This window comes from Aplidium turbinatum, chromosome 5 (assembly GCF_918807975.1).
Source record: "Aplidium turbinatum chromosome 5, kaAplTurb1.1, whole genome shotgun sequence".
Classification (NCBI taxonomy): Eukaryota; Metazoa; Chordata; class Ascidiacea; order Aplousobranchia; family Polyclinidae; genus Aplidium; species Aplidium turbinatum.
In genome coordinates, this window is record NC_137476.1 from 27,952,688 (window position 1) to 28,004,105 (window position 51,418).

At 39.2% G+C, this 51,418-nt stretch overlaps 3 protein-coding genes across 3 annotated transcripts; all 3 read right to left on the bottom strand.

Moving 5' to 3' along the window:
* Positions 1-15,444: 15,444 nt before the first annotated feature.
* LOC145771089 (uncharacterized) lies at positions 15,445-21,042 on the bottom strand. The gene is made up of 2 exons (XM_082582830.1): positions 17,577-21,042; positions 15,445-17,315 (listed from the first exon to the last, which is right to left on the bottom strand). Exons 1-2 carry the CDS (start codon positions 21,040-21,042, stop codon positions 15,445-15,447), a joined length of 5,337 nt encoding a protein of 1,778 aa, XP_082438956.1.
* A 1,859-nt stretch (positions 21,043-22,901) lies between these two features.
* LOC145771090 (phosphatidylcholine translocator ABCB4-like) lies at positions 22,902-45,213 on the bottom strand. Its single transcript, XM_082582831.1, has 26 exons — positions 45,146-45,213; positions 43,784-43,883; positions 43,314-43,513; positions 42,161-42,304; positions 40,339-40,443; positions 39,400-39,571; positions 37,893-38,017; positions 36,145-36,358; positions 35,466-35,648; positions 35,173-35,289; positions 34,542-34,754; positions 31,767-31,947; positions 31,512-31,682; positions 30,198-30,359; positions 29,890-30,068; positions 29,162-29,372; positions 28,858-29,004; positions 28,355-28,460; positions 27,611-27,751; positions 27,112-27,268; positions 26,504-26,701; positions 26,213-26,325; positions 25,711-25,804; positions 25,291-25,437; positions 23,936-24,105; positions 22,902-23,073 (listed from the first exon to the last, which is right to left on the bottom strand). The coding sequence occupies exons 1-26, from the start codon at positions 45,211-45,213 to the stop codon at positions 23,025-23,027; spliced, it is 3,867 nt and encodes a 1,288-aa protein (XP_082438957.1). The 3' UTR covers positions 22,902-23,024.
* A 3,818-nt stretch (positions 45,214-49,031) lies between these two features.
* LOC145771091 (3-oxoacyl-[acyl-carrier-protein] reductase FabG-like) lies at positions 49,032-49,793 on the bottom strand. Its single transcript, XM_082582832.1, has one exon. It carries the CDS (start codon positions 49,791-49,793, stop codon positions 49,032-49,034), a length of 762 nt encoding a protein of 253 aa, XP_082438958.1.
* Between the last annotated feature and the right edge of the window lie 1,625 nt (positions 49,794-51,418).

Consider the following 51,418-nt stretch of genomic DNA (forward strand, 5'->3'; position numbering starts at 1 on the left):
CAGTGGCGTAGCTAGGGAATGGGCCGCCCGAGGCGGATTCAGTTTTGCCGCCCCTTCAAGAAAAAGCATGTGAAAATTAAATGCGTTTTTTTATCAGCACTACAATACGCAACGTGCTTTTTTCAATTTGCGGTGTAAAGTCAGACGAACGTACCATTATAATTTAGTAATATACTGAATGCAAAAGCACAAAAACTGCTGCAGAATTAAAATAATCAATTTGTAACCTTTTACAAGGCTACCCAAATTTGAAGAGCATGTTTCGCCTCTGCTTAATAAAGGTTAGTAGGAATTTTGTAACGTATTAAAAACATAATGGCAGAAAACTTCATTTCATTCATTTCTACTAGACTGTATAATATAGTGTAATACAATAGTTGCTTACCAATGTAATGATATAGACGTTTTCTTCTTTTGCTCATTGCACTTTCTTTAATTATTCGCAACGTAAGTTTTATAACTTTTCCATTAATTTTAGTTGTAAATGCAGCAAAATCATCTTAAAGTAGACCTTAGCCATGCTACTGCTCAACGTTTTCACTTTTCGCAATCTAACTGCCACATTCTAGTGACGGTAGCAAAGTTATTTATTACAACAGTTACTAAACATAGTGTTGTGCTCCCCCTCTCCCTGTATTTAAAATATATAATTCAGGATACAAGGCCGGTTTATATGGCCAAAAGTGAAATCCAGCGCGGCATGGCATCAGTAACAATAGTACAGTAGGTAGTATATTGTTACAGCAATTAATAAAAAATTTAAATTTGAAAAAATGCACTGCGGAGCTCTGCAAAACCAGTCTAACTTACACAGCGATAGGATTAATAGTTTCGCGTAAGTAGAATTCAAAGATTTTCTGGCTTGTTTTTGTGGGGGGTTAAGCGTGGATCCTGTGAAATCGATTTCAAACATGAAGCGTCTGTAGACTTCATTCCATAGACACTGCCTTATAGCGCTATACGGTAAAATCATTTACTGAAATGTTTGTAGGTACGCTACTGTAGGCCTATAGTGCAGCAGCAGCAGATTATTATGGTTAATCAGTATTCAGCAACGATGTGTAAAAACAAGGTAACTCCCTATTTCACTGAAAATCAAGAAATATTATCAGCTAATATTATCATCATCATCATCATAATCCATCGTCGGTTTGTTCCCCACTAGTGGGGGTGGCCGATTGTTTCCGCGCAGCAATTGTTTTAATCCCTTTTCTCCATTTCACCCTGTCCCTTGCATCTTCCTCCTTCAGTCCGACTTTTTTAAATTCATCCTTCACTTGTTGTTTCCACGTTCTTCTTGGACGACCGCGTTTCCTCTTCCCATCCACCTTTAGATCTAGTGCCTTTCTAAGAAAACTTCCTTCCTCCCTCCTTATCACATGTCCATACCATCTTACTCCATTTGCCCTTGCCAGTTGGTCTATGGTCTCTCTCATCTCTAGCATATCCAACAATTCTTCAGTCCTTTTTTCCCTTCTCGTTTTCACCCCACACATTGCTCTCACCATTGACCTTTCCGTTCTTCTCAGGATTGCCAGTTCACTCTCTCTCAATATCCATGTCTCGCTACCATATAGCATTGCAGGCCGCACACAGCTCCGATATACTTTCCCTTTCATCCTTAGTGAGAATTTTCTGCCATACAACATTTCCCCACATTCCCTGAACTTTGCCCAGCCCAATCTTGCCCTTGTTGTCACCGCTGCTTCACATCCACCACTTCCATTTATCCGATCACCCAGATAACAGAAGTCTGTCACTGTTTCGATGCCATGGCAGAACTCATCATCATGGCCTTCCACTTCATTCCTTCCTTTACTGCATTTCCCACAAACAAAACACTTCGCTAATCTTGTTGCGGCTCTCTTGACATTAGCACATCTTGCATGTACCCACTTTCCACATTCCTTGCATTGCATTGAATTTCTCATCACTCTCTTGCCACATATTCCACAGGGATCTACTTTGCTCTCAACAACTGTTCCTTCTGCTCCACTCACCATCACTTTTGTTTTTTCAAGATTCACCTTCATACCCTTAGTTTCAAATGCTTCTTTCCAATTCTCAAACTTTCTCTCCAGTCCCTCCATACTATTACTTGTCAAGACCAGGTCGTCTGCATACAAAATTTCACTCAATAAGCCCTCCCTCACTCCTTCAGTTACAACGTCAACCACAATAGCAAATATCAGAGGTGACAAAACTGATCCTTGGTGTACACCAACCTTCACAAAAAACTCGTTTGAATAATTTGATCCAACTCTCACTTTTGTTCTTGCATCCTCATACATAGACATCACAGCTCTCACTATTACCTCCGGTATACCTCTTTTCCTCATTGCCCACTCCATCACTTTCCTTGGTACTCTGTCAAATGCCTTTTCTAAGTCGACGATATTATTAGTGATGCCCAATTACCAAAGGCAACATCAAGATTATAATCAAAATCAGCTTTATATTTTATTGAATTACCAGAGTAAATCGATTTCACTTAAATTGTTGGCAACATTCCATTATCAATTACCAATGGACAACTTTATAAACATAATGTGCGATTACAGTAAACTTTATTTACTTATTCATTCAACAACAGCTACATAATACATATCCCTTCGGCTCTAATATTTTGTTGCAAGTGTTTTCCCTTTTAACTTTTCCCTCTACAGCTGTAATGAAAATGCACGGCCGCCTTATTTATTTTCTTATATTAAAATTAAATCATTCTATACGGTATCCTTTGGTCAACGTTTCTGGTGCGCGTGCGAAAATATTTCTGGTGCGAACTCCATGAATGGAGTTCTGAATAGAAGTCAAGTGCCACCAGACTCCATTTGTTCATCCCCGACGCCGACACACGCTCCATCGGCTTAACACTACCTAGACAGCACCAATGGGGAATGGCCTCTTCCTCCTCCTGTGAATGTGGTGCCGTGGAACAGACCGCAGACCACATCATCAATGACTGTTCCATCTTCAAGTCACCTAACGGAGTGGAAGGTCTGCGTGTCATGGATGATGAAACCAAAGACTGGCTGCTCTCTAGTAGCCTTCCAGTGTAGTCCGGGAACATCGTGAATCTGGGGTGGTAAAAGGATACACCCGCGGCCCCAGATGCTCACACGACGACGAATGTTTCTGGTAAAATATTTTGTAAACGCAAACGTTGGTTAATAGTTATTACTGTGGAGTAGCTTATTTAAAGAGTCAAATAGTATGTTGCGAATATAATTGTTTTACATTTTAAAACAGCTTCTGTAACATAAGTGAGATTGTGCATGAGTCACTTCAAAAGTTAATTTTTCTGCTCTTGCGCTGTGCAAAGTCGTCAATTATCAAATCATAATTAATCGAATCTGCAAGATCACGCTCAATGGAGAGTATTGATAAATCAGTCAGTCTAAACTGGCCCATGCTTTCTCTGAGATAGTTCTTGATGAACTTCAGCTTAGAAAATGATCGTTCACAGCTTGCTACACTTATGGCGCAAGTGAGAAAGACACGCAACGAGACAACAACAGTAGGAAGAGAATTAGCAAGCTTATAACTGACGTTTCAATAAATTGCAGAATTTGGAGAGGATCTTCCAACGTTGCCTTGGTCAATCCACCAGCAGCAGTACGGTAACAAATTGTTGTAGCCTCTTTCTCTCAATTAAAAAATCGTGCATCTGCACATCTTCATCCACATGATCCAATTCACAATGATAATTTTCATTCAGCAAATTTGAAGGAATCAGAAAGTCAAACTTGCTTGCCAGCTTAAACACTTGGTCAAATCATTATCATCATCATCATAATCCATCGTCGGTTTGTTCCCCACTAGTGGGGGTGGCCGATTGTTTTCGCGCAGCAATTGTTCTAATCCCTTCTCTCCATTTCACCCTGTCCCTTGCATCTTCCTCCTTCAGTCCGACTTTTTTAAATTCATCCTTCACTTGTTGTTTCCACGTTCTTCTTGGACGACCGCGTTTCCTCTTCCCATCCACCTTTAGATCTAGTGCCTTTCTAAGAAAACTTCCTTCCTCCCTCCTTATCACATGTCCATACCATCTTACTCCATTTGCCCTTGCCAGTTGGTCTATGGTCTCTCTCATCTCTAGCATATCCAACAATTCTTCAGTCCTTTTTTCCCTTCTCGTTTTCACCCCACACATTGCTCTCACCATTGACCTTTCCGTTCTTCTCAGGATTGCCAGTTCACTCTCTCTCAATACCCATGTCTCGCTACCATATAGCATTGCAGGCCGCACACAGCTCCGATATACTTTTCCTTTCATCCTTAGTGAAAATTTTCTGCCATACAACATTTCCCCACATTCCCTGAACTTTGCCCAGCCCAATCTTGCCCTTGTTGTCACCACTGCTTCACATCCACCACTTCCATTTATCCGATCACCCAGATAACAGAAGTCTGTCACTGTTTCGATGCCATGGCAGAACTCATCATCATGGCCTTCCACTTCATTTCTTCCTTTACTGCATTTCCCACAAACAAAACACTTCGCCAATCTTGTTGCGGCTCTCTTGACATTAGCACATCTTGCATGTACCCACTTTCCACATTCCTTGCATTGCATTGAATTTCTCATCACTCTCTTGCCACATATTCCACAGGGATCTACTTTGCTCTCAACAACTGTTCCTTCTGCTCCACTCACCATCACTTTTGTTTTTTCAAGATTCACCTTCATACCCTTGGTTTCAAATGCTTCTTTCCAATTCTCAAACTTTCTCTCCAGTCCCTCCATACTATCACTTGTCAAGACCAGGTCGTCTGCATACAAAATTTCACTCAATAAGCCCTCCCTCACTCCTTCAGTAACAACGTCAACAACAATAGCAAATATCAGAGGTGACAAAACTGATCCTTGGTGTACACCAACCTTCACAAAAAACTCGTTTGAATAATTTGATCCAACTCTCACTTTTGTTCTTGCATCCTCATACATAGACATCACAGCTCTCACTAATACCTCCGGTATACCTCTTTTCCTCATTGCCCATTCCATCACTTTCCTTGGTACTCTGTCAAATGCCTTTTCTAAGTCGACGAAACACATATATAGTTTTCTCTGCTTCTCTCGGTATTCCTCCTGCATTCTTCTCAATATAAACAGAGCATCCACTGTACCTTTTCCTGGCATAAATCCAAACTGCATATCATTTAATTTCACCAATGTTCTCAACCTCTTTTCTACTATTCGCTCCACAATTTTCATTCCATGCTCTAGTAGTTTTACACCTCTATATGCACTGCAACTTCTCACATCCCCTTTTCTCTTGAACAGTGGAACAACAATACTATGCTTCCACTCCTCCGGCATTCCCTCTCCATCTAATACCCTTTGGCTAAGTTGTAGCATTACTTCAATTCCCAACTCTCCACTTGCTTTTATTATCTCTACGCTCACTTCTGATGGACCGGCTGCTTTATGCAGTTTCATTTGCCCCATTGCCTCCACCACTTCATCACGAGTAACCTTTCCCACTGGACCCTCCACCAGATCAACCTCTGTCATATGATCCCATACATTCTCCTTATTCATAACATTTTCCATATGTTCCTTCCACACTTCTCCTCTGCTTTCCGGGCTGAAGTGCAACTTCCCATCTCCACTCCTTATACATCTTCCCCCTACAATATCTTTCCCATCCTTTTTCATTTGCTTTATGAGTCTGAATACTTTGTTTTGGTTTTCCCCCATTTTATTAAGTTCCTCCTCAGCACCATTCTTCATAGCTCTTGCAACAACCCTCTTTGCCTTCTTTTTCATACTCTTATACTTCATTTTATTCTCTTCTGACCCATTTTTGCGCCACTGCTTGTATGCATCTCTTTTCTGTGAAATCGCATGCTTCACCTCTTCATCCCACCACCATGTGTCTCCACGATCCCTCCTCACTTTCCTTTTCCCACATACTTCATCACATGCTGCTAGGACACCTTTCTGAAATGAAGCCCATAAGTCCAGCGCACTCATATTTACCAGCTCTTTTGCTCTTTTCACAAACTTAATTCTCGTTTCTTTTTCCTCCAGTTTCCACACATTTCTCACAAAAACTCGTTCTTTCTTCACGATTTTCTTCACTTTTTTCATATTTAAGTCTCCTACTACTCCTAAATCTTTCTGTTAATTCAACAATTATTTGATCAAGGATGCAGAGCATTTTTTGTTTGAGCTCACTTTCAATACTCTGCTGTATGCCACTTAATACTTCTCCAGGCATTTTCGTTTTCTTCCGAATTCTACGCTCCGCGTCGATTCCCAGATCCTTACACAAACTCTTTGAAGTTGCCAAAGCATCGTCTACTAAAATACTCCGACTTTTAACAACGCCATTCTTTAAAGTGCCCCTGACAGGTTGGATCCAAGTATAGTAACTTTTTAAAGCATTTCCTTGCGCAGAATCATACTTAGCGAACTTTTTAACCTTAACCTCGTAGCTCGACTGGTTAGGGCGTAATTTGCATCAAACGACGGCTCCGCAGCGCCACCACAGGCGAAACTCCATATTTCACTGCTCTGGGACGACTTTGGTGGTATTACGTCATTGTAAGTCGGCGTTCTTAGCGACGGATGAAACATACGTTTCCTAGATGTGATTGCTGGATCACAGTTTAGTCGGAGTTGGTACAAGCGGTTGCTTTTTTCAAAGATCTGTTGTTTTTTACAGTTTAATAAAACTGTACTGGATACGTTCCTACAAAACCTAAAATATACTTGAAGTGAAAAATGAAGAAATTGTACGAATCATCATTCATATTTAATTCATCATCACTATTCATAATAAATAAAAGTTCTCTCTCTCTCTCATAATGTGCCCTCAGTACGTACATAGCAGAGTCTATCCATGTAAAAGCCTAGTTTACCTGTACAAGGGTACGTTTTTGTAAACGTTGTTGTTTAGAAGTGCTGAAATCATCATCAGCAACTGGTTGCATCTTTGCTGTTATACTGTAGATGGTAGCCTATGGCAGATTCCTTCAAAATGTAAAGTTTGCTCAAGCCCATTTTTACTTGAGTGGTATTAACAAAATCATCTTCAGTGAAGTGAAGAGAACAGATATGACTAGTTTTGTATGGCCAATCCTACTTTCGAACACTTGAAGAAAACTTCTACCATTTTCTTCTCAGCACCTTGTTTTGTGGGAAAGCGTAAAAAGAAACCACACGGTCTTTGTCACTGACACTGTCACATATTTATTTATTATTTATTTGCGTCAGACAAAGCTGTCCACATCGAAAACAAAACAACGAAATACTGTAATACACAAACTGAAAATGCACAAAGATCACAGAGAGCCACCTTGGATGCCGTTGGTTTAAAAGCTCACTAAATAGGCTATCTACTGTCACAAATTTACATATAATGAGCGTTGGAAGAATTGAAAGCATTCAGAACGATAAAAATAATCAGATAACATCATGTCTGATATAAAGCGATTTGAGGAGTGTATGCAATCGGTTAATAAACGAAAACATGTTTTTTCCTCAATAAAGCATCAAACGTAGTTACATTATTCATTACTTGATATTCACGGGCACTGACCTAACGAGGCAAATTGTGCAATATTCTGAAAGAGTCATTGTAAGCAACACGTAATCGTTTTATACTAGAAGATCTAAACTTGTTCCACACCTGGGATAAGTAAAACGACATACAATAAGAACGAAATAAACTGTTTTTTACAGCGGGTGAGCATTTAGAAAAATTGAGACTTTGCATTATTTGCAGCACAGTACTGAGAGCGTACTTGCCTTGAAATATAATTTTCATCTGAGAACTATCAATAAATACACCCAAATATTTTACAGAGTCTGTGAACACAATTTCAGATTTACCTAGATGTAGCAGAGGAGCACGTAAAAGATAAAAGTTTTTTGGGGAGAATAACATACCAAATGACTTTTTAGAATTGAAAGTAATTTCATGTTCAACAGCATACTTGTGGCAAACATCTAACAAATTTTGTAAGCCACACAAACTAGGCGAGATGCAGCAAATGTCATCAGGAAACATAATATGATTTAGACAAGAGTTGCCAACATAGCAACCAACTTTTGTTTTATTGAGATAAGAAAGCTGATCAATATATACGGCAAAAAGATAGGGGCTTAACACCCCACCTTGTCAGACTCCGCTGGACACAGTAAATGATTGGCACAGGTGACCTTCCCACCTCACTTGCATGGTTTTTTTACTATACAGGCACAAAGGTCACCAGTATTCCAATAAGCGAACAAAATAGATAGGCAGTAGGCACGTTACGTGTGATAAGCGTTTTAAACAATAAATGATGATTGACTTTGTCGAAGGCTTTTGAAGCATCCAAAAAGACAGAATATACAGGAGTGTCATGACTGATATAAGAGGACACTGGTTGTTTTAATAAAAAACACTCATTTCAGTACTATGACCAGACTTAAACCCAAATTGATTGTCACTGGTATTCCAGAAAGGCAATAGATGATTCACATAAAACGTTCAAACAGTTTTGAGACTACTGTGGCTAGAGCAATAAGTCTATAGTTACCTGAATCTTGAATGTCGCCATTCAAATTCTTTACAATCGGGACTAAGACAGTGTTCAAGCAAGAATTTCGTACAGTGCCATGACTAAGACATATATTAAAAAGTACACTAATATAAAAACAAATAATCAGCATAAACAATATGTTCAGCTGAAATTTTGTCAGCACCAGCAGCGCGGTTTATGGCAGTTTGACAAGCAAGGAACCAATTCTGTCCATGTTGCAACAAAAGTTGTAATATTTATCCCTAGAAGAAATACATGAGTTAACAAATTCTTTTTCAGTGTTGGTTTTGCTAGAATTTAGCAAGGAGCTGTAATGATGTTTTCACATCTCAGCAATTGCTTCAGGACCTTGTGCTCCACCAACATTTACAGGAAGAGAACTCTTTTTGCAAGTAGACTTTTTTACTTTCTGCCAAAATGACTTATGTGAGCTGTCCAAGTTGAGTGCTGAGGCAAGCACATTTGCTCTATGTTGTTCAGAGGCATGATTAGAACGGCGAAAGGCTTTTTTAAACTCCTTTCGTTTGCTCTGCATCAACTCATATAGGTAACCATTTCACTGTTTCCCATTTTTCACCTACATGATGTAACTTTCTCTGGCAGTAGCATGAGCTTGCTTAACATGATTATTCCAACCAGGAACAGAAAATATGTTACATTTCTTCTTTACACCAACAAAGATTTTATCAGAAGCTGCTTTGAGAGCATCAGTTATAATATTATAGAAAGAGTCTATTGAGGCAACATGAGAAGCATCTGAACAATGAGAATTATTGCATTTAATACTTTCAGTTGGCAAGGAAATTTGGGATAGATATTTTTAAATACAACAATACACATGAACAGCAATTTTTAAGCATTGCCTCAACCATAAATTAAAGGTAGCCTACTGTTTGTGAGATACTGTTGTTACACTGCAAATGGCTATAGCCAGATTAGGACAAATAAAAAAGTATCAAAATTGTAGCCCTATGAAACTGCAATTTCAATTGAATTGAGATGCTGTTTGATAAAAATAAACTCAACCTATTTGATCAAAACCTGGTAGTAATAGTAAGTTCACTTTTCTATTTCGGTAATTCTTAATTTGCACATGCTTTAGACCAACAGAGCCCCGCACATTCACGTTTTGCAGTAGCCGTACTATACCTAACCACCAGTCACCACAGAACAGATTGTATCCTTCCAGCTTACGGTGACGTCACAGCGATGTTGCCGTTTTTATTTTCGCAATAGAATGAGTGTCAGATTCGCCGATGTCAACGAAAGTTTGCAAGCGTGTAACGTAGTAGCCTGTTGATATTTTTTACAATTTTCTGGTCAGGGAAGTTTGTTAGTGTCACCTTTTTGGTATCTTAGGTAAATTTCGCAAATTTATTTTCCTGTCAGGGGCACTTTAAAGCCGACAGTTTCAGTGCATGCTGACTTAGGCTTATCCCTTTGGTTTGCAGGTATCCTTGTGCGTCGTTGATTTCAGGAAGAACAGCGCTCCATAAACAGAGAAAAGCACAGAATTGCTTTTATTTTTCGTGTATTATTGCATTATCAGCAACAACAACAATACAACGTCCTGTCTGAAAGTGCTGCCCCCAGACGTAACGCCCGGGGCGGTCCGCCCCCTCCCCCTAGCTACGCCACTGCATGATTCCTGACTCTGAGTCACTTTTGTTACCGGTAGCCTATTACTTAGTCTGACTTAGCCTAGCGGTAGGCTATTCAGTTTTACTTAGAAGAATTCTTAATTTCTTAAATTAGGGAAACATGTAGGGCAGGGGTTCTTAAACTGCGGTCGATGGACCCCCAAGGGGTATGCGAACTAGTTTTAGGGGGTCCTTGAAGGCCCAATGGAAATCTTGGTGTAGGCTACGGTATTTCAAAAATGGAATAGGATAGCCTATAGGCTACATTTTTCAAAATAAAAGTTCAAACAACGCTGATGATTTCTAGCTTGGCGTTTTCAGATAGGATAATAATTGTTATCGCATTGTCAATCAGTCAGATCCATAGCCGTACGAGCCAGGGGGGGCAGCTGCCCCCCTGTTGTTTCAAAACGTCGCAAATTCGGGCAAAATTTTGAAATTATTAGGGCAAACATTGCTATATAAAGCGCTTCAAAATTGCATAAATTAAGAAAAACTATAAATTAATATCTTTTACCTATCAAACTAAGTACAGCCTCTTATTTGCACAAGAAATGTGCCGCAAAATTTTCATTTGGCACACCCATATTGATATATTGTATTGCATGGTGATCAAACTGCAGTACGAAATGCATTTAACCAACTGCATCATGCCAATTTGGGCAACCACCAAAATATGTCTCTAATACTTTTGTGAAACTGCCCAAATCAAAACGCAAAATTTGCTATATAACATATAGCTAATTTTATTAATTTTCACAAATGCATCCTGTTGATTTGGGCAGCTGAAAACATGAAATTATTTAATGAAACTGATTAGTCTGTTTATGCAACTGCCCAAATTAGCGTGAGGCAGTTTCCCCAAAATGAACAAATTCATTAATTTTCCCATTTACATAACTAAATCGTTTAGATTTGGGCAACAAAAAAATATGAAATTGCAGTATCTGATCATAGTCTATTTATAAAACTGCCCAAATTGGCATGATGCAGTTGCCTCGGCATCAACATTTACAAAGTCTTTAATTTTTTTCATAATATCCATAAATGCATCATCTTGATTTGGGCAACTACAAAATATGAATTTGTATAAATCTGGTAAATACTTTTATAAAACAATTCGGGTGAGGAGGTCACAGTACTTTTTCAACCATAAACGAACATAGCTAAGCAACACCACAACATTTAACAAAAACATGTTATACCCGTTAAAAGTAATGTTAAGGTGTTGCTTAGCTTTGTTTGGTTACTTTTATAAAAGGTTCTGCTACTATTCGGCGAGTTCCCTATTCGGCAAGAGCCTTTTTCGGCGAGTTCCCTATTCGGCGATTTTTTGAAAATCCAACAACGCCTTCTGCAAATCCGATGATTGAATATTATTCAATATTCAGACATTGAATTAATGTAAATACGTACTGCTAGGCTAATTGGGTTCTTTGAATCCTACGTCAACGTCTGTATGTAAACTTAGAATATATCAAGCTTAGTTATTTTTGTAATTAAACTACCTAGCCTAACTATATTTTTAGAAGTAGTGCTGCCAGACCTTTTTATTTTTGTACTAAAATTCGTATCATCAAAACTACTTTAATTGATTGAACAAAGTTTATTTGAACAGAAGTAGTATGTCTGTGTTTTATTACATTTAATTATAACTTATCTATTGTTATGTACTTTTTTCTGAATCTGCATGGTCCCCCTGAGCCGGTTTCCTGCAATGTTTATTTTTGAGTCTTTTATGACATCACAACTGAATATTTAAGTGGCGTTGTTTATTATTTGTGGTTTATTATTTGTTATTGTTTATTATTTGTGGTGTGTAAAACAATATTTGTTACTCCTACTTACCATGCCAAAGTGCAGAAGCATCGAGCAATGCACAAGCAAGGTATCTTCAAAAATGAATTCAGTTGTTCTATCTTGATTACTTTGGTAAGAAATTCTAGCTAGCTGGTGATCAGTGGCGTACTGGCGTAGCCAGGGGGGTGGGTGGGTATTGCAAAGAGCGAGTTTTGCCATTACCAAGCATTCAAATATCTCAGCCAGGAATTAACAACAAGAAAACATAGAAAATTGTAGCTTTATTTTCGAAAAATGCCGAAGAAAACATGATCTTATCCTTTTGCTATGCCACCGCACAGTACCATTATACAGGAATATTCATAACCACATTTTTGTTGAAAATACTCTCAGAATGCACCAAATTCAAAGTAATTTTTCAAAAATTTCAGGGGGAGGCCCCCCAGACCCCCCGCTGCTGGATGTCGCCATAACCGAAACACGCCGTCAAAACCCCCCTTTCAAAATTACTGGTTACGCCACTGCTAGTGATCTTGTTATGTTAGTTTTTCACTGTTATCATGCACCGCATAGCCTACATTATATTTGGGCAATTTCTATAAAAGCGTGCACATTTGGGCAAATTTACGTTCTGCCCTCCCAAAATGGTTTGGTCTCGTACGGCTATGGTCAGATCGGCAAGTAAACGACCTCAAATTCAAGTGTGGTGCAAACAGTCTGCCTGGTCCAACCAGATTAGCTGCGATTCAACACCAACCTGCCCCGGCCAATCAACTTCTCGTTCGGCTACTCTGCTCAATGCCTACAGCCACCGGCCTTCTATTCTATTGCTATAAAAAATGAAAAAATTGACACGGATTATTATACGATATTTACGGTAGCCTACAGCCCTACATTGTAGGCTAAATATCGGCATCGCAATTGAATATTTGACAGTCACACATGCAGGATTAGGCTTACAGCCTAACTTTCGACAAAATGGTGTAGTCAGTGGTGGATTTCCAGAAGATTAGCTTCCGGAGCGGTAGTTTTTTACTTTCCAAATGCACTAGGTGCCGTAGAAGAAATTCAGAAATATGTCTTTATAAAACTTTGAAACAACACACTTGATGTACCTAAAACATTGCTAAATTAAGTAGGCTATCATGTACGTCTATGGATGGTATAGCGTTGTTCAATGCAAATATTCATATTTTAGTGAAACAATAATACAAAAAAATACAAGTTATAGCCTACAAAAATAAAAGAAAAAAACTTGCTTTTAGTTTTTTACACTTTTGATTTTTCAAGTTATAGCCTACAATTTTTAAGACATTTATCGTATTCAAAATCATAAAACCTCTGGCGACTTCGGATATCAATTGCCGGGCTATGTCCATGGCGTAATCAGGATCCAACATACTTCGCTGGTTAAAAATTTCTCAGGGGAAGACGGATCATTCGTATAAAGAGTGAACTTGAAACAGTTACAGTGTGTAGAGAAGCACGGTCAGATGTCAGTATGAGGTTCATTTGTGAAAATCCTCGCTCACACTTGCTCGATGAAATTGGAAGAGATTATAGTGACGTTTTCAAATTTTGAAGACTCTGGGATCTTCTTTTCGTAGTTATTTAGCGTATTCACGAAGTCCTCTCACAGCAGCTTCGCGTTCATCTAAGCGCAATCTCTTTGCCACTTCAATGATTGCGTTTTCTCCGTGTGCCATTACTGTGTCCTCTGGCCAAATAGTTGTGTCAAGTATTTTTCAGCTGTTAATAAATGACAAGTCTGTTGAATTCAACAAGCGATCTTGGATGGAATTTCCTAAGTGTTATAACTTACACCCTTCTCTGTTGGTGGAAAATATCACCCTTTGGTAGGGTGGAAATGACCATCTTTCCAATAGGCTATGGGGTGGGAATGAAAAAGTAGAAGTGGAATTTTTAGACCACCCCTAGAAGTGGTTATAACTACACTTTTTGATTTACAGTGTAGAACATGCGGAGATTGATTAGCGGGCTATTTCTGCAATTGTTTACATGTAATTCTACACCTTTGAACTCTAAGTTTACTTCAGCATCCTTAGCAATGCGATAATATCGTCCGGGTTCGTTCCTTCGTGTTTCAAATAATTTTGCAAGATTATTAATTTTGTTATCTGCATTCCAAATAGTAGCTTACATGCTCTGTTTTACAGTACAAGGCTTTGGCTATTTCGAATAATTCTTGCAAGTATTCGTACATCAAAGCCAAGTCCAACAAGAAATCCGTGGATGTTATCTTCGACAAGAGTCCTTGATATTTCACACATTCCCGAGAATCTCTTGTGTCGCTAATAGCTCCCTTTTTGAAAAATTCGACAAGTGCTGGGAAATCATTCCAGACGGCACTAACTGCGCGGAAACTCGAGGCTACCCAACGTGTGTCCAGTAGGCTTACCCTTCCGATTTTCAACAACTGCACTTCAACAGCCGCTGCACATTCACCCAATTCCCTGCTATTGTTAGGAGAAGCGTGGTAAAGGCTATTGTCTAAAACGTTTTCTGCCTAGACTGGATAAAGTGCAGGCCTTACTTATTAGAAGAAATGGTGTATTGAAAACGACAATAATAAAACAAAACAAACAGTTGCTTACCGAATTCTTACATATTCCCTAGTCACTCCAAATCTCCAGTTCTCCAGATTTATAAAACAATGACCACTCCAGTCCATGCCAAAACGTAAAAAGCAAGATCAACTAGCAAAAATTGTTAATGCATGGCCGGGTCACTCAAGCATGAAAATAGAATGGAGCAGAGATACAACAATAATATTAAATGGGCGGGGAATCGTTTCTAACATACCCACCCCCAAAACCAGAGTTTAACAAATGAGGGTTTTACCAATGTAAAACGATTAAAACGAAGCAAAACACAAACCAATTAATTGCCACAAGGTGGCCACATAAACGACAATTAACATGAATTATGCAAATGTCGACCAGAATCAAAAATATTCGCGGTTAGCAAGGATCACAATTGCAACAGAAAGGCTGGCTTGCATTACACACAAACTTAATAGAACATGCATAACAGTAGCCTACAGAAGGGCATCGAAGACACGCCCAAGAGGAGTTAAAAAACCCTTTAGTTAAAAAACCCTAAAAAACAAAAAATAATATCGCACATAGCAAAAGCATTAGTAGTGAGACAGGTGTGTGAAATAGTCAGACCAAAAACAGAGCTAGACTGCTACAGTGTAAATAACTGCAGGATGCAAATAGAAACAACACTATTAATGGGAGTCAATAACACAGTTATGGCAGAACTGCTGGATGCAAATGCATCGACGACACCGCGTTAGCTGCGGTAGTGAGGAGCACAAGAATAATAATAGTAAAATAAACACAAACACGCAATACAATTCAAATATGAAACCTAAGCAGCATGAGCAATGTCAGTTGTGCAATCGTGCCAACCAGCCAGCCTAGAAAACAAAATTGTCATTTTAAAAGTCCATACTGCCCTCTAGCAGGCAGATCTTTCTGATGTCGCGAACAAACTCTGTACCGTCAGCAACCTTTACTCGCACGCGTCTGACAAGTTTGTTAGTGTCCGGCATAACTTCCTTTACAATAGCCTTGGGCCAGTGCCCACGTTTAGTTGCCTCGTCCGCTACCAGTACCAAATCGCCTGGTTTCAAGCTTGGAGATGTGCCAAACCACTTTTGTCGGGGCTGCAGCAGAGGGAGATATTGCAACAGCCATTGTTCCCAAAACTTGTCTGTGAGGTATTGGGTCTTTCTCCAAGAGCGTCGATAACCGTCAGCCTTCATAAAAACATCTGGCGGTAGGGTGTCACAAGCTGACCCGGTGAGTATCATACTTGGAGTCAGGGCTTGCAGATCATCTGGTGACGATGGGAGCGAAGTGATGGGACGATCGTTTAAAATTCTTTCAATCTCTGCTACCAGCGTTAGAAGGTCGAACTCATCCAACGTAGCGTTTCCTACCAGCGACCGCATCAATTTTCTTAATAAACGAAAAAATGTTTCGTAGAAGCCGCCTTGGTGTGAGGCACGCGGAGGGTTGAAGTGCCAGTTCGTTTCATGCCGAAGTAAGACATCTGCGACTTTCTTTTGATGGAGGTTCTTGAGTCCTTGCCGAAGTTCGCGGTCTGCAGCAACAAAGTTTCCTCCGTTGTCACTGTACAGATCAGTAGGACAAACGTTTCTACGGCTGCAGAATCTTCGGTAGGCTTGAATGAATGCACTTGCCTCCAGGGATTGCACGACCTCAAAGTGCACAGCACGGGTCGCCAAACAATTAAAAATACAAACATATCGCTTAACACTGCTGCGGCCGCTCTTTACCATCAATGGACCAAGAAGGTCAGTGCCAGCAGCTTGAAAAGGAATGGATTTGTTTACGCGTGGAGCAGGTAAGTTGCCCATCTGCTGTTTTCCGGCGGTAGCTTTCCAAAAACGACAGTTCATACAGGAATGCAAGACCCTTTTAACAGCTGACCGCCCTTTGACAATCCAATAACGGGAAGCAATGGCGGTAAGGACTTGTGAGCATCCCATGTGTCCTTCTCGTTCGTGATACCTCATGATCACTAGATCGGTGATTGGGTGCTGATGTGGGAGAATGATCGGATGCCTTCTTCCGCTTGACAGAGAAGATTGTTGCAATCGCCCACCAACTCTTAACGTTCCGTTAACAACATAGGGGTTTAGGGACTGTAGCTCCTTCAAAGCCACATGCTTCTTCAGCTGCAGGTCGGACACGAGTTCCACCGGGGCGTCGAATCCTGGGTGGTTATGGAGAACTGCGAACACCGTCGGGTACACTTGATGCTGGGCGGCTGTGACAATGGCAAGTTCAGCTTCGTCCATCTCCTCGACACTGAGCGAATCTGTCTTAACAGTCAAGGAGTCATCTCGGCATTTCCTTTTCAGGTACAATTTGAAGCGAAGCAACCATGCAACCGTTCTTTGTAGATCGTGGAAGTTCGAGTAGCGGGTAAACAACCGACAGAGAGAGTCCGAGTCCGTAATCGCGTGTTGTTGGGCTGAGCAATGTTCAATGTTTTTAACCTCTGGATCGTCTGACGAAATTCCGCCAACAAAGTCGGGCTGGTTTGGCCAATTGCTCGTGACATCATGCAAAAACTTAGGACCATTGAACCAAAGCTTAGCGGTATTAACTTTATCAGGCCAAACTCCCCGAGACGCGAGATCAGCGGGGTTTAAGGTAGTCGGTACATAATGCCATTGATTGACACTGGTAAGCATGTGAATAGTGCTCAGCCTATTAGCCACAAAGGTGTGAAAACGAGTCGAAGTATTATTAATGTAACGCAGCACAACAGTTGAGTCTGTCCATAAGACAACACAATTGAATTTAAAATCACACTCCGTCAGGATAAAATTGCAGACTTTGGCAGCGAGCACAGCAGCAGTGAGCTCCAGGCGAGGTACGCTAACAGGCTTTAATGGAGCCACTCGAGACTTGCCAAATAGAAAATTACAAATTACTACAGAATCATCATAAAACACTTTAACATAAAACACGACCCCATAGCCACTGGTACTGGCATCACAAAAACCATGCAATTCAAAGCGGATAGCACATTTACCAAAAAGAGTCAGGCTTCTAGCGATGGAAACACATTCAAGCTCTGGAAGGGCCTTTAACCAAGCTTCCCAATTAATGTTTACTGGCCCAAGGCCATTAAGGGGTTCATCCCAATCAAGTTGAGCGTCACATGCCTGCTGCAGGAGTTGCCTAGCAGGTAAAATGAAGGGTTGTATTAGACCTAGTGGGTCGTATGTTTGCGAAATCATGGAGAGAACGCCTCTCCGGGTGTTAGGCTTTTGTTGGATACTCACCCTCACCTCCATGCAATCGCTCGCAGCATTCCACACAACACCAAAGGTTTTCTGCGTTGGAAGCTGGCACTGAGGCAAATCGACCTTCGACGCCAAGTCTTCCTGCAACACAGAACTCAAGACCTCTGCACTGTTAGACAGGAATTTAGTTAAATGGAAGCCGCCACTTTGTAATAGTTCACGCAGTTGTTGTATTAGTTCGATAGCCTGATCCGGCGATTCACATGAATGACAAATATCGTCAACATAAACATTTTTTAAAACTGTGTTAACAGTGTTTTGATCAGCACCTGCTTCATTGTCTTTGGCAGTCATCCGAAGCGCGAAGGCAGCACAGCATGGCGACGACTTTGCTCCAAACACATGTGTTTGCATGCGGTAGTCGACAGGTTCCCGCTTGAGATCATCGTCCGGATACCATAAGAATCGAAAGGCATCCCTGTCCCCTTCGTCTACGCGTACTTGGGAAAACATGGCCTTAATATCGCCCACAACAGCGATCGGATGTTGCCTGAAGCGAAACAATGTTCCTACAAGGTTATTGGTGAGATCTGGGCCATGAAGCAGCTTGTCATTTAATGACACGCCTTTAAACTTCGCGCTGCAGTCGAAAACGACTCTAAACTTGGCCGCATTGGTCGTGCAGTGATGGGGCACATAGCACGTCTTCCCTGGTGTGTCTACCACACCAGTTTCAAGTGGCACAGCATAGCCACATTTAATATATTCCTGCATTTTACCACGATACTCATTGAATAACTCCGGGTCAGCAATAAATCGCCGCTTCATTCCCTCTAAGCGCTTGAGTGCCATAGAGCGATTATTGCACAGGTCCGGGTGTTCATCTTTCCACAGCAACCCTACAGAATAGTGTCCATCCACCTTCTTCACTGTGTCCTGCATGATCTGCAGCGCACGTTTATCCTCAATTGAAGGACAGGGTACCTGTGGCTCACCGATGTCATTAAAATCCTGCAACAACACATTTAACATTCTATCGCAAGACTCTTTTACGCTAAGAAAGTTTACCATTACTGGTGAGTTGAGCTGCCTATCGCCACCATCCTTCCCATAAATGGTCCAACCCAGAAGGGTGTGCAGTCCGCATGGTTCCCCTGGTGCGCCAGTACGAACTTCCTGCAAAAGATAAGCCTGGTGAAGATCGCTACCCAATAACAACTCAACCTTCCTATCTTTTAGTTCAAGGAACTTTAAGTCCTCCAAATGACTATATGCACTACTAAGTGCTTCGGTGGGGATACTGTGGCTGACATCCACAATCTGGTCCATCACCAGAGCATCTGCAACGGAAAACACAGCTTGCTCTTCCATTCCCTGCACAGCCAAAAAATCAATTTTCTTGTCATGAAAGGAGACAGCATTGGTGGTCAGCAACTCTACATTGCTTTTCGTCGCAGCAACTCCTAAGCGAGATACGAGGCTTGAGGAGCATAGACTGACGCTAGAACCTTCATCGATAAAAGCATAAGTATAGGTATAGTTGGAGGGGTCCCCAGCCCATACCTTAACTGGCAAAACCTTAAAAATTGTTGTCCCAGATGTTGCTGGCACAGTTGCAGACGTTGTTGCTGAGATGCCCTTCTTCAGAGAAGAGGGGCTTTCCTCTTCCACACGGTTTACATGCAGAAGTGAATTATGCCTCGATCCACACGTTGCACAAGATTTCTTAAATCTGCAATCAACCACTCTGTGGCCTGCTCTCAAGCAACAAAAACACAGTCTATGCTTTTGCACCAGGGTTCTTCTTTCTGCAACAGGCTTTTGTTTAAACATCTCACACTTCCATAGGGCATGCGACTCTGCACACAAACAACAGGACTCTTGTTTATGGTTAGCAGATTGGGAAATCTGCTCTTGGGTTGTGCAAACCGAAGCACGCTTGTAGCCACCTTGCGGATTAGATCGAGCCAGCGATGGTTGTGGAGCTCTCTTAACATCTTTGCCTGGTTGCATAAGATAGCCATATTGGCTGTCGGCTCGAGAGGCTGCATCCTCGACCAAGACTCTTAAATCACCAAACGTGGCACAGTCCGATCCTAAGTGATTAACATTAACGAACTGCTCCTTTAGCTTATAAGGAAGTCGCAGGAACAGCCGTTGAAGCACCTCGTCACTATTTAAAAGATGAGACTTGCCCCAGCCATCGAAACTGACTTGACACTTATACATCTTGTCGCAGAGCTTTGTGAGGCCCGGCGCATCCCACTCTGAAATAGGGGGTCCTTGCAGCAAATCTTCCTTCACTTTGGCCATGAGTTTTCCAGGGTTGCCAAACCTTTTTCTCAATCTATCCCATGCCATTCTATATGCTCTTTCACTATTTTGCAAGCAACTCAGGCCAGATATTACTTCCAAGGCCTGGCCTACACAATTGTCCTCCAAAAAGGCGATGCGATCTTCAAAACTTAGATAATTTGACTCAATGTATCGCTCAAAACGCCTCTTAAAGTTAAAGAACTTTAACACATTGCCGTCAAATTTCTCAAGCGATAATCGAGGACCATGAACATTTTGAAACCCTGCACTGAGCTGGGGTTGAGGCACGACGATGGGAAATTCACTACTATTATTAGCTTCAGTGCGAAAGGGAGATGTGTAAGGATTAAGAATATTACTAGCACTACTGCTGCCCTGAAGGATACCCTGTTCTGCTTTTACAGGTGGTATCTTTACACCACTCTCATGGGGTGTCACGTGACTGCTAGACTCAGCAGCTTTGCCTGTGTCACTGCCTGCATCCATAACTACAGATGATGTTTGATGTGACACTTGCTTGGATTGCTCTCGACAGCTTCGAATGAGGGTAGAGCATGCTTCAAGCAAACCATAAATGCTTTCCCCCATACGGTTCATCCTAGATTCTATTGAGCCTGATTGCTGTGGTTTGCATTTGAGTAAATCTAAACGTTTAAGGGAGAGCTTCCTTTGAAGTTCAAGGCATCTTTTCTTTACCTCCAAAACTTCAGAAGAACTCAGGAAATCATCACTTGAGCATAGCTCCATGTCGATGGAAGTTATGCCAAGCTCGATTTCAACCAGCTCTTGTTCTAACACAACGAGACCTGGCAGCTCTTCGCTACTGTCATGTTGACCACTAATATTAGAGGCGGCCTCATGCTGCTCTGTTGAGCCACTAGCATAACCATTTGGCTTACTCCGTCTTGGGGTTTGCTTGGGCTTTTTACGAGCCATAATTAACACACAGCAATATACAAGCTACAAAAAACAAAATCTGTATGGTACTTACCTTAGGTGAGGTGACAATTGACCTTCACGATGTTACGGAGAATGTCAGTAAGCAACCTACTAAAATTACAGGGTTTAACGGTAACCAGTTCTACCTGACTAGAACAATGGCCTGACAGAGTACAGGCTTAGAAGCTTCAATCTTTGGCAGACCTGACAAGACTGCCCAAAGTGAAGATCTATTTACAAAATTTAAACAAAGTTTACAACGTGGCGGGCTCAAAGGCACAAACCAAAAAATGAATCCTTGGCAGACCTGAAAAGACTACCCTAGGATAACAAACAACTAGTTACAAAGTTCAAAGAAACTTTACAGCATGGCAGGCTCAAAGGCACAAACTAAAAAATGAATCCTTGGCAGACCTGAAAAGACTACCCTAGGATAACAAACAACTAGTTACAAAGTTCAAAGAAACTTTACAGCATGGCAGGCTCAAAGGCACAAACCAAAAAGTTAATCCTTGGCAGACCTGAAAAGACTACCCTAGGATAACAAAACAAATTACACAACTAGCTAAAGTGAGCTAGACAAAGGCACATACCATAAATGAATCCTTGGCAGACCTGAAAAGACTACCCTAGGATAACAAACAAATTACACAACTAGCTAGAGTTAACTAGACAGGCATAACCTTGCACCAAGCAAAGGTATGTTTTATAAATGATGTCTAAAACGTTTTCTGCCTAGACTGGATAAAGTGCAGGCCTTACTTATTAGAAGAAATGGTGTATTGAAAACGACAATAATAAAACAAAACAAACAGTTGCTTACCGAATTCTTACATATTCCCTAGTCACTCCAAATTTCCAGTTCTCCAGATTTATAAAACAATGACCACTCCAGTCCATGCCAAAACGTAAAAAGCAAGATCAACTAGCAAAAATTGTTAATGCATGGCCGGGTCACTCAAGCATGAAAATAGAATGGAGCAGAGATACAACAATAATATTAAATGGGCGGGGAATCGTTTCTAACAGCTATAGCGTTTGTCCATAAAAGATCGAAATCGATTCAAATTACTGACTGATTTTACATCACGAACCGATAGTTCTAATCTACAGTAGGCTATGGTTTGCACAATACCACATCACAATGTCTGGAAATTCATCACGAAGCCATTTTGCCACACCACTTTTGCGACCTATCAGCACAGCCGCGCCATCACATAGGCTACAACACCAATCAAACAAGAAGATAAAAATGTTGTAGACATGCCATATGATTTCAGGCAGCTCTTCAGGGAATCAAAGATGCCATTCCCAGTAAGACTAGAGAGCTCAACAAGACAAATACATTCACAGGTTCGCTTCCGTCAAGACTGGTACGAAGATATATTATCAGAGTGAATACCCGATTTAACGTGTTGGACTCATCAAGAATTATGGATATACTTTTACTGAACAGGGCAAAGCATAATAAGAGTATAAAATATTTGAGCTTCCGGAACGCCGTTCCGGAGAAGTCAATTTTTTGATCGAGCTTCCGGAGCGGCGCTCCGGACCGCTCCGGCTGAAATCCAGCCCTGGGTGTAGTGTAGATTTAAACCTGACATGTGCTTCGTATATATTTACAAGTTGTTTTAAAAAAAGTACAAAACAATTCAGTGACAAACCAGAATTGCGACAAAAACAATTTGTTTGTTCCATGAAGTCTGATTTGAGAAGTTTATAGGCTACTGAAATCCTGGTTTATCGTGCCCAGGTGGAGTTTATAAAAAACAATCTAAGAATAACATACAGTAAATAAAGATAAAAAAGAACAACTTCAATGAACGTTTCATTGTTCAGCAGCGTAGAGAAAATTGTCCCAAAACTGAAGTTGGATAATTTCACTGCTTGCGTCTGATTGGATAATGTATCGATGGATGATACGCTTCCACATGAGACAGCGTTTTGAGTTATCGCGTGGTGGGGAACATAATTGACCATCAAGTGGAGAATGGCTGGTCATCTTCGAACAACTGGGCGTTGACCAAGCTGCGACGTGTGAAGTAAATATAGTTAATAACAGTTAATTTCAGACATCGCTCTAAGCTGAATTCCAATCATGTTTTCTTGCATAACTGTAAGCTACCATTAATATTTTTAATTAATTTTTGGCAGTTTATTAATAGAATTATTTCCTTTGCTAAAAAAGTTGCGGAACGAAAACCTCCTGCATATCGAAAACCAATCCAAACAATTAAGCTTTTATCAAAATAGCCAAAACAATGAAATCTAACCCAATCTATGAACACTAAAATACGAATTTTACAGGCGTACGTTTGGTCAGTTCTGTTGGTTTATATGGCTGTGAATCCTGTAGCCTACTATATGTTCACAGATAGAAAAAGTAATTAACAGTGCTGAAAGTTGGTTCATGCGGAGAGTGATGGGAACAAACTGGATTGATAATTACAAAGAAATGTGAAGACGCTCCGGATGTACCTCTAGCGTCTTCATAAGAAATTTTATTAAAAGCCAAAAGACGTTTATCGGGCATGTCTATCGCAAGTGCGGAGTTGAACATTCGGTAATGATGGCCTCCAGCCAAGTCGCCCCGACTTCCTGGTCAGAGGCACCGGGGACGTCCACGCTTTGAAATTTCAATTTAATAAAAACAATGGACGATCCATCGTTGTAGAGAATCACGGTAGCCGAGGCCTTATTCAGAAAGGGCCGATGATGATGGTGAGCATTAATATTTCAATAAATTCTTTGGCAAAAGTTCTTGAACAGTTTTGTTTTTGCGATTTAAAAGAAAAAAAGTTACAAGAGAAATGTAAAGACATAACAAATCCGAAGAGACACTTCAGGTAAATGACTTTAGTTACATAAACTCAGATAGTTATAGACCAACCTAAAATATGCTCCTTTCAAAGCTATGAGCTCATCATGCGTTCCAACCTCCACCACCACTCCATTATCAATTACAGCTATCTGATCTACATTCCTCACTGTGGAAAGCCGATGAGCGATAATGATGCTCGTTCTTCCTTTTTTAGCGAATTCCAAAGCGTCTTGCACAGTCTAGAAAAAACAATCATTAGAAAAGCAGTAATGGATAACGTCATAATAACAGCAGAAACAAGGCTAATATCCGCTTGGTAAAAACTTATACTTAGTAAAAGAACAGACAAGGGAGCCGATCTTTGTTTCTCCCCTCTAGCATGTCCTTAGGTGTCTTGCCAAAGACACAGCAGCCTGTTTTGAGCAGTGTCGAATCGACACACTTGGGTACATCGCAAAGGGACTCCAATAAGAAAATGTAGAAGCTCTTGACCAAATGCCATAGAAGTTGGAAGTCATAGACACAACGAATTTACCATCGTGTGATAACTATAAAACCACAAATATTTTTAAAACAATTGAAAAGTAATACCACTGTAGATAACAATTGCATTGCAGTTGTACGGTATGTTTTAACAATTTATCAAGCTATTTGTTAATTAAGTGTATTGCAACTACGCCTACTGATGAGATGAGGGTTTTCTTTCCACTTGATCAAATTTTAAATGTTTTTATTATCAAACGCAAGCAAAGAAATTGACCTCTCAGCAGGGGCGCCAGAAGCGTGGTGGCAGGGAAGCAGATGCCCCCCTGCCCTCAATTTTTCTGCAGATGGGAAAGAAAGAGGGCAATGGTGCCCTTTTAAGATCATAGAAGCTACTGCAAATTTTGCAATACGATATAACAATTTTAGCTATTCGCTTTTAGCCTAATTATAATCTTACATTTCTGCCTCAAAATAATATTCACGACACAAAATTCTGTATCACAGTAGGTTAGCCTACATTATTATAACATAGCATGATGCGCTTCCTTGCCATTGTTCTTTGTATACCGGACACTTGTATAGTTGTATCCTTACTCAATGATGAGCTGATGGATGAGCATTATTGCTATATCTGATCTTAAAAATTGGCCTTTCAACAATAAAAGTGCCCTTTTTTCATTATCCTCCACCCCTTAGTCAAAAACTATTCCGGCGCCCCTGCCCCTCAGTAAAGATGGGCAGGTTTATAAAATCCAGCTTTAGCCTACTAGGTTTTTAAGCAGGGTCGCATGATTGCGATCGAATTAAGCATGGGTGCACACATCTTGCTGTTTGATTTCACCGACACTCCACGGTAGTGAAAATTTAAAATTGCAGTTTATAGGTGTAAAGGTTTAAATTTGATGGATCTTAAAATTGTATACATCTGACATTCCCACCCTTTCACTCTCTGCATCCAGTGCGGATGTTGCTTCGTCAAGAAGAAGGATTTTTGGATTTCTTAAAAGAGCTCGCGCGATGGCGACTCTTTGCTTCTGTCCTCCTGACAACTGACCTCCTTTAGCTCCAACTCTTGTTGAGTAACCCTGGAAGTGACGTAATAATTCAAAAGCCAGTGTTTCATTAAAACACAATTTTATCACAACAACTATCAATCGAATTGCATCATCGCATACTTCTGGCAGCGAGTCAATGAAACTGTGAACGTTAGCATTGCTACCGGCAGTTTTCACGCCTTCGTAAGCGACGTTAAATTTAATGACGTCAGTCATCAAGTAATTTCATAATTGGAAAGCGAGTATTTGAATTAAAACATAATTTTTTATCACAAAAATAACCGAATTATGTCATCGCCCTACTTCTGGTAACGAGTCAATGAAGTTATGAATGTTGGCGCTCCTAGCGGCGGCTTCCACCTCTTTGTCAGAAGGCGTTCTTGTGCAATCTCCATACCTACAAATTAAACGAATTATTATCAGTCAGTGTTGGAATACCGAAACTGTTACAATAGCTTAGTTGCTTAAGCGCCCACTTTGTGTATGAAGAAACCGCAAGATCAAGCAGTTCTGCTTTAAGTGTCTAGTGTGCGCTTGAGCAACTCATTTCCAGCCGCCTACTGCTTTTTATTTAGCTGCACCTAGTGTATAAAAAAAATTACAAACGGCAACACTTCAACAAGTGGGAACTTCATTCAATCAATCTCGGTAACTGAGCTTGCGTCAGTAGTTCAAAGCCTCCATTAGTTGCCTATGCGAAACTGCCAGGATTAAGCTTTTAGAGAGGCTTTCTTAGTTCGAGGGTAAAAATTCTCATATTCAAAACCATTGTGACGCGTTTTCCAATTAGCTAATTGTGACCCACCTAATGTTTTCTGCGATGGTTTGATCGAATAAAACAGGCTCTTGTGACACCAAACCCATCTGTTGACGTAGCCAGCTAATGTTGAGCTTCGAAAAGTCGGTTCCGTCTAAACTCTGAAAGTTTATACAAATTCATGGGAATACAACATTCTGTGTAACTTAAATGTTTCCGTGAAAGCATTTTGTTCTCATTTTTGTTTTTTCATTAAAGTAGTCGAATAACCTGAATGGAAATTCACACAAGAGAAATGTAGATAGAAATTAGTCAGCTGATAGATGTTACACAGCTCACCACTTGTCCGTTCTGGGGGTCGTAGAACCTCTCAATGAGTTGCATTGTTGTGGACTTCCCACCCCCAGACTGACCAACCAAAGCCAACGTCTGTCCTGGCGTCACCATTAGGTCCATATGACGTAATACTGCCACGTTAGGTCGAGTTGGGTAAGAGAATGCGACAGAGTTAAAAGATATTCGTCCGTTGCAATGCGACTGGAAGCAATTGAAAAGTTAGCTTAGTTTCTCATGCAAAAGCTGATTTAATAGTTTCTTGACGACTTTAAAACGTTTTAGTTATTAATGCTGTGAATAATCCAACTTGTTATCTTTCAGACACACCACTTAAAATCGTTTGAGCTGGTTTACATTTCTGATAAACCTACGTCACTCAACTGCAAGATTGGTACGGTAGGTTGTTGATTCTAATTTCTAATGTAAGATGAATCAATAATGGAAATAATTTTCTCACATAGATAGATGAGTAAATAGGCTATTCTTTACAATTCTGGAAAGCGTGAGTCACGCGAATGCAACGTTCCACGTATCATAGCCTACATGGATCACTGAATTAGAGATCTGATTTAGTAATACATGGATTCAGTGATCCATGTATCATCACATACCGGTGATAGTCCGTCATTGCTGTAGGCATCCATCGTTGGAACGCGATCAAAGAGTGCAAACATTCTCTGAGCCGACATCTTTGCTTCTTGATAGTCAGGGGCAAACGTGCTGTTCTGTGCAATTGCCATCGCTCCAAACTCGATCGCTATAAGAACTCTGGAATGCGAAAATGATTAGTGTGAAGTCGCGAATCTGGTAGAGGCCTGATTGTATTGCATCACACAGGGCCGTTGAGAGGATAATTTGTGTCCGGTATAAATGCAATCCTTGGGCTCCAAATCAAGACATTGATCAAAAAAATTCACTATATCCAAAAATACGCCGTAGTTTCTTTAAATTCTTGGGTCTCTTGGAGAGGGTACGGGCCTTAAAATCACCCCGGTCCAAAATCCAAAAGTATCGCTTGGATCCCGCTGACAATGCTACTTGTTCTATTTAAACACCACTATTGTTTAGTATCTGTTTCAACGCACGGACGAAAATCACTAAGGGACTTACACGAACACGTGATTGTACTCCATCTCTCCAACCAGGACCAAATGAATAGCAAGTCGGAAAGTCGCTGCAAAAGCAAAAAGCATGACGGCTTGTGAGAAACCGAAGCCTGCAGCCGTTGCGAAGGATTTCCAAAACAGTTTCCTGTAAACAAAAGTTGAATGTTTTCATCACCACAATTTTTCCTTTTTGTAGCACTACGTTACCAATTAACCAATCCATTTTTTTGCTTTATGAGGAGTGGTCGTACAAGATTTAAAAACTGCGAGTATAATGTTTCTCATGTTACCTCGAAGCTGCTGGTTTTTGTCTGACTCTCTTCTGGAGCTATTGTCAGAAAAAAATAGGCCTAGGAATGGTGGAATATATACTGTAAAGATTTGAATAAGGATCGATTTTCTGATCATCCCCCTTTTAGGGTCAAACAGGCTGTAGAGGTTTTAAAAAGTAAAAACTATATTTGATGTACATACAGACACACACACATATCATCAATGTAAAAAAAATACTGATTTGCTGTCTGGGTTTAGATTAAGTAATATTGGAAAGCAAGAAAGTCAATATTTCTGTTCACTTTCACACTTGCCCATTGCTATCCATCCATAGACGACTAGATATAGGCGCATGCTTATGAGCGGTATCGAACCGTATCATAGTTCTTCCCACAGCCATGAAACCAGTGGTGATAACAGTTGGCTACATTGCGGCTGGAATTTAGGTTACATTGTGAAAGTGTAAAGCAAATACCTTGGAGATTGATAAAGTTTCTCGGTGTAGACTTGTAGCATTTTTTGCTCTTTAGTCATAGAGGCGACCGTTCTGATGTTCTTCACGGCTTCCATCGCGATATGCCCTGATGAATTCAAAGATTATATTTGAATTCATAAAGAAGCATAAATGACGTGTGGGCTACTTATAGCAGTTAATTATAGCAGTTTTTTTTATGTGTAGTTTATTAAATGACTTCTGTTGTTGTAGGCCTACCGTAGGTAGCCGATGTCTAGTAGAATGGACATTTTAAAATCACATTTAAATCACACAGTAACATCAATTTTGTCATCTTCATGAAGAAAAGAAACATTGATAATAATCGTACATGGCAACCAATAGCCTTACTTGCTATATATATATATTTTTTTTGCAAATTACGACAATTTTTTAAAGCACAACGGCATACTTCTCGTTTAAATATAACTTTTATCTTTCAATGGTTTATCTGTTTTCATTACAAACGATTCAAAGTAGATTACCTGCAGCTTCCACATACTGTTCTTCATTTCCATTGTTTTCCAAGGTCTTCCCCTCAATGACACCTCCTAATACCATGAAGGGAATGAAGGCAATTGTGACTAAACAAAGTTTCCAACCATACGCAAATCCAATCCCCAAGGCAATGACTGAAATAAATCCAAGTAGAACGAGGTTAAGCCACACGTGGCCTTCAGTGTGATGCATTCCTTCTTTGTCACTCTGGGTGATAATTGTTTATTATCAATTTGACGTATGTTATCAAACGACTTTGTTTCACAATCAAATCCCACATCTCATCCTTACCTAACGTGGAAAGGTTCTTCATGACTGTTCCCAGCCTCACTCCTGTGCACCCTTGAACGCGCAGGGCGTCAGTCGACAATCGAGCACAAAGAGCACCAGTGCTGTGACTTGGATCATCAAAATAGGAAATGTCCTGACGTAACAATGCACTGAGCGCATTTCGTCGAAGCCGAGCAGTTAATTCCACGCCAGACTTGGTGAAAAGTGTCGCCTAAGATTGATTAAGGAACGTTTAATCAGGTATACCATGTTAAAAATATACCTGCATTGTCCATTATGTATCTACTAAGCTGAAAATTTAAGTGGTTTCCGAAAAGCTTAAGTCGTTTTAAAAAAATTACAACTGCTCTCGGGGATCATGCTAAATTTGGTCATACAATTTTTTCCTAATTTGTGACAAACAAGTAGAAGATAAATTTACGATATAGCGGAACATGATACGTTGAGAGCACTAAAAGGTTGGTCTCTGCAGTCTTCTAGGCCTTAAAACTAGCAACTAAATATGATAGAAAGACCTCAAATGAAAAGTGTTTCAATGCTCCCAGTCAGACAGATTATTTGCACGACAATGAAAAGCTAGTTTAGGAAAGATGATTCATTTACAGAAAGATCCGAATCAGGGCAACTGATGATACCGTAAAAGTGGAGTTTTTTAGGGATCGCTCATGACCCATTTTTTGCTAAACATTCAAAAAACAGGTATGCGCGTGATAGAGAATAATATTGACCTCACAAACAAATCCAACGAACACAACGACTCCGAGTAGAAAGAACGCCAGTCCAACGAAGCTTGCCTCCATCTCTTGTTGACTGGCATCTGTGAGCGAAAAGATAGCAAATGCTTGGCCAATGATAATCGCACTCACAGGATCCCCAATACCAGACAGGAGTGAAAAGAAGCACCCTCCTGAAAGTAAGAAGTTTTTTTTTTCAAAATAAAAAAAGTTATTTACTGAATCGGCTGGTGGTCATGAAATAAGTCAAAATGAGTTGTGGATTTTTAGTGAAAGTAGTTAGAAACACAAGCTTGATTTACCTGCAATATAGCCCCATTCTGATCTATTCAGTTGCAGAATTCTGAAGAAGGATGCTTTGGGAAGGATTTCTTTTTCTTCATTTTCCTTTTCATTTCTGATGCTTTTATCTTTAATTGGCTTTGGGGAGTTTTCCATTTTAGCAAACGGGTTAGTTAAGAAGTCTGATGAAATTATTGAAGTATTTATTGATACATAATGATCACGTAAACGCTGGATTTTCACAATGTTTAATACTACAAGAAGCTAAACCTAAACAATACCACAGCATTACTGTGTCACAAAACGAAGTCAATAACATCTCAATGCTTTCAATAATTTACCTTTTCTTTAACAATCAATTGAAAACAATTTAGGTTAACCTATAGCCGAAAACGCTCCCATGTTTGTTCTGTTTTTTTTTTTGTTTTTTTTTTTGTTTTTTTTGTCATGATTTGCTGTGTTGTATTGGTTTGTTTTGTTTTTGAATCTATATTCTCGGACTAACAAAGCCTTTGGTTGGTTGGTTTTGAATCTTTATCTTCGGACTGACAAAGCCTTGATAGGTTATTCCTGGCAGTTTCGTAGGCCTATACTTGTAGAGGCTTTTGACGCAGGGCCGGTTACTGAGATTGACAGAGCGAAATTTCCAATTTTTGAAGTCTTGTTGGCGGGGAATTATTCCTTCCATTAGGTGCCGCTGAATGGAGAGCAGTCCTTAGAATGCGTTGCTCAAGCGCACACCCCAAGAGTCGAACTAACGCCGCTTGATCTTGAAGCTTCTTCGTTCACGAAGTCACGCGCTAACCAACTAAGCTATCACGGCTTTGAGAGTTTATTCTTGACATGTTCCCATACTTGGAACCACTGATGCAGGGCCGGTTGTTACCAAGATTTACATAGTTGTTTCCATAGTTGTTTCCATAGATTTACAATTTACATAGGTAGTGAAGTTTCCATAGTTATTTTAAAGTGTTGTTGTCTGTGAGCTATTCCTTCCACTAGGTATTGTGTTGGTTTGCTTATGAGTCAACAAAATAATATCTCAACTCTATTGTAGTCTACTTACTCTTTTGTGCATTGAGTTAGCTAATTGCTTCTTCACTACCATGACTCAGATTTAATCTGATCCATTTCAAAATATAAGCATTATCCTTTCTACCCTCATAACTCTAAAGCAAATCATATAGGCTATAGCAAGTTATGTGGACATAGAATATGTTTTATACACGAATAAACAATCATGCTTTCAAAAGAATGAATCTCACCACTTTTCTCAACTTCCAAAAAAACTTTTTTTTCTCTGTCGTGGTTGTTTTCAAGATTTTTCAAATTACTTGGAGATACTTTTTGTTGCATTTTTACAAGTTTAGAATAAACTCCATTTTCGATCTGGAGAAGTTCATTGTGAGATCCTGCCTCCATGACTTTACCCTCTTGGAATGCAATTATTTTGTCAGCATTTCGTATAGTGGATAACCGATGAGCGATGACAATTGTGGTACGATCTGTGATGGAAGAATTTATTGATGAATCACCTTGAAACTGCGTCGTGGAACTCTGAGAAGATGATTCTAAAAGATGTATTTTACCTGCTGATGCTTTCTCCAACGCTGCTTGTACAATTGATTCACTCTCTGTGTCCAAAGCAGATGTTGCTTCATCCAGGAGTAAGATCTTTGGATTTCTAGCGATTGCTCTCGCGATGGCGATTCTTTGCTTCTGTCCCCCGCTCATGTGTCCCCCTCCTTCTCCAACTAATGTCTCAAATTTCTATAAAATTCCAAGATCAATATTATCATCAACCAAATTTGATTATGATAGGCCTTCAATTAACTTACTAATAAAATATTTTAGGTTTGAGAAATAATTGCATTTCGTATTCGATACTTTGTTCATTATTGCATAATTGATTTTTTCAACAGGAGATGCTTTCAGAACGAGGAAGATAAACCTTCTCCGAGCTAAAGCTAAGAAATCATACATGAGTCAAGGAAGTAGCCAAAAAACTGAACCTTTACTGAACTGAGCCTATTAGCATAGCTAGTAGCAAGGCCAGTTGCTACAAGTTCCCAAAAAATACGTTTGATTTTTGTTTCTTGAACATTGTTGAACATTAGGTTTTTAGAACATTACGTTTTCCAAGAAGTTTTGATTGATTTGTTTTTATCTTCGTTAAAAATCAGCAAAGATTTATTTGCAAAGAACTTCAAATCTCTTGTAATACTGTCTAGCGCAAATTAAAACATTGCTTTTTTCAAGCAATATAATCCCGAAATTGTATTCATTTGCCTTACCATGTACATGTATATCGACTATACAGAATATGTATTTGGGGTTGCCAATTAAAAAAAAAACATTACCTTACTGTAGGCTCTTAAGAACTTGGGGTTTTTGTAGATAAACTTGCAAAAGATGGAAAGTCTTATTAGCCTACATCGCAGTTGATAGGCTACAAATAAGTAGATATTTATTTTCAGGGTCGAATGGGCGATGATAAGACCGCAAAACTCTTATAGGCTACAGATGCAATCACCCATCCCACTCCCGACAGGTATTAACCCATTCATGGCCGGTGTCCTTTTAAAAGGACATCGTTTTGAATGCATCAGTATTGCATCATCTTATTTTGATTGAATCATATTGGACTTGCTAGTAGTTGTTTAGGGTCTGTTGTGGAAGGTGTTGATAAATATTTGCAAACAACGTACTTTTTCTGAATTTTGTGAAAGTTTGAAAATTGTTGAAAAATGAGAAGAGCCCGATAAAGTGAAGTGAGGAGGAACATGCATGTTTTATTGCCTATTGGTAATAGATATGAATTATGTTTCTTCATAGTTTGACACTCTGTAATATTGTGCTTCCTACTACACTCTAATTTGTGTAAGGTTTTGCTTCTTTTATTTGTTTATTTTGCTTTATATTTATTGTTGCCTTTTAAAAGGACACCGGCCACATGGCCACATTTTTTTGGTTGTTTGTAACACTGTCAAAGAATATTGAACATCGTGTAAAAGCAGCACATTGTGCCTATGGAAGACTTAACCATCGTGTTTTCAACAACCATGCTATATTTATCCGCACAAAAATTATGGTCCTCCGGGCAGTCGTTCTATCCACTCTTCTCTATGCTTGTGAAACCTGGACATTATACCGCTGTGACATCAAACGTCTTGAAAATTTTCAGCAGGGAAAACTGGGTCAAATGCTAGGCACTCGTTGGGAAGATTGTCTCACCAAAGATGCAATCCTTGATCGCGCTAGGTTGCCCAGTTCAGAAGTCACCATATTGCAACACTGCCTTCGCTGGACAGGACATGTCATGAGAAGGAACAACGAGGAGGGACAACTAGAGACAGGAAACCCCCCTCCAGAAGACCAAGAATGAGATACAAAGATCGGCTGAAAGTCTCCCTCAACCATGCAAACATTGATCTGGATTCAAGGGAAAACCTTGCTAGTGACAGATTACTCTGGAGAAAAAGATCTAAGGAAGGCACGGAAATTTTCGAAAAAAATGGATACAAAAAGCCCAAGAAAAACGAACACTAGAAAAGTTAAAACTACCACGTCCCTCCCTCCATACAATCCTTACCCTCCATACAATGTGACTTTTGCCCACGTCTTTTCCATCATACATTGGCCTCCAAAGCCATATATGACATCACCATCCAAAGCCAAATTCGATTTGATGACGAAACCAATGCTCGGTCACGAGCTGGAGCCGACGACTGTCAGTGGCGTATCGCTATGGTTTGTATCGCCCGCGGCGGATCATGATTTGCACCCCTGAACGCGTGAAGTAGGAACCAGCAAATTGAATACGAGCCAAATCCATTTCAAAAAAGATTTTGACTATGCTTTTTCGTTTACGTTTAAAAATATTCTACTGCCACAAGCTTCCGACCAAGGGGGAGACTGCCAACTGGGGGGGACACCCCCCCACTAGCTACGCCTATGGTTACCGTGAATATAATATGTTCATACAATAACTTTGAAACGTCCTTCAAGTAAGATCTGACAAATTTCTACCGAAACAAACACCTTCTTATGTTAAGATATCGCGAGATTTACATTTGACTATGTGGCCGGTGTCCTTTTAAAAGGCAAACAAAAAAATGCATCAAAAAAGCAAAAATCATCAAATTTTTTTAAACTAATTCATACAACTTTGTGGCTGAAATATTTCCTAAAAAGAGCAACGGGAACTTGTGGCGGCTTTTAATGGGTTAAGCTGGCGTATCAATTCAGATCTACTGCATGGTTGAAGGTTTAATTGGAATATGTCGGACACCAACCTTCTGGATCTAGCGACGATTGGGTGAAATTGAACTTATGAAACAACAGCTAATACAACCACCCCTTACTTGTGGCATTTTCATTATGAAGTCATAAGCATTTGCTTGTTTTGCTGCTTCGACTATTTCCTCGTCAGTTACGCCATCTCTCCCCCAGCGGATGTTTTCTGCAATCGTTGTAGCGAAAAGAACAGGCTCTTGTGAGACGACTCCAATTATTTGACGCAACTTTCGAAGATTGAAAGATTTTATTTTTTTCCCGTTCAGAGAAATGAAACCGTTCTAAAAAACAATATTACGGTTAAAGAAAATAAAACCCTCAAAGTTCCCATCATACCATCCAACATGAATGCTTTGCAGTTCTAATTGCTATATGCTATTAATGGCAAGTAAGTTAGATTTTTAGAGATTGAGGTCAATCATGGACACTACCGACTATTAACGCTGGATAGCAACATCAAAGCAACATTAAGAAACAAACGATCAACACCACATATTACAGATAAAACATAAAAGCAAGTTCGAAAAACTGTTCAATTATTATTTAGGTATGAAGGAGAAACTGAACTAAAATGTTGTGTCATAAATTTGCGATTCATCGAAGTCAATTGTGAAAATTTTGAGATCATCACATGGAGACGATTCCTTCATCGAGTAAATTACTCTACTTCAAAAATGTAAATTGATGCAGCACACTCACTTCAACGTCATAGAACCGTTGAAGCAGCTGAACGACTGTGCTCTTTCCTGCACCACTCTCACCAACCAGCGCCATCGTGCGGCCTTCTGGAACAGTAAGCCAAACCCCTTCTAAAACCTGAATAGAAAAAAAGTGAGTTGATCAGAAGCATCATAAGAATTTATCAGGCTAACTTATGGGTTTTTGTTTAAAACTGAAAATAACAGATTATTTGTAGGAAGGATTAGTTATAAACTACTGTGATCTATTGTAGCTATTGCGCTTGAAGCATTTTTTTTGTAGTTCTTGCCCACCTTTTTGTCTGGTCGTGTTGGATAGCTAAACCGCACGTTATTAAACGTGATATCACCGCTGAGATCAGAAGGGTCGCTGCCCTCCTCTGAAAAGATGTCGATTTCTGGTACCCTGTCAATGACTTTGAATACTTTCGATGCGGCTGCAATCGCCTCAGATGCGACGTCAAAATAGCTGCAAGCCTGGACAACAATATGATCATGACATGAGTTGTGCTGCTGCCATCATGTAGGCATATAAAAACTTAAATTTTTGATTAACAACAAACAGTTAACATAAATTATGATCGATACACGCTGAAAGTGTGCTAATGCTTCGTTATTCTGGGCTGGTTAGTCAATAGTCATGGTCTCATTGTTAGCGTTTATGCAAAGACCATCATTCTCGAAGACGTTATGAACATTATGAATTAGGTTCCAGCTGGGCTTTTTTCTTATCCAGACTTACGCCCTGTGGTTGAAGATTTAGATTAAGTGGACGGAAAAGCAAGAAAGTCAAACTTCGTGTCCACCTTCAAGCATGCCTTTAAGTGTCTTGCCAAAGACACACCTGCACGCTCTTGAGCGGTGACGAACCGGCACCTTTCTGAATGCCGTTTTCGGAATCTTACCACACGGTCACGCAATCAATTAGTTTTCAAATAATAGGCTATATTGATATTGAATAGCTTCGTCTCACCGCTCCAAGCATCCACGCTCCTAAGAGGATTTCAAAGACAACAATCACGACTGCTCCAATTGTTATTTCTCCTGCTATGATCAATGTAATTCCATACCAGAAGCAAATACCATAAAGGGACATCCATGCCAAGTACATGAATCCGATTAAGAATCCAGTCAGGAGACCGCGACGTATTCCTACACCTCTTGCTTCTCCTAACTGGTTGGAATACCTTTTTGAGGCAAGGAAAAAACAACAAAAGTTCTTTTAATTCAAATATTTAAATCTTTCTTTTTTTAAACATTTTTAGTCTCTTCCCATTTAACATCCAGAAAATAGCAACAAAATTTAAGTAATTAATTAGTCAGTAACTTTAAGTCAGGGGGTGTGCAAACCGTGGCCCGCGTGCCAAATGTTACCCTCGAACTTCAACTTTTTGGCCGCCAAAAGATCGGGATTTTAAGTAACGTTGGGCCCTGCTAGACGAATTTCATTTATGTCTCAAATTTGCAACGTTTAGTAAACATTATTTTTTGTTTAGCAAACCGACAAGTTTAACTAGTGTTCTAGAGTTGAGTATGAAGTGGAGTGGAGTGGAACCGGAGTTTTCCCGATTTTCAGAAAATGGAGTGAGTTTGGAATTTCATTTTTAACAAAAGTTTCGAAGTAGAGTGAATTCGTAATTTGGTTTATCGACTTTAAATTCTGGATAAATCCAGGAAATCCCATATGGTTTTGTTTGTAAAAGAAAAAAAAAGTTTTTCAACCTTTTCAACCACGATTTTCAACCTTGTGGTAATGCTTATAAGTGTGGGGCCACAAAAAACGTAGTTAACAAAGATATTTTCACCCTGAACTAGTCTATTTCGTATTATAATCTGCTCAATGCCCATTGGCTAGCTTCACTTTAACTTATAATTTGATTTTGAAGTGGATCGGATTCGGAGTCTAAAATGATTAAATTTGTTTGGAATCGGATTGTAGTGGAGTCTGATTTTATGGAGTAGGAGTGAAGTTAGAGTCTCAAAAATCACACTTCGCACAATAAAGACTGATAGCAGCGTGGTCGTTATTTATTGCGCGCACATTTGTCATAATAGGCCTACTGTATATTGAGCAATAGATATTTTCAGTGAACGCAAGTACGAGCATTTGACAGTAAAGCAGAATTGTTCCTTTCAAGGATATAACCTAGTTTTGACAGTGCTGATGGTATACTACCGCACTTTGCGTAGGTTGAGGCTGCTTATTTGTTTTCCTCTCATTTCTTGTCACAGTTGTAGCCAGCGGACCAAGCTGGTTATGTGTATTTTGCCCAGCTGTGCTGCACGTTCGCACACCCCTGCTTTAAATAATGTAATTGCGGTAATAAAAATATACTTTAAGGTCACATTTGGCCACATTGTTCTTGCATAATACCTTGATTGTTTTGTATCATGACACCATCTGCAATTACACGTAAAATCTATTCTTTATTGGCTAATCAAGTTGGATTATCGATATTAATTCCATGTGGCAAAGTGGCTTAAAAAGTACATTTACAGCACATAAACGTTTAATAGCAATAACACAAAATTTGTCGTAAAAATTATTTGTAGTCTAGCCTATACCCTGAAAAAAGTAAAATTTTATTTGCACCATTAAAAAATCCCTTTAATCTGTGCTATCTAAAGAACTGTCAATCACTAACTTCTTGTACACACACAACAACAACATCAGAACAAATTTGCTGATGTTGAATCAATGTTTTCTTTCAATCTACCGACCTGTCTACTTCTTTGTGTTGGCATCCGAAAGCCACTACAGTCCGAATGGAGGATATCGCTTCCTCCGCGATCGCTCCAGCTTTCGCGTATGCCGACTGTTCTTTCTTCGCGTAGGTGGAGGACACCTTGATGCAGTGGAACAGCGGAGTTAAACATCTGACGTCATAGAAAAAGTATCATAACCTCAGAAACAAAAATAAAGATCCTAAAATGTAGATACTGTAGTCATGTTTAGCAAACGTTTCAAAAACTACAGGATACTGTTTTCATATTGAGAACTATAAATCAGTTTTATATCTTCAGTGCTATAAGTGCTAATTTGAGAATTATTTGATCAAGATGACTAAAATCATTTAGAATCTTTCAGTTATAGTTATATTGCATGCAGTTGTATTCAGATACAGACACAGTTATAGTGCATAGTCAGACTTATCTTTTAATTTTTATTTTATGTACAGTATATTGCAGTGGAATGGTCGGTGGGATGGCGCAGCGGGTAAGGCACTCGCTTTCCAATCATACAATTCTGGTTCGACTCTCGCTTATGCTGGTAGTTGTCAAAACACCGCTCACCTCTACCCAAGGTGTAATAAATTGGATGGGCGTAATTGCTGAAGGAAGGGCAGCGGAAAGAAAGAAACTGGCCACCCTACTCTCGTTAGTGCCTTAGTATAATGAGAACCTTATCTTCTCATCCCCAGATTCTTGGATTCAAGTATGGGACTCACCTTAACCTTATATTGCAGATTAAAGTGATTCCTGATTAGGACACAAGTAGCCTACGTGTCAAAAACATTTGTGTTGATTTTTTTAATTAAGTTATATTGCTATGCCTTGCGCAAAGCTCACTGCTTGCAGTTTGAGCACTTTGGCAAGGTTGGCAGTAGTACCATTTTTGGTTACTGTTTAGGTACCACAAATGGGAAAATGTCACATGGAGGTATACATCTCCATGGCCATTATTCCGGTGTAACTACTGCACTGATGAGACCGGGAGGTCGAAACGGTGTGCACTGTCTGCAGCTATGTATAATTATATATCTCTTTATTATAAAACATGTCGAACCCGATAAAGTTATTTTGTTTAGTCTGTTTATGGTTCAATAAGGTAATTGACTAACATGAATTTGCAATCACAGCTTCTCTGCCTTCCATAAAGCTTTGCAAGCTGCTAAAATAATCTCTAAATGACCGCACTATTTCCACAACAACACGATTGAAAGAATTGAGTCTAGCAAAGAGTGACTCAAATGAAAGACATTGCTACTGCGTATGCTCAACTACTTAAGCATAAAGCCACTAGAAAATACACTAAAACTGGATTAAAGGATTTCTACGAAAAACTGAAGGAACTTCCAAACATTCTCTTCATATTAATCCCAAGGGTCAATTGACCTAATTGATAATTTTCGTAGTATATTTTTTTGTAACTCTAGGATAAACCATAACAAAAAAAAAATTGTGGCTACAAATAGTAGGCTAGGCTGCTAGATGATGTTTGTCTCACCGTCACACTTAGCATAGATGTGATCATTACAGCTGGGCAAACGGCTAAAGCAACCAAAGATACTTTCCACGAGAAAAAGAAAGCGATGACCAAGCATAATATCGCACCGGAGAGATATCTTACAAACAAGGAAGCTTTCTCACCAAGCCCTTGACGAATCTTTAGTAACTCACTGAAACGAAACAAATGTATGTTAGTGATAAAAAAAAGGTGTTATGATGAAGAAATATTTGAAATTGTAATGAAATCTTGTATCAAATCAGAGTCAGACCATAACAGAGAAACTTGGCGCCTCATTGCCTCCAACCCTCGACGAGAAGAAGGAACTTAATGATGATGATGATGTTTTTCAAGCACTTTTTATACAATGTAATATTTTTCTTTTAGTCTTGATAAGGGCTATATGTGTAGCCGAAAACGTTAGCTTTATTTTATTTTTGTTTGTTATAATGTTAAATATTGTAATATTGCCCAGCTCTTTCTGTTTAGGTAATAAAATCATTGCCGAAGAAATTTATGCAGCAGTGTAGTGGAAATGCTACATTTTTAACAATGAAGAACAAGACAGTTTAGTTTTCGAAACGTATGCTGAACATGAGTTTAGGATCTACATTTAAGGCTCTTAATTTTTTAATAGCATTATTTAGTTTTTATAGAAAATAAATACGACTTTGTTGTCAATTCCAACTTCACGATTGTCTGCGGCTGTTCTTTTCTACTTTGTATCTCATTTTCAACGAAATACATCAATCAGCCAACCAAGAACACTTTGGAACACTGCACGACAAAGGAAACATTGGAAGAATTTACGAACTGAGCATCTAGTTCGTCAAAGGTCGCATCGGCTATGATACGGTAGTGCTGTGGTAGTTCTTATCTTCATAACCATTTTTTTTAAATAAGAAGAAGTTAAAAGATATCGCGTGAGCTTTGTCTCACCTTGTTAAACTTGTGTTGAGTTCTCCAGCTGATTTAGAATCATGGAATGCAATTTCTTGGCGGAGGATCGCTTTCAAGTACGCGATGCGAATTCTTTTCTCTTGTCTGCAATAATACTACGTGAATGCCAACTTAGCAATGACGTAACAGTTCCGTCACGACCAATTCCTGGTGTCCGACGTTTTTTTCGTAAACAGTTGTTCGTAAAACAATTGTTCGTAAACAATCGTTCGTAAAGTTAATTCTTCGTAACACAATTCTTCGTAAAGCATTTCTTTGTGCGTGCAATTGACCGTAATACTAATTGTTCGTAAAACAGTTACAATTCTTTACAAACAATTAATTAGGGTAGCGTATATGATAGAGATGTGCTAGATGTGACGTGCTGTAGACGAGCAGACCAGACAGAGTGTAGAGTCCCTGATTCACAATGGCAGCGAAAAAGGAAATCCAAAACTTTTGTATGGTGGCCACCTTTACAAAGATTATAGTGCACCGCACAAGGGCAAGAAACTACTTATTGGAAATTTAAGCATTTTCAAAGGAAATGTCCTGCACGAGTAACAACAGGGGCGCCGAAACAATTTTTGACTGGAGGGGCAGGATTATGAAAAAGGACACTTTTGTTGCTGAAAGGCCAATTTTTTTTTAAACTTTTAAGATAAGATATTGCAATAATGCTCATCTATCAGCTCACTATCGAGTAATGATACAAGTGTCCGGTATACAAAGAAGGACATCATGCTATGTTATAATGATGTAACCTACTGTATTGCAGAATTTGTGCTGTGAGTATTATTTTGAGCATTTGATTGAAAGCTTTTGATTAACGATTTCAAAAATATTTTTATTGTGGAATATCTCGAAAACTAGAGCCAATTTGAAAAAACTAAGTGCATTTTCGGAATCAGGGGCCTTGAAATACTTTAAAATAACTCTCACCTTTATTTGTGCTAAAAAAATTTTGTTGGCCTGTGTTATAATTAGGCTAAAAGCGAATAGCAGAAATTGTTATATTGCAAAATGTGCAGTAGCTTACATGACTTTAAAAGGGCACCGTTGCCCTCTGTCCCTCCATGATGCTCCCCCTGCCCCCCCCCCCCTCCCGCTTTCGGCGCCCCTGAGTAACAACTAAAAAATTGTTCACAAACATTTGACCTAGCACCTGTTTACGAACAATTCACTATAGGAACAATTGATGTATACGAAGAAATGATTTACGAAGAATTGTTTTACGAAGAATTAATTTTACGAACAACTGTTTACGAACAATTGTTTACGAACAATTCACCTATAACCCAATTCCTCTATCATACACTTCTGTCCTTTTTGTTTTTGATAAAAGAATTTGATTTGCTTGCTTAGTCCAGCTGGCATTTGGCAAACCGCCCCGTTAGCTCAGTGGTTACGCGTCCGGCTCAAGATCAAACGGCGCAAGTTCGACTCTCGGGGTGTCCGCTTGAGCAATGCACGTTAAGGACTGCTCTCCATTCAGCAGCACCTAGTGACTGGAATAATTTTCCGGCAACAACACTTCAACAGTCGGAAAACTTCACTCTACCAATCTCGATAACCAGCACTGCGTTAAGAGCCTCTACAAGTATGCGAAACTACCAGGAATAACCAATCAAGGCTTTGTCAGTCGGAGAATAAAGATTCAAAACCAACCAACCAACTGAACCAACACACTTGAACATACGACAACGTTTTCCATATGGAATTCGTAACAGCAATATTTATCAATTTTACAGTGATACTTGGTTACGAATTGAAATATTGTAGTAGCCTACTGTTACAGTAACTAAGTTGAAGTCCTCGCTACCTGTTGGCTTGCAGAGACCAACAAAACATTTCAATTCCAGATGCTACAAAAACAGCGCATCCGGCGTACAGGAAGTTGTAAATTATCTCCATGCTTTCTTTCCCGAAGGAATCCTTCGTGACGTCAACTGTCAAATTCCATTGTCTGGGATAAAGCGAATCAGTTTCTGTTACTTGAAGAAAAATTTCATTAATTCATTTCGATTCAACTAACCAAACTTTATTCCAGAACATAATATGCAGTAGGCTTTATTATGAACAAAATCTTGGAATTAATAAAGGCAAATTGTTCAAAAGAATGTGTTGATGCACTTTTATTAAGGTTTAATAATTAAGTCATAATAAAGAACAATTAGTGTTCTTTATTGTGACTAAGCTGTCACGTTTATATCAGCATAGTCAGAATAAAGAACACTAATTGTTCTTTATTGTGACTAAGCTGATATAAATGTGAAAGCCCAAATTCTCACTGTCTGAAAAAGATTAGCTGATTGTCTCTCTGTCTGTGTCTCAGATTTTAATCTCCTAATTTACAAGCGGCACAATGAAATTTTATATAAAAAAAAACATTGAATTAGATTCTGCTGAACAAGTGAACATGCAAGGTTTCTAAAATTCTGTTCCTGAACTCAACAAAAGTAAAACATGAAGTGTTTGTTTGTTTATCTTTATCCTGCATTGCGGGCTTGAGCGCTATGCATCGGTGTACGCTTTCCGACGTACACCTGACCCACGCTGCAGCCGACGGCAATGTCTGTTTCCGGTTATCTACTTTACTTATGACTTCAATTTGGTACTACCCATTACTCGAAATCGATCACTGGGTTGAGGCAATTATCGTAAAGTTTCTTGCCTAGACAAACAACAGCAAGTGCGGGTGGCTGGAGTCGAACATGCAGGCTTTCGACTGTGAGCCCAACGCGCTAACCACTCGCCATTGCTGCGTTATCAAGTGTTATCATAATTTCTGATAGCTCTGTATGTACGATCGAGTTTGAAATTTTGCAATGTTATAAAAACTTTAACAAAAAAAGGTTTCTTTCGTCATTCATTTGTGAACTTCCAGAAATTTTAAGCACAAAGTTCAATATGCAATGTAGCCTAAACCTCCTATTTAAAATTAAAACAAATCTGTTTAAAGTAGCTAAACTTACACCGAGTTAACAGAAGTAAAGTTTTCCTCTAAGCAGATGGTATAGTTGAAATTGCACGTCTTGTAACGACCAAAATTTGTGAATGCGTCAGATATCTGGCCGTAGAAAAGAAACAAAACTGGTATGGAAGCTCCACTGCCCAGTGCACCTATCGTCCCAATCAACATCAAAATGATATCATAAGCATCAGCGAATCTAAACTGAAAAAAAAGTAAAAATTAGCATTACTAGCAATACAGATTTGAAAATAGTCCTCCAAAGAATCTTCTATTGCTACAATATAACGTGAGCGCAGATGATGGAAAAATTGCATCTTAGGAGAGTATGCTTATGAGACTTGATAGGCTATTCTGTAGCTGAGTTAGAACTTAACTTCAATTATATAGCTCCTAGCAATACAAGATTTGGTCAGCATCATGGTGTAAACACTTCTGTTGCAAGTTTCCCAACTCAAACTGTTACAAACTTACCAAAGCAAAGAAAGACACATTTGAATCTGAATCATCGACAGACTTCAACGATTCATTAGCTTCACTTCTATTTCCATTGTTCGTTTCCAAGTCTTTTGGGCTAAAAAATCATACCACATTAAATGAGCATAGAAAAGAAAAATCATTGTTACAAGTGACTCAACACGAGATAAAAATCGTATCATTTTTTTATGAGAACTAACAGTATAAGTACGAATAGAACTGAGAAATATTTTCAGAAGGTATCATTTTTGCAATTTTTTTTCTAGGCCTACAAAGACTTTAGCCGCAATCGTTGTTTGATGATGGTGATAAGACACACATGCACAATCATCACTGATATCACTGATATTATCACTGATATTGTCACTGATATTATCACTGATATTATCACTGATATTATCACTGATATTATCACTGATATTATCACTGATAATTGTGTGTGTGTCTGTCTTGCAAGACGTTGCGGATACAATCAGCCATTTCTTTGTTGTTTTTATTCCATTAATCCGTCATTTAATAGCAAGCCCCCTTCACTTGGTCGTCCCTACCTTTAATTTGAGAAACGAGATTGATGTAACCGTCACCACCTAAGAATGCATGACAACCAGAGGTGGGCAACTGGGCATCCACTACTTTGAAAGTAGCCCGCTCCCGCTACAACTACTTGGACCAAAAGTAGCGCGCTCTACCGCTACCCGTTACCAGTCGATAAAAAGTATCTCGCTACCGCTACTCGGATCAAAAATAGCGCACGCTACAGCTACTCTTCCATTTACTTTTGTCAAACTGACACCGGAAAAACTATTCAAGTATCATGTGACGTCAAAATGACCTTGAAAACAAATGACATCATTCGCTTACACTGCCATTTCAACGTTGTTATAGAAAACACTTTCTAGGTGAAATGTTTTTATGTATATTTCAAAAACACAACTATTTCAAAATGTGAGTCATTGGGTCCTGCCCGCTTGACTTCAGCACGTCTTTTCCAACCAAGAAAAATTTCTCCACCGCAGCACAAGAAGGAATGGAGATGTTGTACTTAATCAACGGACATTTGACCTCGCTACTGGGAAAGCTCATAAATTTGCTTCTGTGTGAAAAAAGGCCTCTCCACTTGACTACGCCAGTGTTTCCATAAAAAATCTTCAAAAACAAGTAATTTTTTCACTTTAAATTGGAAAGTAGCGGGAGTGCTACTGAAAGAAAATAAATCGGAAAAAAGTAGCGCCACTGCTGAAGCCGTTACTCCAGCAAAAATGTAGCGGCGCTACCGCTATCAAAAAAAGTGCGTTCGTAGAGGCGCTACAGAAGTAGCGCGCTATTGCCCACCTCTGATTGCAACACACAAAACCAAACCTTTCAGAGTAGAAAGTATTGTATTCTTCTGTATCATCGCTGAGTAGTCGTTGCTTGTCTTTACCCATTCTATCAACATTAGATATACCGTAATCTACTTCACGATGCAGTTTAAAAAACGTTAACTTAAAATTGTCTTTTTTATAACAACCTATGCACTGAACCTTAATACTTCTTTAAGAAACAATCAGAAGTTTAATGATTTGTTTCTACCCGTGGCTTCAAGACCAAATCTTCTAAAATTAGAAATTATTTCCTATCGTAGGATGCCGTATCTACACTACAAGTTGACTACTTTGATTGCAACCATGATACAGTTTAACTGTAACAACTCTGCTGTGAATAGTTCACAAAAATAAATGGACACTGTGCTAATTAGCAAAAACTGCCTCTTCTTGCCACAGTTGATATTTAAATGCGTGACATTTACGCTACAAGCAAGGCTTTATTGTTTCTTCGAGACTGGAAACTACCGCAGGAAATGTTTACACAGGGTTTGTTGTACTGTATATTGTTGACATTATTTTTATAATAGTTATATATGGTTGACATTATTGTTGTACTAAAATTAATTTGCCTTTCCGTTTGAAAACACGAAGTTTCGTTACAGGATTTCCGGAGCTAACATCTGTGTAAGTGAGATGCAGAAGCTAAGTACATACTTTCATGTATTTTAATTTCCGTAAGCACAGCAACGATAACAGCAACAAACGAGTTTACTTTTTTATTAAAACAAATCATGTCTTTGCGGCGAACATATTGGAGCTGACTCTATGAAGCGTCAGCCGCCATTAACATGGCATATGGCCATATCATCTTCTAAATATCGAAACGACCCAAAAGAAAGAATCATATACAGTGCTAGTTTCTCACATCACATTGGTAGTTACCTTGAAAGAACTCGACTTCACCAAAACCAAATTTGTGCTGTTAATTTCTTGAAAATGTTGTCATTGTATATACAGTATCCCCGCATAATAACTCCACGGTTAATATGCCCACCCGCTTATTAAGTCCGATTTGGTCCGGTCCAAAAGTACTGAATGTATAGGAGGGGTAGAGTCGACCCCGGTGTAATATACCTAACCACTTAATAATCCACAAACCACTAGGTCCCGAGATGGGCTTAATAAGCGAAGACTATTGTATTATCATTATCATGTATGTTAGTGCTTTTCAACGCGTGGGATGGTACGCACTTGTGTGGATAAAAATTGTAATGCAGATGATAAACGTGGTGCGGATGAAAACTGCACATGATTATTACTTTTCGTTATCTGCAATAATTCAAATAAGCCGTACCTATTGATTGATTGATCGAATCTTTATCCTCGGACTGGGAAAGCTTCTTGTTTCTCTTCCTAATGTATATTAACGATCTTCCTTTAATGTCTAAATTTTCTACCGTGCTTCTTGCGGATGACACATATCTAGCTTTACGTGGTGAAGACTTGGAATCTTTACAAACAGAAACCAATACTGAACTACAAAAAATTGATGCTTGGCTACGAAGAAACAAACTCTCCTTAAACTACTCTAAAACAAGCTACATTTTAATAAACAAAGTACCTAAGCGTACTGTTGAAACTAATTTCAGGTTGTGTATAAACCAAACAGTGATTGAAAGAGTGAAAACAGTTAAGTACCTGGGAATCCATGTCGATGAAAATCTAACCTGGTCGTCACACATTAAACATTTGTCGCTGCAGTTGGCTCGATATTCTGGAATTTTTTATCGCCTTCGTAACTATGTGTTAGAGGAAACATTGCTTATGTTATATTATAGTCTAGTATATAGTCGTGTTCAATACGGTATTACTATATGGGGTACTGCAGGTAAAACACTAATCAAGGAAGTTGACGTAAGACACAATAATATTATTCGCGCAATCACTAGAAGTACAAAATTCAGTCAAGTCACTAGCTTATACAAATCTTTGAATATTTTACAACGTGAAGATATTTACAAACTCGAAATTGCCAAATTTATGCATAAAGTTTTCAATAATAATCTACCGCCTGTATTGCAAGATCGTTTTATAAAACTTGATAATATTCACTCGCACAACACTCGACAACTAAATAAAATGAAGTATTTTCTTCCACAAATAAACAAATCCGTGGCACACAATCTTCTGACACATCGGGGTACTAAATTGTGGAGTGAATTGGATGAATGTATTAAAATCAAACACCTTGCTTTGTTTAAAAAACTTTATAAAATTACCTTGTTAAGTTCTTATTAAATCGTTAAAATTGTTCAGTTAAATTATTTTATCTCATGTAACCTCGTATTTGTGTTCTTAACCGATATGATTCATTATATGCTCATGTTTTCCCAGCTGGTCTTGATTCAATATTCTACAAAACCTTATATGTTCAATTCGATTTGGAAGCTACTGTTCCATCCATCATTATGTTTTATTGATACAGTTATAATGTCTGATGCTGCAATGTAAGATGACTGATGACAGGCAGCACCTTGACTTGTTAACCGCAAGGTTGTTCGGTGCTGCCAGACCTTTCTATAGCCATATTTTGATTTGTATGTACTTGTGTTTCTTTATATCGAGTCGTATTAGAAAGACAAATAAACAATATCTCTCTCTTGTAGAGCTTAATCCTGGCAGTTTCGCATACTTGTAGAGGCTTTGAATCACTGACGCAGGCCCAGTCACCGAGATTGACAGAGTGAAGTTTCCGATTGTTGAAGTGTTGTTGCTGGGAAATTATTCTATCCATTAGATGCCGCTGAATGGAGAGCAGTCCTTAACGTGCATTGCTCAAGCGCACACTCCGAGAGTCGAACCAGCGCTGCTTGATCTTGAAGCTTCTTCGTTCCAGAAGTTACGCGCTAACCAACTGAGCTATCTGGCTATATTGGAAGCAATAGCCGTGTGTCTTTGATTCCATCATGCCAATTCACTCTTTTCATGTGGTCGACGTAGTTGCACAGTAACCGGTTTCGCGATTTCTTTTGCAGGTATTTTGATGGTGTACTTGTAATGTAATTGAACTGAAAACTGTGTAATTGTAACGTAATTAAACTAAAAACTGTGTAATTGATCCAGCTTTGTACAGAACAAGTTCATAATTAAAAGAGTTTAGAATTGGCTTATGCAAAACGATTTTCAAGAGCAGGAAATAAACAAATAAGACTACAATGTTGCAGACAAGCCAAGTTTTCAACTTATAATTCAGACTCAACTACGTATTCATGAATCAATTTCGTTTTATCACTTCTACTTTTTTGTGGACTTTTGCTATGTTTAGCATGTGTTGTTTTTCGGCATTTGATCAGAAATAAAAACAAACTGAATTGAACAAGGAACAGTGTTCATTTTATAAAAGGCAAAGATGCTCCTACCCTACACAGACTACTTGTACAGTACACACTTTGTCTATAGGCTGCAGCCAGGAGCGTAGCAAGCACATTTTTTTTATAGGAGACAAATAGGATTTTTGTGCAGATGCCAGCAACGAGTCAGCAAAGGTGAAGCACCCAGAGAGTGGTCTGGGGGGCCTTCCCACAAAAATGAGAAAAACTTTCGAAAATTGCGCGTTCTGAGGGTTATTTCAAACTAATCAGCAGTGAACGCTACCAAATGATGCTGTAACAGACAGTGAAATATTTATTTAAAATATTTCTAGGGAGAGTGGACGGAAGTTGCGCCTTTTGCCCCACGGACTACGCCCCTGGCTACATTTAGGTATTAAATAGCCTCTTCCCAAAATAAAATACTTAGAAAACATTCCTGCTGAAAGGTGGCACCCAAAACAGAAGCAAAATAAAGTAATTGATATTATTATAAGAATTATTAACATAAGCCACAGTTAGCATATCAAGCATATGGTCCACTTTAGAGCATAAAATATTGGGAAAGATTTATCGACCAGTCAAACGCCGTCCACCGTCCACAGGCAAACAAACACCGGTTATCATCTTGGCAGCATCAGAAGATAAAAATAGAACAGCATCAGCTAGTTCACTTGCTTCGATGTTTCGCTTGCCAAGCGGATGCAAAGAAGCTTGAGCTTGAAATCCTTCAACTCCTAAAGTTGTGTTTCGTAATATATTTGTCACTACCGCAGCTGGACTGACTGAATTTACACGAATTCCTTTGGCAGATAATTTCAAAGCTGCAGTCTTGGTAAAATGATCAAGACCAGCTTTTGAGGTCCAATAAGCACTGTAACTTGAACCATAAAACTGACTACCAATGCTTGAAATATTTATGACGTTTCCTTTAGACTTTTCAAGATGCGGAATGCACATTTGTGTCAGAAAAAATGGCATCTTCAGGTTTAGATTAAACATGGCATCGAATATTGCAAACGTTGCCGTTTCAGTGTTGCCTTCCAAAACTAACCCAGCATTATTGACAAGCACATCCAGTTCGTCATAAACTTCTATAGTCTCTTTCACAACTTTTTCTATTCCTTCTTTTCCATCAAGATCAGCAATAATCTTAACGACGTTTTTAGCTCCAAGATCTTTACATTCTTGAGCCACTTTTGAAAGATTTTCTTTATTTCTTCCAATTAAGCTTAAAGCAGCTCCTTTTGTAGCAAAAGCTCTAGCTATGGCTGCTCCAATGCTACTTGAAGCGCCAGTAATCAAGACAGTTTGAAAAGCCTTTTCAGTCATTACAACGTCAAGAAAATGATTTACTTTTCTGCAAGCAAAATTAGTAAAATGTGTTTGAATCTTCAAACTTAAAAAATTCTTTAATATCAGACTAGGCTACATCTTTTGTAATATACACTTTAGATAGAGAGGTTCCTTTTTTTCTGCCATAAACAGACATAACTCAGTGGCAACACAGTATTTACACTATAAACTGAGCTGATGTTATTTAGGGTTTAAGAAGCTGAGACTTTTACTGTAACATAAACTTAAATGCGACAAAAATGTCCTTGTCTTAATTGGTGTCGAAGGCTAATTAGCATTGATCACATCGTGCAGGCTATTGAGTGATTGAATTTTTATCCAAGGATCGAACTTAGAAAGCTTCTTTGAGCTTAATCCTGACAATTTCGCATACTTCTATAGGCTTTGAACCGCTGATACAGTCTCGGTCACCAAGTTTGACAATGCAAAGCTTCAGATCGTTGTTTTCTGTTAATTACTCCTTCCATCAGATGCCGCTGAATGGAGAGCTGTCTTTGAAATAACCTAAGTTGCTCAAGCGCACACCCCGAGAGTAGATGAAAAGGATTTAGTGCATCTACAATCCTTTTCATTACAAGACATGTAATGAGTCGTTCATATCAAGCATTGTTGTGGGTTTGACACCTATCAGAAGATATTTCATTTTCTTGAGCCCGAGAGTAGATCAGCGCATCTTGAACTTTCTCTGGTCGTAAAGTCAGGCGCTTAACAAACTCACCTATTGGTGAAAACTATTTTGTTAAAACTATTGTATTGTGTAAATAATTAAATACTGTAACATTAAAACTTTACTCTCGCTACTGCAGCGTTTTACCCTGAAGTGAATGCAGCATGAAAAAGCTTTTTATTGAAGAGGCTATACTGTATAGTATAGGCTACACGTTTTAGTCGCTGCTTTCAGTGCCACTCGTTTTTATAAAGCTGTAGCTTTGGGCTATAGCTTAAAACAGCTTTGAAATATTTGCTTTTAATCAAGTGTTTGACAAGGCTGTGTGAGCCTTGATACTAGAAAGGTGAAATTAGTGTAAATGCTTATGGTACGTTGTAACAAATTAAAAATGTATTGGACTTCATTTTCTCCTTATGGTAATAATAATAATCGTGTTTTTATTTGCGCCCATTGCGACAACATACAGTACACTGCGATCAGAGATGCGATACAAAAGACGACAGGAAGCAGCGAAGTGACATATAGACTATAGTCTTCGAGTCTGCTACCCTCCTTATTTTGGCTGGCTATTAAGCTTGTATCTTCGCCGAGACACAGCCGCGTGCTCTAGAGCGGTGTCGAACCCACGTCCTTTCAAACTTTGCGCAGACGTTCTCACCACTCGGCTACACAGCCGACACAAGGCTGTGTTAACTGCCTCCTGTATCCCCGGCAGGAGGGTGGGCACGGCTGTAGAGTGGCTCACTTATTTTAGTCTGTTTAATGTTTTAAGTTCTTAAAAAATAAACAAGCTTCTTCAGAAGCACGATAATGCAAAGCCGTATTTATTACCCCCCAAATCTCCGGTTGGGAGCCCATCTCTGTCTAGGGGTCCACGCATATTTACTTTGTGCAGCGTTTTTCTGCTTGTAGTTTTACATTTAATATTAAT

Excerpts from the sequence above, each read along its gene's own strand:
- LOC145771090 (XM_082582831.1), bottom strand. The coding sequence starts at position 45,213 with ATGGGTAAAGACAAGCAACGACTACTCAGCGATGATACAGAAGAATAC. Across the intron at positions 38,018-39,399 it reads CATCTATGCTAAGTGTGACG|GTGTCCTCCACCTACGCGAA; the intron begins GTGAGACAAACA and ends CACTGCATCAAG. Across the intron at positions 28,461-28,857 it reads ACAGTATGTGGAAGCTGCAG|GGCATATCGCGATGGAAGCC; the intron begins GTAATCTACTTT and ends TGAATTCATCAG.
- LOC145771091 (XM_082582832.1), bottom strand. The coding sequence starts at position 49,793 with ATGACTGAAAAGGCTTTTCAAACTGTCTTGATTACTGGCGCTTCAAGT.
- LOC145771089 (XM_082582830.1), bottom strand. The coding sequence starts at position 21,042 with ATGGCTCGTAAAAAGCCCAAGCAAACCCCAAGACGGAGTAAGCCAAAT. Across the intron at positions 17,316-17,576 it reads TAGAAGCCTGACTCTTTTTG|ACTCAACTGTTGTGCTGCGT; the intron begins GTAAATGTGCTA and ends TCTTATGGACAG.